The following is a 72,089-nucleotide window of genomic DNA, read 5'->3' on the forward strand; positions in this document are numbered from 1 at the left end:
TTTTCGGGGCTCCATCTTTTAACGGCGAATAATTTTTACACTCGTCAAACGACGTAGATAGCGCCTGAGTTGGCACCCCTCTCTGTCCAAACTTCCACACCCAACGAGGGGACTTCTAGCCGCGATAGATTTAATGTGCACCACAACATAAAGCTGATGACAGCCTTCTTAGCAGAGCGGAATCACCAGCCAAACGCTATGTGTAGCGTGGAGGTTAATGCCTCAATGCTTGTCGGTCAAAAAATAAACAATTTACCATGTATTCTCCCATTCGCAAACGCTATGCATTAATTTGGTAAGAGAATTAATTTTCATTTATGCTTGTTTACTTTTCTAACATATCAAATATAAGGTAATCCTAGAATAGATGGCCATATTTTCTTCAATTAGAAATAAAAATACTAAGAATAGCAATACAAGAAATGTTTTTGTCTATTCTAAATTCTTATAGATTTATTCAATATTTATCAAGAAAAAAATGAAAAGTTGTATAGTAACCACGAAAAAAATTGGTTGAAAATACACTTGTAAGTGGCTATCTCTCTTTGAGTTGGCCATCCTATACATTAAGAAGAAAAAAAGTGATTGGCTTCAACTTTCATACTGTTTTAGATTTAACTCATCGATTTTTTTTCATTACTAGTTGCACTTTTTTAATAACTGTATTTAAAATATTAATAGCAGAAAATGGCACAATATCATACAGGTGTCCATACATCCTTAAAGGTGTATGTATATATAGCAAGGAGCAATAGTGTATGGTTTTAGGCTAAAACTAAGCCACGTTGAACTGAATGAAATCCTGCTTTATCCATGTTAAAAATGATTCAGGGTCAGAAAATTCATTTCTCTTCCAGAGTGCTACGGGGTAGTTCGAAGTAGGCATTCACTTCGTTTCAACTTGAAGCTTCGATTCATTTCAGTTTTTATATTGATAGTTCATCAGAATAACAGGAATGGTTTCAGATAAACGTATCCGGTCTCTTCATTTGCATAATTACAACAATGCTTTGCATCTAGTCTTTTCTTTCTTCCTCAGCGAATTAAAAGGCGAGACACCTTAGTCTCTGCACCGTTTAATGCGCTTTAATATATTTTGTTCCACCCCCTCCGTTCTTTTCCAATCACTGGAACAAGACCTATTTGAAATTATTGGTCTTCAAGCGATGCTTTAAAGTGTTGAGTGGAGTGTGAAATGCTTGAGACACCCTTTTGATTAAATAAAAATGAACTATTTTGTACAGCAACCATGAAATTAGACTAATAATTTTCACTCTCACTCTCTCCGCTCGAATTAGGCTTACTGATGTACTTAATCGCCATCTTGAAAAGTAAACTAGTATTAAAATTATTATGATTAAAATCATATTATATACATTATTATAGATATACATGCTTTAAATGGGTCAGACAGTGAAAAGAAAAATTTTTCTTTATTTTGTTTGTACAGTCATAAAAATGTTATGAATTTTTTTTTTTTAAGTTCAATAATTTCAGTTCATACAATCTTTCAGACTTATGCTCGTTTTTGATAGCCTAAAAATTACATAAAGATATGCAATTTTAATTAAAATAATCCATATCTTCTTAAGTTGAAGGGGAGATTGCCATCTAATTCATAAGATCACTTTGCCTTTACCTAATACTGAAGAACCAAGAGTGATCTATTATGGATGGTGTTTTCAATATAAATGTAAACAATAACAATCTCGAGCTCCATACCTGCTCGTCAAGACACGGTTCCCAGCAGATCACCGAAGTTCAGCATCACTGACTGCGGTCAGTGTGCGGGTGGGTGTCCACTTGGATTAGTCTGCGGAGGGACCAAGGGTGTGGTGCGGTATTGGTCCTTGTTAAACTGTTCTACCGTAAAGTGCTCGACTTCGCGTGCAGGTCGTCGGGCTACCGAAGCGGGGGTGCCATCCCCTCTGCAGAGGATCATAATTGTGATGGCATGTCTTCGGATCATCCTCAGGGGTGCTTCCCAGACCGTCGCCAATAGCCCATTGTGCAGCTCTAGTGCGACGTAAATTAACTACAACAACATACCTGCTGTAGATCCGGTTAGAAAGTTTGCAACTGCTTACTACAGCTTATTCTGCGAGGCGATATTTTCAAACGGATAATTTTGTTTTCAAATAACAGAAGCAATTTAGATAATTTCTGAGCTCAAATCTGCCGTATTTCATAAGATATTAATGTTATTAAGTAATTCTGGTGAGTTTGAAATAAAAATTTGTTTTAGTTATTAATAGATATATTGTTAAAAAAGGTGGCATGGTTGCTAGATTTTGAATAACTCGCTTTTTTGGCAGTCCTGATTTGGTCTCTTTCCATAAGTTTATTACTGTTTGTTCTTGTTGCAAGCTGTGCACCATCTTACGTTAGTGTTAGCACCTTTAGCATTGTAAACACAAGTAATCAAATACCACGTTTGCAAGAATCTCAAAACACAATGATCACGTTGTGAGCCAAATGGCTTTAAAATACACCGGAAACAATAACCCGGAAGTATAGGCGGTATGGAGCTTGCAGCGTTCCCTAGTGTAGAGAACACCATCCATATATGTTTTAACCAGATTGTTTAAAAACAACAAAACTCTAAACTTGAAGAAAAATATTAGACTCTTAAAGTAAATATTAAATATTTCTAACTTTTTATTGTCACAAAAAACAACGAACTGTTACGCATGCATTTGTTGTCATATATTAATAAATGTGAGAGATATTTAAGCTGTGAGATCTCTACTCTACAGCTATCTAACCTAGACACGGCCCTATGTTACGGCGCTCTCAATATGTGCACAGTTCAATAGTATTTTGATTAGTTGTTTAAATTAGAGAAAAATAGGTTCTAAATTTAAATGAGAAAAATTTATTCAAATAATTTGTCATTTTTATCCGCTATCAAAGCAACAAAAACTAAATTATACAGTTACCTCAGAAGGTTTAAAAAAAGAAGTTTTTTTTTTACAAAAAGCTAAGTCTACCGAGTTTTTTCTCAATGAAAAACCTGAGATTTGTCAAGTCTTTGATGAGAAATATGGTTTTTTTTCTTCAGAAGTATTTTAAATTTTTATAGCTAAGTCCCAAAGAAGATTGCAGGCTTTGCTTCGAACGTGAAAGTTAAATAGTTAGTAACTATTTATGCCTTGTTTTGTTGCAATGTAATCATTTTTGGGAGGGTTTATATTGCTACGCAAATTTTAATTTCTTGACGACAAACAGATTGCGGCATAAAAAATTAAAATTACTCAATTGAAAGATCCCAAAATTGTATTACTACTTTAACACTGGTTTTGGTCTAGAATCTAATGGAATAAAGTTCAAACTTAATAATTTTTTTAGTTGCCACTGCAACTTATTATTTTTTAAAATTTCCTATTCAACTTTTGATTACTTTGAAATTAGTTAAATGTTTTTCACCAGATTTAGCAAAATTGTGTAATGTTTATTTTTAATGAGAGTTTTATATCAATTATTTGAATATCATATCTTAGTTGGAAATGATTTCATATAAAGCTTATTTTAAAAGTAAATAACATATTCACTGTTTAACAATTGCAAAGGTGCGTCCGTGGCATCCCTAAAGCTACACATGCCTCCTGAATGGTGCTAAATGAGTAACAACTCTGCAGCCGAGATCTTGTTTTTGATCTTCTGATTGATCTTGCTACCAAGCATGATTGCTTATATGCCCGTCTTAAAATAGTGGATAATCCTGCCTGTCCCCTCTGCCGCAGTGGCACGACGATGAATGCTGAACATCTTCTCAACTGTTCAGTTCTCACAAAGAACTGCATCTACTCCCAATACTGGGAGGCCAGAGAACTTTTGTTCAATTTAAGTTCTTGATTTAATTTTTGTGTGTGATGTTTTGCTTTTGTATATTTCATATCTTTCTGTATTTTTCTTTTCTTTTGACCTCTGTACGGCGTTAGGATAATGTCTATCGCCTGCTGCATTGGAAATAAAGAAAACAATTGCAAAGTGGTCAAGTTTACCATTTTCAATGTATTGTTCATAAAATTTAAGAAAGTAATATTACAGGTATACTTTATAATAGGAGAATACCATTTTTAGTTTCAGATCTTTAATTTGAAATATCAATTAAAATCAAATCATAATAATAATAGAGATTAATGTTAAGAAAGGGTGATAAATTTATATTACAAGTAAATACCTTTAAATAATGAATAAATAAAGAAATTATAGGTAAAAAATACCTATGTATTTTTGTTAATTTTATGCTGATGGTAATTTAAGAAATTAAGATATGTTTAATTATTATCATTACGATTGTGCTGACAATATTGAAAAAATATTTTTGAGCATTTTATTGATGCCTTTTTTGAGAAACAAAATATTGTGGACATTTGTTCCACCTACAAACTGCCAATAAAATAAACATCTTTGTTCAAAAATTATAAATTTTCTTGAGCATAATTATACTGAAATTTCTTATAAAAATATTCATTTAAACAAGTTTTAATAGTATTAAATTAAGTCTTTAAAAAAAAAAGTGTTTGGAGATTAGTAGACCCTATATTTACCTGATGCATACAAAATTCTAATTCAACTTTTTAGCATTAATTCTTTTAATATACCATTATAAATGAAACATTTTAATAAGAATAAAAAGGAAAATTTTTTGGTTTACCCAAATATTTAGCTAGAGTGGCCCACAACTGAATATTTGGTGCAACCCTAGCAGAAAAATTTGAAAACTTGTTCTCCAAACAAACTTTTCAATCCTTTTTTCCCAAAAACTTCTTTTTCCACATTTTTTTATAACGAAAAAAATTATAAATTTAAATTTCTGCATTTAATTTTACAATTCAGAAAAAAAATTCTAAAATTTAATTAAATTTCAATGCAATTTTTAAAAATTGAACAAATACATGATAATATATAAATTTAGTTTATAAATTATATCCTAGAGTTCACTAAGACAATTCAATAGCTTTTTTAAGAAACAAATATTTTTGTCATAAAAATTTATTTTTCATAAATGTAGTAAATTGATTTAATTATTAATCAATTAATAATTAATTCAATTCTCCTAGATATCTAAAAATGCAAAATTTATATATCATAAGTTATGAAATGAATGGAAATTTGATTAATCAAAACATATTTTCACAAAAATTAAAAAATTTTCTTCAGTTTTTAAGACCCTAGATCCCCCCCCCTCCACCCAAAGATAATAACAGTTACTTTACTTTTCATATTAACAATTATTTTTCCTTTCTAATAAAAGGTACATTAGTATGCTTTTACAATAAGTTGACAGCGATTGTTTCCATGTCTTGGCTTAAATGACAAATATTTACAATTATTTTGCTTTTGAAGTAAAACCTATTGATTTAGTTTCGTAAATTTGATAACATCTTTGAATTTTATGTTTTGGCCACTGCGCACTTTCCTTTTACGAGTTATTTAAGTTTTTTTTTTATTGCAATTATTTCATTACTATTGTCACCAGCAAGAAACAAATTCAGGTGTTTTTTCAAGACTTCGTTGGAAATTTATTAGTAGAGACAAATAAAAATTTACAATGTTAACAAATATTTCAATGTTTGGTTGACATTTAGTGAGTGTTTAGATAATCTATTTTAAGGCATTTGGAATTCTTTATAACAATTTTAGATCTTCAGAGATTTTGACATCTTTAGAGATTTTTGTGATCTGTAATCACCCTGATTTCAGCTTTAACTTTGACTGCAGTGATCAAATTTTAAAATTAAATTCAAATAAAATATGTGACTTTAAATACGTTTTAGTTTTATACAATAAAATGCTAAAATTTACAGAAGGAACTTTTCAACAAATTTAAACTTTACTTTAAAAGTTTTCTAAGTATAATTTTTTTTTTTTTTTTTACATTTAAAAAAAAGCCTAAAAAAATCTAAAAATAAAAAAAAATCTACAAAAAAAGGATTTAAGTGTCTTGTCAAAGCATTATTCATTCACCCTGTCAGCAAAAGTTGCGAAAATATTAAACTAGACAAAAACATTAAAACAGGTTGATTGCATTAGAAAACGCAGATAATTCTAAAGGCTTTAATTAGAAACATATCTATCTTTTTCACCATTGCAGTGGAAGATCTTAATATTTTTGTTTCTCCCAAATATTCATTTATCTCCAGAATATTCATTTACCACTCCTCAATCCCTTCTTTTACAAAAATTTACATAAAGTATATTAAGGGAATGTACGACGATTTATAAACGAAAGAATTCAAATCAACAACCAAGTTATTTAGCATTACAATAAGTAAAAAGAAATAAGACCCAACTAAAATAAATTTCAGAACAATACAAAATAATCTCATTTAATTGGTATATATTTTACAAAAGTTTGAAAAAAAAATCACACACTATTCTCTCAAACACACCGTTGTCCCCATCCGACTAGTAAACGAATCCATCAAACTAAACCTATCCACAGAGTGATTTTAAGGAAAGTTGTCATCTGTCATTCACTAGCTGGTAGGTGTGACACGATTCATTTGAGGAAGGAAGAAATGAATACATGGGAAAATTTAGGCAGAAAAGTATTTCAAGAGGTCAGGTTCAATAGCCTAAAAAAGAAGAAAAAATTATACTTCAATGCCGATTGCCACACAAAAGTACTGTAGTCTAATATGGGCTATGGTAGTTGTAGGGATTAAAGGTCCTATGCTAAAGCTAATTTTATGACCAACGACATGATTGTGGCAACGTGGTCAGAAATGCACACAGGTAACCTTTGATTCAGAGACAACTTGAAGTAAAGGCAGTCTACGTGCCTTTACTTCATTAGTGGCAGCTGGATAGGCTAACCGCTGCTTGAGATCAATGCCTTGAGAGGACGCCATACTGTGGGAGAAACTTTCCATTGCATATTTTGTGTCATTTCTATTAGTATACTAAAATTAAAAGTCTAGACAAAATTGAATTTAGGTAAACTTAGAATAAACCAGGAAGTTTCAAACGTTAGAAGAAAAAAACACCAAGCCATTATGGCTCCAATTGCTATGTACAATGAGCAAAAAATTGTGAACACCATGAAAAATCTTTTATCGAATGAGCGGATATTACGTAATAAGCCTCAATGGTTTGAGAACCTAACATTAACCATGCTAGTTAAATAGTGTCTACGCTACTTTAAATAATAAAATCAGACACAAAAATGTATTTTCTTCAATGAAATTTTGACCTTTCAAATACGGGATCTAATATATTTAAAATTACGTACGTTAAAATGATGTAAAAATTTATATACCTTACAAGTAAGAATTTTGTAAGAGCATATTTAAATAAAATAAAAATTATTAAAAATTTACTTTTTTTTAAAGACTTATCCTAATATGAATAAATTTTATAATAGCATACAAAAATGTTTAAAAAGTTCAAGGCATTCTGGAATACGAAAAACAAAATCAATACTAAAGGGACAAAATTTTCAACACCTCCCTTGCTTTTTTCCCTCCGTGATTATATCCGACCATATATTAATACCTTTAATTTGTTGTTAGTTTTAGAAAGACCTTTTGGTCTTTCTAAAAATTTGTTTACTCCATTTAATTAATCAGCAGTAATAAACATCAGCACATCATGTAATATGCTGATTCTTTAAATTCTACGCTTAACTCAAAAGAGCTTTCAAATCAAATTTAAAAAAATGAAGAATTCAGTTAATACTTAAGTATTTAGTGGCATATTAGTTGAATTGATTTTGAGCTGTTAAAAATTAAAATCATTACATATTTTAATAAAAATCAACTGTAATTACCTAATCATATTCTTTAACTAACCTTAAGATAACAACATATAGGATGCATGTTACAGATATTTACTATATCAGGGTGTATAACTAAATTCTTCTACAAAACATAAGCACTTTTCAAACACCCCAAAAATATTTTTAAGCACTTCATTGATCATACTGAATTAATGAAGATATGCAGAGAATTAAGCAAACTTAGAAAACCAAATTAAACTCATAAATTAAAAGAACTAATTTATTCATAATTCTTAATTTAAGATAAAGGTTTTATTTAGCTAAAGAGGCTAATTCCACTTTAGTATAGAATTTCTTAGATTTGAATGAAATTATTTAGAATAGGAACATTTATTAACACAGGCATTTATAAACATTCTAAGCAACATGATTATACATACAATAAATATACATAAATAATTATATAAATTCTCAAATTGGGTATCTAATTAATTACAATGGGAAAAGATAAATGGAAAAGTTTAAACTGAAGTTTTAGATTTAAAAACAATACTTACATTTGGTTCAAAATTTGGAGCATATCTTTTAACTGGTTGGCCATTCTTATCAATTAAAAATTTAGAGAAGTTCCATTTAATGAAGCTGCAGAAAACAAGAAGTAATTTAAATTAATTTAATGCTCATCAAAATATTACAACTAATATATAAAAATTTTACAATATAAGCCACTATTCTAATTGTTTCCCCATGTTTAATTATTCATAAAAATTTAACAATGGAAGCTGTATTTTTAACAGGAAACAACAGTTTTAGACTAAATGTTTTCCATCCATATGAAAGTAGAGTATATTTATTTTACATAATATGTAAAAATAAAGTGAAAGTTGTAAAAACTATAAATAGTTCAAAAAACTTATTTACAAATTTAAGAATAAATGTGCTATACAGGAAGGGAGAGAGAAAATAATTTTTTTTCCAATCAGCAACCTAATTATAATGATTCAATAAATTGCATTGCGTTCCCAAGAGCCATTATAATCAAGTGATAAAAAGAGGAATTATTATTTCAAGCACACCTAAAATATACTAATAATTTTCTTTTTTTGGGTTCTTTTCTAATAAATTGTCTATTAGAATTACAAGCTAACAAACACTGGAAAAAAATATACATTAAAAACATTTTGTAAACAAATAGCTTATGAATTCAGTTAGAAGTTATGATCCCTATGGGGTTCTCAACAATTATGCGCCAACAGACACTGGATTTCTAAGTCAGGTCTTCTCGTATAATATTAGTTTCCTTTATTGTATATTTCCCCATAACTCAAACTCTTGGCAAAAATAAAACTTTTTTTTTAAAATTATATGTTAAAATCGTCAGTCTAAAGATAATATGAAAAATATAATTCAATACTTTTATTACATTTTATAACTCAACTTATTAATGGTAGAAAATGTTTTGAATTGTAAAGTATAATTTTTTTTATCTCATTTTAAATTATTTAATCCTAAATGGCAAAATGCAAAGTTCTAGCAAAAAAAGACAGGTGTGACTTGAGATCAATGTCACTGAGACAATTAAAAATATTTATTGATTGATTGAATCAGTAGAATACATAAAAAAGTTGCAAAAGCAGACTTTCAGTCATCGGACAAGTCACAGTAAGCCCTTCGCAGACTATGCTTTAGAACCAGTGAGCAAGCTTCTTGACTTAATCCATTGTCCAGAAAAGAAATGGATTTCTTTTATGGATTTTTCAAGTACTAGTACAAATATGAAGTTTGCCAAGAATGTAAAATTGCTGGATGAAGGCAATGGGCATGAATTCTGGGTATGATAAAGTTTAAAATTGTCTGTCATGTTTTAACATTTTCTTTTCCTGTACTATTTGATCACTAACCGATTTTGCTCAGACTTTGGATTTTGTCCGATGCGATTAGCAAAAATTAAAATTTAAAAAATGTGTGTTAAAGTTGTTTGATAGGCTAAAATAATTATTTAGGATATGGCAAAATATGCAAGAAGGGAGTCTAAGCTTTTGCCTCTTCAGCTGACTAGTCACACTTCAATGAAACCAAATTTTACAGTTTTGGGCTGCCACCACAATTAATTCTATCAAAATTTAGATTAATACTTTTTATTTCATTTTATAACTAGCATTGAACAGCTCCTATATGCTTTTTACGTTAGTTAAGCTTTTAAAAATCTTTTTCCTTAAAAGCATTAACATTCGTAAGGTTCTTTTTAAAAAAAAAAACTCTAATTATTTTCAAAATACTGATGTTCAGCTATGGAATTTTAGACACTGTGGCATCTGAGTGCTTAGGATTTGTAATCATCTGCTAAAGAGATTAATTTAGAAAGAATTCAATAACTGTATTCAGAAAACTCAGAGAATAGAATTACACGAAAAGTTATGTTACAAATCATTAAAATATTTACAATTCTATCATTATAACGATTTGTAAAAATAAACAGTTCGAAAATTATACTTAGAATATTCAGAGAATAGAACTAATAGTGAAAATTTTAAATTTCCAAATTAAATTAATTAAGCCACTAAAATATTTACAAAATAAAATGTCTAATTTTTTAAATACTTTAACATATGTATGAGAATTTTATTACATGAACATCAGCAGGTGCCTCCTGCAAAATTAAGCCAGAAAAAGGTTTTATTTTTTTCACAATAAAATATTAAATAGTTTTGTTGCTTTTCACTTGCTAAAGAGTAAATAAAATAATAATCAAACTATAAAAAAATAACCAAGTTAGTTAAAACAAACCAAAAATATTTTTTTGAAAGAAATAATTACATTTTAAAAAAAGGTCAATATAATACAGATTTAAACAAATTCAGTAATAAGAAAGGAACACCTAGATAACTTTTGATAGTTCTTGAACTTAACTATTTAAAAGTTTAATCATAAATACACGAATTTATTTGCAATTTTCAAATAGAAAATCATACTTTCTCTGAATAAGAACATTTTCTTTTTAAGAAGCATTTCAAAAATTAGAAGGAATCTCATATTAAATATTAATTTCCCTTTTCATGTAATTTAGCATATCTTGAATAGGAACAGACAGAAAATTCAATTAATCAGAAATTATTCAGTTAGTTTTTATTTAAAAATACTTAGTTTAAAATCGGCCAAAATTATTAAATACCTTGAAATTCAATTTCTTTTGCATATTACTAAATTAAACAATAAAAAAAGTATAAATTATTTTAAATTATGTTTCACATGATACTATCTTTAGATAAATAAGCTTTATAACTGGACACAAAAAATGTAATTCATTCAATCAAACAGTTGCATAGCAAAATATCCAAAAAGCGCTAATACACAAAAGCAGCAAATTAGAAAAAAAGGAATTATCTTCACTAAGAGAAAGTATAGCATTGTGATCAATTTTTAAACATAAAATTTCAATTAACAAAAATTTAATTAACGTATTTAAGTTTAGACAATCAAACTGTTTTCATTGCAGATTAGTACATGATAATCCAACCACTTGATCTAAATATATACTTACATATTCTTGTTTCTTGCATTGCGCATACAGGGTACAGCAAATTGATTTTTCTTATTTCAAAATCAAACAAAGAAAGATATAAAAAAAATATCTCCATCTATGAACAAATACAACACTGTCTTACATTACCTGTATATAAAAATTATGTCAGGTAAATGGCCTCCTCCATCCTAATAATGTCACTGAAGCTACATGTTTAACAAGCGTAACATTTTCCGGCAATGTTAAGGCCAGAAATTGATTTTTAGTGCAGAACCTGTGGTTCTGAATTTTGTTACCCAAATGTTTCAAAAGAGGATAATGTTAGCCTGGTTGAAATGAAATGCTAAATACTAACTGAGTAACAATCATAGAATCACTATTAAGAATATACTCCTTGACAATACGCGCACGACTATCAACTATCGATTGATACTCCTTCTGCCTTCCGATCTCTACTACAACCCCCAAATGCAGGAAGTCAATTTGCCGGAGCTTGGAATAGCAAACAATGAGGGTAAAACGTCAAAATCAATTTTTTTCACCATTGAATCAACAGAATCTATAAAAACTAAACAAGACGGTAACAGTAAATAATAAAAAAAATATACCAATAAATAACACTTACTCTCCTAGGGTTCCCCCTTGCTTCTTCTTCAAAAAAGAAAAGAGTGGGTGGGTATTTTTACCATTCACATCAATTTTGCTAAACATGTCAAACTGAACATTATACTTTTTAACAAATTCTTTAATATCTGCCTCAGTTCCTGGTTCCTACAAAGAAAAAATAAATTTTTTTCACATACAACACATCTTTGAATAAATTAAAGCACATGTTTATTATTCCTAACAGAGTCCCAACTTTATTTCAGAAATAATATTCCCTTGACTCACCTGAAAAAGTTCCAAACTACATTTTTATTACAGAGCAATATTTCATCAACGAGATACTTTGTTTCAATCTGTAAGTAATGAAACTTGCTTTTTTGCAGAAAATTTGCAAAATATTAAATTTTGTAAAGAACAGCATTTATCAAGGCAAGGAAATTTTACAATCCAAAAGTATATCGATATAAATTGTAGATAGAAGCAATATTTTGTCCAAAAACTAGAAAAATTAGTCACAAAGTGATTATCATTTACCTTACTTGTGAATAAGAATCATATATGCACTCAGATTAATTTTAAAAATAAATTAATACTAGTCTATTGAACAGCGTTGAACTGCAAGTATGGCTGTTTTTAAGATTTAAAAAAAATGAAACAAAGCAAATAGAGAATATTTTGAACAAATTTCATGAAATCTTTACGTGAATCAATTATACCAGATACATTAACTAAGTCTAACTGTATAATGGATACATTTAATACCAAAAAAAGATAAATAAACACATTATCTCCACTTAAAGATCAATCTTTAACACATTTAAAAGAGTGATGAAACTTAAAATGTTACATTCTGAAGAAATACCCCATAACTGTTTTGTAACTAACATTCTCCACACACAATAACACTCCATGCAAAATTGAAAGATGTGGATTATACTTCTTGAAGAATGAGAGAAAAATTGAAAGAAATTGAAGAATGAGAGTTAAATATTACGGGGAAAGTTTAAAGGAATCCATATGAAAGCTGTTTATGAATAGAATAAAGTTATGGAATTACTATCATCATTCATTGTCAATGACTATTACTCAATCATTCATTAAGGTAAATCTTCGATAAATGTCTGAGAAGTGCAGGATATTTTAAAATAAACTTACTGCAAAGAAAAATAAATACAAATTTGCAATATTCCAATTTATAAAAGCAATTGTTTCTTGAAAAAACATGACGTAAGAAAGTGGAGGCACTTAATTACGAAAATACGAGCTATCTGGCGGGCGGGTAAAAATGCGGATAATTTTGTCTTTTGAGTGTAAAAATAGCTAAAATAAATAAAAATGCAGAAGGGTTGGCAGATATGTAGTTTGAACTTTCTGTTCATTTCTGAAAACCGGAAATAAATATAATTATTTCATTTCAACGACTGAATTTTCCGAAAAAGCTGATTATGAAAAGTGAAACTTTTAGATAATCAGAGTTTTCAATAAAAAGAATGAAATTCGAGAGACAAAAGTGAGGAAAAAAACGGAAGTCCTCTAAAAAGTGGAAACATCTCATCCCTGAAAATATTATTGGCCAGGCCCACCGGAACATGAGCAAGGGGCCGATCCAACCTCAGATGGGTTGACTGCCTAGAAAAGGATTTAAGAATTATTAATAGGAAGACCATTACCAAAAATAAAGAGGCTTGAAATAAAAGTCTTGAGAAAGCCAGGGTCCACCCACGGCTGTCGTGCCATTGAAGAATTAAAAGTCTTGATACTTCAAAGATAACTTTTTTTTTTATAATGAACTTCTTTATTTTGCCAATCAATACATAAAATAATATGAATGTGAATGTTAATAGATAAACAAAAAGATGAAAATTCATATTTTAAATATGAACATATTCATATTTTAAGTAAAATTGGACCTGGAAATATGGAAGTTTTGAATTCTAAGGTTTCGGTAATTTCAAAAGTACAGCAGAATAATAGAGTATTATGATATTGCTGAACTACTTTAGAAAATTCGAGGAATGTTATACAATTTTTTTTTTTTTTTTAACCAACAATGTCAAAGGAAAACAAGTATATTGTTTTGGGTTACAGTAGGTGAGTGACTGAATTGAGATTGCTACATTTAGATGTGGTAGACGGAGCTTTACTTATTGTACATGCTTTCCAGATGTTCCTTTTCTGCTAAGAATCACCTAGAGTTCTTAACCTTTTGTAGGGGAGATTAAATATTAAAAAGGTATTCTTTTCATACCTTGTATTTTTCACGAGGAATTAACCCTTTATGGATATACAAAGAAATATCAAAAAATACTTTTAACATACCTGACCTCCAAACTGATTGCAGGGAAATCCCAAAATCCTCAAGCCATTAGATTCTCCATGTTTTTCATAGAGAGCCTGCAGCTGTGAGTAATTTTGGGATGTCAAACCTCACTTGGAGGCAACATTCACAATTAGGGCAACGTGACCTCTGAAAAAGAAAGAAAACTTTAGTAAATAACAAACCTCACAATCTCATACACGCAAGAAAGAACTGAAAAGTCATCAAAGTTTTAGACAAGAGAAAAGGAATTTCACAACACTGCATTTTCAAATATTGAATTTTAGTATAATAAAACCAAAAAACCAATCAACACATTTTTCTAATAAATTGCATAACTTAATTTTCTGTTAATGGAGTTTCTTTTGTTCAAAGTAATATAAAGTGAAAATCATCATATTTCGTTTTAGTAACTGTAGGAAATAAATGAAAATACAGTCAATTTGCAATAACTCATATCTGATAAGACTGTAAAAAGATTTTAACTTATACAAAGTTAAACTTAGCGTTAGTTTTAATTTTTGATTTTAAGATAAAAACAACTGTTTTTTTAACAATAATTTATTTTTTCATATCCTTTACAATCGGATTCTTATCCAAATCTTAAAAAGCTTGATTTTATCTACCACATTATAGAATTCTGAACTTTTAACATATTTAGCAATAAACACTTTTTATATACAAAATTAGCAGTTAATGATAAACACAAACCTCATTCAGAACTAGGTTGGTTTGCAATATATGAGAAAAATATATGTACATGGTGTCCTAAATTCCAAGAGATGAAAGTGGAATATTAATAAAAGGCAAAGAATAGAGACAAAAGAGAATATGTTAACTCATTTCCCACAGGTGTTTTTCTCTCTCACGTAAGTCAATTTCTACTAACTGACAGTTTTTTGGGCATAGATTGCCAGATAAGGAAATATTGTTAACTCTTTGGTTACTATTATCTTATTTGTTTATTAACTTATTTTTATTTTGCTTTTGTTAATTATTATAATAGTTCACAGAGTTTTTTAAATGGGAAGGACAGTAAAAAAAATTTAGTTATAATATTTCAAATTATACTAACGCTAACTGTAATATAAAATGTTATTTTTACTTCCAGATCTTACTTTGTAAGCACAAAGCTATCTTGTAAACTGATTTTAATAATTGTTATCATATGTTAAGTCACTTTACTCAGTGATAACTGTTTTACAACTCACTTCTGTTGTTAAACTGGTTAAACCATCCAACTTAGAAACTGACCAATGAATCCATAGATTGTAGTTGCACAAATTATGAAAAATCTTTTTGTATAGTTGATATGGTATATGGTTTGTAAAAAACAAAACAGGAATAAATAAAAAATCCCTATCAGCAAGGCACCTACAAAATAGTAGCTTGTACTAAAAATTTTAGCAAAGTTTAACTTGCTTTATTTCTAAATTGAAAAAATTTAAATTCGGTATTTGCTTTAAATAATAAAAGGTACATTTGAAAATTATGCAGGTATGTAATAAAATTTTAGCCACTTTATTTTAAGATGAATGCAACTTTAAAAAATAATAGTCTTACATAAATTCACAAAAGCAAAAAGATGTTGTGCTGTTCTCTACTCATATTAACTCCGACCCATTTCGAACTTATGTAGACTAGACTCCGATTTGGCATTGTAAATTTCTTCTACAAATTAAATAAACTTATTTAAATGAAAAAGGAATTTTCTATATATATACTTAATCTTATTTTCAATTAAAGTTTTTATTGAAATACGATCCAATTGCTTCAATGATACGACGGGACATGTAAAGAAGATACCGCAGCGCGATTGCACATACCATGGCACACAGTAAATATTCAAACATTTATTTACTATTACTATTCAACTTAAACTCTTTATTTCAGCATACTTATAATTGCATTGTGATTAAAATTACATGCAGCAACATTATTAAGCTGATCAGTTTAAAAAAAAATTTCTCATCCTTAAATACGATTTATTTAATGACAAAATTATACGCAACAAATCACCAGCAAATAATTTTTTATTCAGTTATTAATTCAAAAAAATAAATTGTCATTATAAATAAAGAATAATTTTATTAGTGAAGCCTTTATTTGATAAAAACTTGCTGACCATTTATAATTCTTTACAGACCGCTTTGGTAAATAAATTTGTAAATTATTGGTAGATTTTTAGCTATAACTGACAACCAAAAGCAAAAAATGCTCCTCTTAAAGTTATAATCTGTTTTATGTTAGCTTGAGATCTTATTTTAGAGTGATAGAGTGACACGGTTAAAAAATAAAACAAATCAGGGGAAGATTACCTAGGTAAGTATTGCTTACTAAAAAATACAAGAGTTTTATTTCAAGAACCAAAAATTAAATAAAACTTTTTCACAATCATTATTTACCTGAACAACAACTACTTAATTGCCTAATAAAATTTTTTCCAAATTAATATCAGCAATGTAATAACATTCTTAAAAATGTCATGTAAGAAACATGTTTGCTCTAAAGTATCAATAAATTAAAATAAAAAATGGAACCAAATAAAAAAATGCGAGGTATATATTAAAGAAATGAGAAATCAGAAATGAAAGTAATAATTTTAATTTGATACATTATCAAATAACTATATAAAAACAAAACTAGATGACTACACATTTTTTTATTTGCTTCTCAAGCTACTACTGAATAAAAATTTATCATGTTTACAACTGATTACAAGTAAATTATGTTTACTACTGATTAAAAGTAAATTAAATTTACCATTGATTATTATTTGATACAGCTGAGGCTGTGTGCAGGTCCTTTGATCCTATATAGTGTCTTATTGATTTATTTACCATGTCCATAGCACGACAACCAACCAATTATTATATATATCGCAGAGACAAATTTTTCAGCGGGAGAATGCTAAAAATTCCGGCATTTTTGCAAATTTTTAAAAAAAGAAAATAACAAGTCAAAGTGCTACAGAAGCTTTTGTTGCAACCTTTATTTGGCTTAAAGTATTGCAACCACTTTAGAGTAAGTTTTTCCCCATTTAATTTCATAACATAATTAAATGCAAGCTGCCAACCTCTAGTTATAAAAATGCAGAAGATGGACAAAAAAATGCAGAAGAAATGCCTAAAAATGCAGAAGATTCGCAAGCGCATACTAATTACCAATAAATTTATAAAAGAAGCGGATTTTAATTATCTATTTATAAATCCACTTAATATGAGCATAAAAAAGCAGTACTCATCTTTTTTTTTAAACAAAAAAGGAAATATCTTTTTAAAAAAACTTTTGACCAGCTACTTGATGGTACAATATTCATTTATTAATTCTTGATTAAAAATGTAGTTACGGCCCTGCCAAAGGCTGTTACAAGAGGAACAGCGACGTCTGACTTAAAGAAAATACTAGCTATCAGGAGGATGGGTAAAATGCAGAAGATCTTCTCTTCTGCTCATAAAAGAGGTAAAATAAGTAAAAATGCAGAAGGCTTCTGCAAAATGCAGAAGGGTTGGCAGCTATGTAAATGTATATGTATAAAACCTTATATGTATTATAATTTTTTATCCAATGCAAGGATATGTTTAGGAAAATTCAAGAAAAACATTTTTAATTAATATACATCTAAAATAAAAAATAGCTTAGTTAAAATGACGATCAGTAAATTAAAAATTTTACAATTAACAAAAAATTACGAAGTTGGCATTATTTTCTCATTTGGAAAAATCAGAGGGTAGGCCATTCCCTTTTGCACCCTACACCCCTGAATATTATTAATAAAAAAATGTCTTTATAAGTCAAAAGTGACTTGAATACTTTTCTGTGGTAAAAAAAAAAGACATAGTATAGTGTTTTTCATAATCTATGGATAAATAATGTTACACAATATAAAGATGAAAGCTATGGATGCTTTGGCATTCTTGATAAAATGTTAATAAAATTTTACATACCAGTTATTTTTGGAAATTAAATGAACAAAATTAATTTCTTTAGAATTTAAAGACAAAATTATTCAAATTTAATAATGTAAAATTTTTGATCTTAATTATACAGTGAATTCGCGATAACTCGAATCTGATAGGACTGACGAAAAACTTCGACNTACTTCAAAGATAACTTTTTTTTATAATGAACTTCTTTATTTTGCCAATCAATACATAAAATAATGTGAATGTTAATAGATAGACAAAAAGATGAAAATTCATATTTTGAATATGAACATATTCATATTTCAAGTAAAATTGGACCTGGAAATATGGAAGTTTTGAATTCTAAGGTTTCGGTAATTTCAAAAGTACAGCAGAATCATAGAGTATTATGATATTGCTGAACTACTTTAGAAAATTCGAGGAATGTTATACAAAACTTTTTTTTTAACCTCACAATGTCAAAGGAAAACAAGTATATTGTTTTGGGTTACAGTAGGCGAGTGACTGAATTGAGATTGCTACATTTAGATGTGGTAGGCGGAGCTTTACTTACTGTACATGTTTTCCAGATGTTCCTTTTCGGCTAAGAATCACATAGAGTTCTTAACCTTTTGTAAGGGAGATTAAATATTAAGAAGGTATTCTTTTCATAACTTGTATTTTTCACAAGGAACTAAACCCTTTATGGATATACAAAGAAATATCAAAAAATACTTTTAACATACCTGACCACCAAACTGATTGCAGGGAAATCCCAAAATCCTCAAGCCATTAGATTCTCCATATTTTTCATAGAGAGCCTGCAGCTGTGAGTAATTTTGGGATGTCAAACCTCACTTGGAGGCAACATTCACAATTAGGGCAACGTGACCTCTGAAAAAGAAATAAAACATTAGTAAATAACAAACCTCATAATCTCATACATGTAAGAAAGATTTCAAAAGGCATTCTTACATTTAGTACACAAAAAGAAAGAAAGAAAAAAAAAAATATGAATTTTATAGTTTAAAACAACAGTCATAAATTTTTTTAAAAAAAAAGACACTAAAAATATTAGGATTAAAATGGTACAAGCAATGAGATTAATAAAGAAAGTTACCAAAGAAAAAATAAATATTACAAAAACAAAAGAAAAATATTTTGCCGACAACATTTATGTAAGGTTCAAAGCTATTTAAACCTCAGTTTTAAAATGTAGCATGATGCACTGAAAATAGTGATTATTGTAGTAATTAAATAATGGCATTTATTATTAGTTACTCATTCTTAGTAAAAGTGAAATATTTATCCGGTAGACAATATTGTGGTCCTACAATGCTTAGAATTTTTTTTTACATTTTTAATAAAACATTTAACATAGCAGTTTCACTTTAATATGTTCTGTTAAAAACTTAGCTCTCACAGACAAGTAGTGCCATCTGTTGATCACTGTTTAAACTTTTTGTAAGTAAATAACCAAATAGGATTTTTAGTAACTTAGCAGTCTATTTAACTAAATAAAATAGGTATTTGAAGACCAACGAATACATAATAGTCATGGATGGCAAATTCCTTTTCACAGCGGTAAAAAAAGAACAGAAAAACTGTCCCAGCAGAAATAGGTTTCTTCCCACTCAAATGGAAGAAATAGAATTTTTTTTAAAGAAATATCAAACTTCAAATTAAAAAGTAAAGCTACTTTAATTGCAATCCACTTTTAATAGTATTGATTTCTAAGTCATTTAATAAATCATTTCAAAATAAATGCAAATAAAAAATTGGAACAAAAAATAAATGCAATGATTATCTTAAATTAAAACAAATTAATTTCTTTCCATGTTTTGCTTAAAAGAGTATAGTAGAACTTTATTTTATAATTACACAAAGAACTTTCTAAATATTGGAATAAAATTAAAGATTGTACTATGCTATGAATCACACATTGGAATTACAAGTGCAAACAACATACTTACTTTTATAATCAAATGCTGCTATATAGTTTGCTAAAGGTATTTATCAATAGATATTTTTAACACAGATTTCGTTTCTACATGACAAAGCATGAAATTGAAAATTAATTATAATTTATGAAATAAACCTAAGTAAACTAAAACCTAATATGTTTCATTTTTATTTTTCAAATTGATGATTAGTTACATAAAATTTTAAAAAACTTTAAAAGTGGTAAACAGCTTTAAAGTTCTTTTAATATTTGTATTGAAAATCATAAAAATATTCATGAAATATATTTTCAATTATATTTTATATATTAAAAATAAACATTGAAAGTTTCAGGGGTCTGTCCAGACATTTAATGAAAGGTCCGTTTTTGTAAAATTGTGAAAAAATCACTCGTATTTTTGTGAATATAAAATAAACGTTAAGTCACATTCTNTAACTTTAGGGTGAAAATTAGCTCTTAATATTTTATTGTTAAATAATATCAGTTAGTCTTAATAAAAAGAAAGTTAATTGTTAACAAAATTACTATCTAAATTTCTTTTTAAATTAACGCTGGCATTGCATTCATTGCAGAATTATTTGAAATTAACAATGGCACAATAATTATCAAATCCAAATAAAAAATTAATTATAAAAAGTTATATAGATATTAAAATTCTGCATAAAACTAAGATAAAAATAATTTTTAAAAAAAATTAAATGCAAATTTTCTTTATTTACTTTCTTATACTATCTTAAATTTATTTGCCTAAAATTTTGTCAAGTTTCTTGACAATAGTTTATATTACCCTGGCCTAGGAATGAAAGTACCAGTTAGCAAAAAAAAAGCTGAATTCTACATACTCAATCAAACATTATGAAATTAATAAATGTATGGAGCTTAAAAAGCTTTGAAAAAAGCTGAAATCAGAGTAAAAGCTGAAAACTTTCATGCCTGCTGGCAATATGGTTAACTTTAATGTTTAAGGNTTTGTGAAGGGTCCGATTAAAAGAAAAATCATTTTGTGAAGGGTCCGTTTTTAAGTTAAAATATTTTGTGAAGGGTCCGTTTTTATTAAAAGATATTTTGTGAAGGGTCCGTTAATGGACCCTAATTTCTTCTAAACAGACCCCTGAAGTTTTCAAATATAAATTTCATAGTTAAGTTTTTTTCCTTCTTAATTTGATAGCTTTACAGTATTTAGCTTAGGATTTCTAATATTATAACTTTAGGGTGAAAATTAGCTCTTAATATTTTATTGTTAAATAATATCAGTTAGTCTTAATAAAAAGAAAGTTAATTGTAAACAAAATTACTATCTAAATTTCGTTTTAAATTAATGCTGGCATTGCATTCATTTCAGAATTATTTGAAATTAACAATGGCACAATATTTATCAAATCCAAATAAAAAATTAATTATTATAATAAGTTATATAGATATTAAAATTCTGTATAAAACTAAGATAAAAATAATTTTTTTAAAAAAATTAAATGCAATTTTTTTTATTTACTTTCTTATACTATCTTAAATTTATTTGCCTTAAATTTTGTCAAGTTTCTTGACAATAGTTTATATTACCCTGGCCCAGGGATGAAAGTACCAGTTAGCAAAAAAAAGCTGAATTCTACATAAACGCAATCAAACATTATGAAATTAATAAATGTATGGAGCTTAAAAAGCTTTGAAAAAAGCTGAAAACTTTCATGCCTGCTGGCAATATGGTTAACTTTAATGTTTAAGGTAAACATGTTTATGAAACACATTCAAACCTAAAAATCAAAATAAATATTAGAATTAACTTAATCATCATCCATTGTTTGTTTTTTAATTTGATTTATAAAAAAGGGGCCATAAGTCATACAATCAGCAATTAAAGATAAATTATATTTTTATTTCTTTATAATAAATTCAATTATTTTTTTTGGCATACTAATATACAACAAACAGTGCACTGTTTTTAACAGCCTAGTATAAAAACATGAGAAGTTTAAAAATTAACACACAAATCAAAATGTCAATTCATATTTGAAAGAAAGTAGAACAAAGAATAGGTAAAATAGAGTTATATGAAGTTTTTTCAACAAATAGTGGTATTACTAAAGCAAACTGCTAAAAAATATAGAAAAGAAAAAAAGAAGACAGGTCAATCCATTTTCATATACAGCTTTTTTTATGCAGGAAATGAAAAAATTGAAAATTTTAGTTTTAAATTTTATCACACCTTAGTATATTTGTAATCATTTGTATTATATCAGTAATCTCAGGTCTTTATAATTGTATTAGCACTTAATTTAGCAATTTTAAAGAGTAAAGCGCTACATTTTAATTAATTCAAGGGTAATAAAGATCAAATACCATTGGACAAGAAGATTTATTTCATCCATACCTATATTTCTCTAGAGACACTTCATTCCCATCAATATCTATAGCTGAAAAGTCATAGATGGACTTTGCAGACTTCCAGTCAGCATTTCCAGTTGCCTAAATGTGAAAAAATACAGCAAATAAGTAATAACATCAAGGATGTTTGTGACACAAAGTGAAAAACCCTGAAAATGTGCAAAAAATCAATATCAAGATATCAATAAAAACCCAAAAGCAGAAAGTGCCTAAAACTGTGACCAGGGGTCTGTTTAGAAGAAATTCGGGTCCGTTAACAGACCCTTCACAAAATATCTTTTCATAAAACGGACCCTTCTCAAAATATTTTAACTTAAAAATGGACCCATCACAATATAATTTATCTTTCAATCGAACCCTTCATAAGAGACACTCAAAAGACATTTGCTTATTATTGTAAATGGCGGGAAAAATTGACTGATGCTGAGTGTTCAGCTATTAATAGATATTTTCAAATCTACTGGCAATCAATGTATATTTGCTCCAATATTTTGTTAATCATGTTTTTCTGCTTTAATTCTAACGTTAAGTTTGATCTAATTTATATTATGTACCTTAACCTCTTCGAAGTCAAAAAAAAATTATGAATTCCAAATGTAGTATTCTAAGAAATATTTCGATTTCTATAAACATCGTGTATATTCTTATTGATATTAAATGATTTTTTTTGTATATAAATAATTGAGCGCAATATATCGTTCATAAAATTAATTGATAAATTATTATGTAAATAAAAAATAACTTATGTCAATTTTTAAAAAAAAAATTATAAATTTAAGAATTGATTAAGTTTACTTAATGTGTAACACATTAGAAGTGATACATAACCAAGTTGTGTTTTTTAAAATATGTTAATTGAAATTATTAAAAATGTGAGTGATTATGTTTCGATTATTCATCCGAAATGAATATTCTGTGTTGTGCTGTATAGGCTTAATACCAAATATTTTATTTCTATGTTGCATCTCTAATTTAGTAGCAGCAACAGCTGTTAATTTTTGAAAATTTATTTTTTTTTATTATAATTTTACAGTGTTGAGCATAATCTTGTATTCTTTTACAATTTAAAAACTCCTTGAAAAGGTTTTTTGTAATAACAGGACCCTATTTGCATAAATTCACAAAATAGGAACCCGGTTGAAAGAATGTGACTTAACACGTATTTTATATTCACAAATTACGAGTAATTGTTTCACAGTTTTGCAAAAACAGGACCTTTCACAAAATGTCTGGAAAGACCCCTGGTGACGTATGTCGCAGAACAAACGAAATCTTGCAGAACAATTTGTATCTTGAATAAGTGACAGCGTTTTCCTGCGAACCCCCCTTCCCCGTCCACCTGCCTCCAGTAGTCTTGCTGAACAATCCCCAACCCTAACCTCATACTTTCCTCTGTAGACCATAATGACCTGAAGGTTTAAAAGCTTCCCCTCATAATCTTGCAGAACATTTCCTCCCACCTCATTCATCACCCCCCACTTTCCTCTCTAACAATGAATAGATAAGGATAGGGCACTTTCCCATTGGCTTTTTTTTTTCAAGGAGTTCCTCTGCCAGATTTGCCTGTTAGTTCCAAAAGACTATGCTCTGTCTTAAATAATTTTGAGCTTTCTATATTTTCCTCAGATGCAATGCAAATGATCATCTACATTGATTCCATGTTGAAGCACTATAAAATATATTTTGAGAAAGAGGAAAACGTTGATATTGTTATTAAACGAATGAAAATTCTCTGTAGTTTTGACCACTTGCTGTTTCCCAGGAATGATGTTGCTTTAGAAGAGGAGCATTTGACACCATCCACAAATTTCAGCACATTTATCAGTAATCTCCCTCTCCCATATGTTTGCCATTCTGAGGAGGAAATTAATGAGTTAGCTTTTGGCTATAACATTTTTATAAAATGACTGTATCAGTTGTTAGCAGACTGGAGGAGAAATTGATCACCCTTTTTATCAAGATTGCTTCTAAAGCAAGCCGTAAAAGAATTAAATTCAGAGATTTCCGATTTCATAAAGTTTATGAGGTTTATATTTTCCATTCCCATTTCCGAAGCAATTTGTGAATCGTGGGTATCCACGATTGACAGAATTGTTTCTAAAAGTCCAAATGCTTTTGATAGAGATGAAGAAGTTGTTGGAACAACAGACCAGCGAATGTTTGTGTTTGCAAATGGTGCACCATCTGGGCAGTTGTCGCCTCGAAAATGTTTTAAGGCAGCCCTAATTTTAATGTTCGAGCCTTCATATCATAGGCATTTTATTAATAATTCATCATAGGCATTAACAAAATTTCATACTTCAAAATTGATTGAAAAAGTAACAAATCAAGAATGTTTGCCTTGATTTAAAAAACAATGTAGTGTATCTGTGTATGATCCTGTATTTCAATAAATAAAAATATAGTATTTTAACGTAAAGTTCCTGCTGCAGAACATTTGAAAATATTCTGCTTATGGGAATTAAAATACCAAACATGTTTTAAATTTAACAGAAGTTTTTGAACTAACATTCATAATTATATTACCAACTAATAAAGTACATTNGTACAGTAGGGAACCGATTATCCGGAACGATCGGGACCATCGATATTCCAGACAACTGATTTTTCCGGTTTTCTGAATCGCTACAAAAAGCCGTTTTTTTTTTATTGTTAAACCCAACTAAAAAAAAAATTATTAGGAAATAATCTTAAAAAGAAGAAAAAACTATGAAGTAATACAGTAATGATTATTTCTAAAATGATGGAACGGTAAACATCTTTCAAAAAAGAAAGAAAAATCCTAAAATCTTACGAGGGAAATTTTTTTTTTAAAAAAAAATGGCGGGAAAATTTATCAAATTTCATTCCGGTTTTTTGGTTTTCTGATTTCCGGATAACGGGTTCTGTACTCTACTTCAAAAGTGATTGAAAAAGTAACAAATCAAGAATGTTTGCCTTGGTTTAAAAAACAATGTAGTGTATCTGTGTATGATCCTGTATTTTAATAAATAAAAATATAGTATTTTAACGTAAAGTTCCTGCTGCAGAACATCTGAAAATATTCTGCTTATGGGAATTAATATGCCAAACATGTTTGAAATTTAACAGAAGTTTTTGAACTAACATTTATAATTAAATTACCAACTAATGAAGTACATTACAAATTTTTAGTAACTAATTCAAGAAAAAACTTAACTTCTTACAAGATTCGCGATATTGGATTTTAAAAACACAAAAATTGCTAATTATTTTTATACACTCATTAAAATAAACACTCACCATCGAAGCTGTAAATGGCAAAACTTTATTTTCTGTATTCCAAGCTACAAAATAAAATTTCATTAGAGATTCAAACATAGAAAAAGGATAATGAAATCTGTAACAGACACTTAAGAATGAACATAAAAACAAAATCTTAAAGCTAATGAAATTTCTGACATAAAATATCAAATAAAATGAGAAAATATAAACATGTTAAAATGTATAAAGTATGAACATGTTTGTAAATAGTTAAATAATTTCTTGACTTTCAGATTATATTTTTCAAAAATATAGATCAATGAAGACCAGTTTTTTAATTTCCAAAAAAACAGCAATTCCTGTTAGAGACATGATGAAAAAAATTAGTCAAGAACAAGCAATTAATGTATTAAGATGTATGAATAATGTAATGTAGTAATATTGTATTTCTCATCAGAAAAATCAGAAAGTGAGATGAATGAAAACTAAGAAAAAAATACATTTAAATTCTAAAAAACAGCACTTCATGTTAGACATGAGACAAAAGTATGAAAGAACAAATAGTTAAATTTGTTGGCATTGTAAACTTAAAAAATATTTCATTTTCTTAGAATAAAATATCCTTGAATTTTAACAAATAAAAACAAATGACTCTTTGTGTTAGACATAATACATAAAACCATAATGGAACAAGCAGTTGAGAAGTAAATCATAGTAATAAAGAAATTCCAAATACCATGTATTTCCGAATATAGGCTGAGAATTTTCAGATGCTAAAGTTGGAGGAAGGTGAACTATTAACTTCTAAAAATCTCTCCTGACAATGCCAAGAAAAATACTTTTCCGTTGGCCATGTATTAGTGATAGACTGTTACTGTTAAACATTGCAAAACAGCACATACAAACCTTATAAATACAGTCGAACCTGTTTATCTCGAATCTCACGGGAAAGGAGAACAATTCGAGATAAAGAGGTTTTGAGTTATACAGGTACTTTAAAAAAATTTAATTTAATTAAGAAATTGTATTAAAAGTGCTTTAATTGTTTTTAGTAGAAAAATATAGACATTTCTTTAAATTAATTATACCACATACATCTATTTACATAACAGTTTTTTACCATACATAAATGAACTGAAAATAATTTTGTCCAAGATTTTTGACGTATAACCTTATTTGTTTCGATTGTTCTTTTGAGGTTAGAAAGATCGCAAATTCCTCATAGCCAACATTTTCCTGGAATTCATGAGCAGTTTATAAGAATTCTACAACTTTTTCGACTTCTTTTGCATTCACTTTTGATTCATCAATATGATCTTCAGCTTCTTCCTCTTTATCTGATATTCCTTTGACATTATCTATGATTTTCGCACCTGTCAATGTTCTGCAAGTTACCAGACAGTTGTCCACTTGTAAAAATCTTCAAAATTAATGTCAACATTAAATCCAGATTTTATTGCATTCCATTCTGGAAAATCTGGCACTGCATTTTCAGCGTTAACAGTTTCTTCTTCTTTACTGATGCCTTTAACCTCTTATTCATCATCTTCACAGCTATTCTTAAAACCATTTTGGATAGTTTTTAGAGATACATTTCTCCAAGCAAAACAGTAATTCTGACAGCATCTAACTTTTTTCATCGATGGCATCCACAAGTTTGCGCACCAACTGTTTTCTACAGTTTACTTTAAAACTCTTAATTATTCTTTGATCCATTGGTTGCAATTTTGAGGTCAAAATGAATTTCTATTTTTAGCCTTCTTATCTATGTTGAAAAGCTAACCCCTGATGGTCACTACTCATTAATCCCTCTCTTACTGCCATAATCATTGTATTCCTTTCAAGTTAAGGAAGTGCAGGAATAGTGATTGAAATTCCAAGAAACACCCCAACCAGTTCATCCCTATTTCCTGTGGATTCACGAAATTCATCTCTGTCTACGAGTTCTACAGATAAAGAAAGTTTTGACATTTGCGCTCTATTATTAGAAATTCGAGAAAAGATTTTGAAAAAAAAAATTCGACATAAACATGGAAAATACATTGATTTTAGACAGTAAATGTAGGGAATTTCAGAAATTTTGAGATATAGTGGTTTCCGAGATAAAGAGGTTCAACTGTATATAAAATGAGAGTTTGGAAGGAAACACACGAAATCCTCAATAAGGAAAGGTATATCTACTAATACTACTCGTTTTACAACAACAACAATTAGATAAGCAAATGAAAAGAAACAGTTAATACAGTAGTAAGCTTTTAAAGAGTTAACTTTATCTGTAATAAATATTACAGCAGTTCAGTTCTAAAGAATTTTTTAAAAAGTAAATAAAAGCGAATTTTAGTATATTTTGTAAATCTAGTCTTAACCAGTTTAGTACAACAGTATTTGAGTAAGTTGTGAACTTCATAAATTTTTTTTAGCAGTTTTAAAGTATTCACAATGCTATATCTGACTATATAGGAAAAGAATATAGAAAATATTACAAGGTTCTTGAACAAGAAATAATTAAGAATAAAAAAATTTAATTTATAATATTCTAATAATAAAAGAATGACACTTATTATATATACTAGAGGAGTAGAAAATCCAATACTAACAAGTGAATAAATTGCTATTTAGAAATTCTACTAACTATTAGAAGTAAAATTTTAATAGGTAAGACTGGTTTTTCCTCAGAAATAGTCTGAATTAAATCCAATTTAGAAATACAACTAAACTGTTAGAGAAACAAATTTAAATGGGAAGAACTATAAATTTCCCACACAAATTTATAGTTAAATCTGAATTATTCCTGATTTAGAAATACTACTCAACTATTTTAAACACAATTACAACAGGAAAAAACTTCTTGCTTTTTACATTAATGAATAATTACGTCTTAAAAAATTCTAATTTAGAAAAACTATTATACCGGTCAGGGATTTTACACCGTTCATCCAACACAAATATTAAATGCGCGAAAATACAAAACTTAAAAAATTGCGACTTTCAAATAAACTAAACCGCAACTCTCGCTCAGTAAACAAACTTATTTCAAAAAGCCGATGAAGATACTTACCTTTGGTTGTGCATTTATTTCCCATAAATAAAAAAGTTTAAAATTTAAGTATTACCACACACGTACTTACTCAACAAACGCCGCAGAAACATTAAAATGCATGCGCTAAACACTGATCCAGTAATCAATAGTACGACTTGTTTCCACCGCATTAATGAATTTTTATTAAGAGAAAAACTTATAAATAACAAGGAATGGAAGCTAAATTTATCACGAGGCGGTAACGTCAACTACGCGGCAGTTTTAAAGGTCATAAAGTTGCTATTGTGTTTACATAACTATAGTCACGATTTTTAAGTCAAATTTCCTAAACTAAAATAATAAAGCGACATACTAAAGTTTAACTCTCTAACTTTTCAAACTTTACACGTTAAAGATAGTATTTTAAATTACTTACTCGATTCGAAAGTATAAATTGTTTAATTATTTTTATTATTTAGATAGACTACTTGGATGATTGATGATTTGTTTCCGGTTGCCTACTTCTACCCAGATCAGGCTGTTAAACTGCATGGGCGTTCACTGTGACCGAGAATTTAAAATTCTGACATATGACCATGGAGTAGTCATGCATATGACTAAAAAAAAGGTCATAGGTTCGATACTCTCGAGGACAGACTAACAGAATGCCAAATGCCTGCAATAATGATACTTGTTGTTGTTGCTGTTGTAGTTCATTTACGTCGCACTAGAGCTGCACAATGGGCTATTGGCGACCGTCTGGGAAACATCCCTGAGGATGATCCGAAGACATGCCATCACAATTTTGATCCTCTACAGAGGGGGTGGCACCCCCGCTTCGGTAGCATAACGACCTGCATGTGAAGTCGAGGTCAGTGTGCGGGTGGGTGACCACTTGGATTAGCTTGCGCAGGGGCTGAGGGTGTGCGGTATTGGACCTCGTTAAACTGTTCTACCGTAAAGTGCTCGACTTCGTGCGCAGGTCATCGGGCTACCGAAGCGCGGGTGCCATCCCCTCTGTAGAGGATTGTGATGGCATGTCTTCAGATCATCCTCAGGAATACTTCCCTGACCGTCGCCAATAGCCCATTGTGCAGCTCTAGTGCGAGGTAAATGAACTACTACAACAATCTTACTGTAGGAGCAACGATGGTCTACCTAATATGGTTCCCCTGAAAGAGTGGCCCGCAAATCTGCCCAGTAAACGCCTGAATCGCCGAAATGCTAACACAGGTGGGCATTGGAAATAAAAATTATAATTTTTTTTCTCATCATTTGATACCATAATGCACAGATTCAATTAAATGTAAATCTAAATCGCATTTTTTTCTGTTATAAGTAATTTTTTCATACGACAAATTTTAAAAATACTTTTAATCAATTTTTAAAAAAGTATTTAAGAAATACTTTTTTAAAAATTTATTTCTCAGGAGCTATTCGACTGATTTCGCTCAAATTTTGTATTTTGTCATTTAAAATGATGTAAATGTGTATACCTTACAATTCAAAAGTTTTTCAACTATTATTTAATGAAGTAATAAAAAAAAAGTAAATATTTACTAAAAGTTATATTTTGCATGAATTGTCTTTAGAAAAACGAATTTTATAGTTGTATGTCAAAATTTTCCAATTCGCTTAAAAAGAATTTTTTTCTCTAATGGCTGGCACTGAACTTTTACGTCCTTCGCCTAGGAAGATGCTGGAAGGATAACTCATTTAACGTTACCCAGTGGGCACCTGTGAACCTATGTCACGGGAGGCGAGCAACAAAACCCACGCCACACTGCCATAGATACCTGTGCTTAAAAAAAAATAAAATAAGAAAAAAATATAAAAAATAAGAAAAAAAAGATAAAAAATAAAAGAAAGGAAATACACAAAAAGTAAAATTAACATTAAAGGGTCCAAACTTCGGTCTGCGCTCCTGACCGAACTATTGGGACCATTTCTCCCAGACTGCTGCTACGCCATACATTTTAGGAGTCAAAAATTCAAATACATAGAAAAAGCATATTTGAGGTCTCCCTCTCAGATCATTAAGATTGAGTCCCAGAACAGGAAGATCCGATCATTAGATGAAAAGTTATTCAGGGTGGTCCGATTGTTTTGGCGCACTGTACATTTACAAAACAAAAACAATTTAATTCTAAATGATTACAGTAATATTTTCTCTTTTCCATTTTGTACGAAATATATCTTTGGCAAAATTCCTGCCACAAATAAATAAATAAAATCTGTAATATACCAAAAATAAGTAAACAAATAATAATTTTTTTAAAATTAAATTTTTAGCAAGACTTATCACTTTATTTTACTTCTGGTATTAATTCCACACGGATGATTTGTTGCTTTTAATGTATAAACCCACAGTCTTGCTATTTGAAAACGTAGAGTATAAAGTAACTTCATACGTAAAGTTTTACGACAAATTCACTTTCTTGAAGGACATTAGAATTGAAACAAGATCACATTTGCTTTACATTAGTAGGAAAAAAAAAAAAACTCGAAAATATTCCACGGTTAGCCCGACGGCATGAGTACTCTCACCCATGATGACATAATTTTTCTGCCAATGGAGGAAATGTATATCGGGACTTTGTTGTCAGTGGAAACCGAGAATAGTATACGAATTAACATGGGGTCTCACCTATGGAAAGTGAGGGCTAAATCACTTATCACATAAGCCATATCTGCTCTAGATTATTTATTATTTAAGTTGTGAGAAACAAAGGAAAATTTTAAATGCAGTATTATAAATTTTGTTATAATGTAAACTTACTATACGCCGATCAAAAGAGTTGCTGAGCAGTTCTGTCATTCCATCATTTTTTTTTGAAAGAGTGGTACAGAAAACAGTGGTACAGTAGTGGCAGAAAAGAAACAAATAATTAATTTAAAAAGAAACAAATAATTCAATAAAAAAGAAACAAATAATTGAATCAGGTTTTTTTTGTATTATTTTTTAAATTAAAAAGAGAATTGTATTCCTGATAAGTAGGAAAATTATTTCTGGTGATACAGCACATGCGTTTTAAACTTAATAATAATCGAGCACATCCTTATCTCCTTATTGTCTCTTCAGAAGATAACTTGGTAAGTATAGGTATTACAAGTCTATTTTAATATTTTAACTCATATATGAGCATTTATAATTGAATTCAATAGATAATATAAATATATACACTATAATTAAGAGCAAATTAATGAAGTGAAAAACAAAGCATACTTATTACTTTAATTCTTCCAAATAATTTAAAAATGGAATTCCTTAACGTTTAATGGTGTGACGTTTTTCAAAATTCTTTTTTTTATTAAATGAGGGAAAAGGGGGCTTAATCTAATAAAAATCCAGTATCCAGAAACTTAAGAAGAGATCATAAGTTGATGTTTTTTTTTTAATGCAGATGTCTTTTTGTTAGAAGTTAATAATTGAAAATTATGTTTTATTCAGAAAGCACATGAAATTTTATAGTTACGTCAAATAAATAATTCCAAAGGACTTTACTGCAGCATTCTATTGAAGAAGTTAATAATTATTAACAGCGGTTTGTTACAAATGAAGCATTTGATATACGAATTTTCTTATATCCTTTTGTACCCTTTTAAACCGATAACAGTATGAGTGAGCCGAAAAAATGCCGACAATACAGTGTTGAATATTTGAAGTATGGCTTTATTTCTTCACCAAGAAATAGTATTTTACCTATATGTCTTCTATGTGAGAAAACTGTTTCATATGATTCAATGAAACCTTCCAAGATTAAGAAACATTTAATAAAAAATCCTTAGGGCAAGAAAAAGATAAGGATTCAACGTTTTTTCATACAGTCAAAGAAAAATATTTGAAAACTACGCCATTGCAACAACTCATAAGGACAACAATTAAGCGAGATGATGATGGACCTTCTTGCTTCTTATAGCATTTCTTTGTTGATTGCAAAGTTCGGAAAGCCGTACCCTCTTGGTGAAGAACTTATTTTACCGGCTGTAAGTGAGGTAATACGCACCGTGTTGCACAAACCAGTTTTTGATATTAAAAAAGAATCCCACTTAGTAATACCGTTCAAAAAAGGATTGACGAAATGGCTCAGTATGTAGAAAATTCTTCATGTAAGTACTTCAAAACATCTGATTTTTCTATACAGCTTGACGAGTCCATTTTACCAGGTAAAGAACTTTTACTATTTAATTTATGCAAGATTTGTAGAAGAACAAGTTTGCCAAGAATTGTTATTTGCTAAATGTTCGGAATCTGATACGAAAGGTGAAACTTTATTTATTGAATTAAAAAGATTTTTCAATGTAAAAGCTATACCATTGACTATTATCTTTTCTGCTGCTACTGACAGTGCTTCGGTAATCATAGGAAGATACTGAGCCTTTCTGGCATACTTAAAACAAGCTGTACCGAATGTATTTTTACTACATTGTGTCATTCATCGACATCATTTAGTCTCAAAAAATCTTAGTGAACGTTTGCATGGATCACTAGATTATATAATTAAAACAGCTTAAAAATCAAAAGGAATACCTTCAATGAGAGATTATTTGCTCAACTTTATTTAGAAAATAACGAAGACTATAATCATTTACTACTTCACATGTACGTTGGTTATCTAAAAGTGCAAGTTTAAATCCATTTTATGCTCTCTTTGATTTAATGTTGAAATTCCTGGAAAGCAAGGACAATGATTTGCGACACAATTTGACTAACTCAAAAGCTTACATAGCCTATATCACTGCTTTCTTTGCAAAATTTGACAAATTTGAAACTTCAAGGTTGACCAATCAAATTTAATTAAAACTAAAAGTGTAATATCTGCGTTTGTTTCAAGCCATTTTCTGTACAAACAAAACTTGGGAAGAGGAAAATGTTTTCAGTTTCCAAATCTTTCGAAAATGCAAAATAGAGATAAAGATTTGCTTGTTTCCCTTAACCGCTCTTTATGCGGACATGGACCAAAGATTTGAAAAAATTTTTCACTTGGATATTCCCTACCGGGTGTTGAATCCTTTTGAGCGTGGACAAACCCAGATGAATCCATACTAATACAGGAGCATTTTATAGAAATCTCTACAAATGAAGAACTTAAACTAATGTTTGAACAAGAATGCCACAAATTCTGGTTACAAATACAGATCCCAATTTTATATCCTGCAATCCGGGTTACTGTACCTGTCTTCTTATCTGGTTGAACGTGAATTCAATGTCGTTGTAAATCTCATTCAAAAAAAGAAGAAAAAAAAAACTGAGTAAAAATTAGTGTTTGTGGGGATTCGTGTTTGCTACTCACAAACATTGAACCGGGATGGACACAAATGCATTAAAAAAATCTCATCACGTTCATCCAAGTCATTTATTTTTTTTTAAAATTTTATTTTATACAATAGTTATAATTTCAATCAGTACTTCTTTATCGATTTTTCTTTTAATTTGTAATTTTTGTGCTATGCATTCATGCAGCTTTTTTACTTGGGGGTCCGTGGGCAAGTTTTGACTATAAAAAGGGGTCCAGGGGTCCAAAAAGTTTGGGAACCACTGACATAAATCATTGCTCTATTTACCTATATTTTTTCCTCATGGTTTTTATTTTTTAAACTTATCTTCTACACTTTCACTTTGTTGGCATACCATTTGCCTTATGGTAACCATGGCAGCTCAATAACAGCAGAAATGTTATTGCAATGAAATATAAATTAAGAATCATGGAAAAGAAAAAACATCCTAACTATAGTTTATTCCCATCATAACGATGAAGTACGCCTCCATAATAAGACATAAAAAAACAATGAGGCTATTGCGTGAGATGAAAACAATTAAATGATAAAATATAAATCAAAAGGAGGAAATTGCATTTCAAAAAATAAAACTTGTTTTATTAGTAAGCTATTAGTTAATGATAGTAGTCTTTATTTGGTTTCGCTTTTTCCCCTTACTTTCATGACTAATTATATGATTAAAAAATTACATCTGGCTTTGTTACTTATTCACATATTGTCTTAAGAAATGACATGAATATGAATTATTTACTATTTGATGAATTGGCTATGCAAAATCTGTCTTTCAATAAATCAAACAATTATTTTTAATACCTTCATAAGAAGAGGAAGCACTTTGCATTATATCTTCTCCCAGTGTATTGCAGAGGCAAGGCTGAACTTAATCGTTAAGTTACGGATCTAGTGCAGCCTTGGCAGAGGGGTAAAGGTCACGCAATGGTTCATCGAGTTTTCCTCTTAAGAGGGGCATCAAGTCGTCAATTAAGGACGCTTGTTTTCTATTTATATTTTTTGAGCAAGGACATCGCCAGTAGGGGACAGGGGGCAATTGTATTCCTGACGGGCATCGTTTGCCCTCCCCCCCGGGATAAACGTAAAAAATCGTCGGGAAAAAACTATCTTGCAAAAAACCATTTGCGGTGTTTGCGGAAGATTTACCATTTTCCGCAAACACCAAGGACAAGTTTCTGAAAGCACCTTCAATCTCAGGCTTACTAGCAGCCTCATCAGAAAAATGCGACTATGATTTGGTAGCCTTTTATAATATATAAGAATTAATTGCTAAATCTGGGAATCTTTCATACCATCGGCAAAGAGTTGACACTGCTGACTGTCAAGGAAGTTTTAGAAACAGTTTTACACCATCCAGTCGCATCCAATGCAATAAAAAATATCACACTAAGCATCGAATGAATTGATGAAATGGCTGACGACGCTGACGCATTTTCTGTTCAAGTTTTTGAGTCAACCTTGCCAAGTAATGAGGCTTTAATGTGGGCGTACGTCCGATTTGTTAAGGAAGGAAAAATTATTCAAAAGATGCTTTTCGCAAGAAGCTTGATTGTAGATACCAAAAGTGAATCGATTTTTAATACTGCCAAAGATTATTTTAAAAAAAAGAACATTATTCTTGCGAAATTTATATCTGCTGTCACTGATGGAGCTCCTGCAATAGGGAGTCGACATCGTGGGTTTATCAAGCTTTTGAAGAAGGAGGTACCAGATACTTTTGACGTTCATTGAATGATTCATAGACAGCATTTAGTTGGAAAAAATCTCAGCGACCGTTTGCACCAGTCATTGCAATATGTTGATCTCTGACGTGAACAAAATTCGCATTAATACTCTCAACGATCGATTATTCAGACATCTGTGTAAGAAAAACGATGAAGAATTCAATCGTTTGCTGTTACTCACCTAGATTCGTTGGATTTCCAAAGGGGCCTGTCTCAATAGGTTTTAGAATCTTTTTAGTGCTTGAGTTCCTCGAAGACAGTGATGTAGCTCTGAGAGACCGATTGCTTGAATTTAAGAGAGACGTTGCATACTTAACGGATTTATTTGTAAAATTTAATGGTGTTTATTTGCAATTTGATCACTACAAAATCAGTTATTTCTGTCTTTTTTTTTTAAAAAAAATCATTTTGAAGAAGCAGAATTTTGGTCGGAATGAGTTCAGCCAATTTCCAATCTTATCGGATATTAAAAAGAATGGTGAAATTCTCTCTGGTGATACACAAGAATATTGTCAACACCTTGAATCTTTACAGATTGACTTTTCTGACCGTTTTAAAGAAGTTTTGTCTCTAGAAGTCCCTCAATGGGTCATGAACCCTTTTGTGAATATTGAAACAGCAGAGGTTTAGATTCAGGAGGAATTGGTCGAACTTTCAATGAATGAAATAGAGATCGTCTCACAGAAGTTTGTCTTCAAAGTGACTTCTGTCATCTCTACCCTAGACTGTGGACTATTGCCTTCCCTTCCTCCTACCTTGTCAAACAAAGATTCAGTGCTCTGACGGATCTAGTCACAAAGAAGAGAAAACGCGGGGACTTGCGTCTTCACCTCACTAAAAATATCGAACCGAACGTTAAGAAACATGCTCTGAACCATCAAGCACAATCATCCCCCTGACGTAGGTACTTGATTGTTTCGTTGATACTACTTCTTAGAGTTGAAAAATTATTTTTGGGTGTTTTTTTAATTATCCAATTAAGAATAAATTACTTTTTTTTACTATATTTAAATTTGTGGTATTTTTTTCATGACCATATTTATTTTGATTATAACAAATAGACTGCGATTACCTGACGGTAGAAAAGTATCGAGTTAACGTGCGCATTATTTGAAGAAAAAAACAATCAAGCAAATTTACTGGGTACGAAAATTGCTTAAAATGTTGCGTCTTATGGATGGGTGGTCTAATGTAAACAATAACAAGCGTCCTTAAACCGGAAGAAATTTAGAAAATTTCCGGTGTATCCCTCCGCTTATGTTATGACTACGAGGCGATCTGTGAACAAGCCTAATATTCTATGCAGTTTTGTTATTGTACTTTGGGTTCAAATCTAAACATAATTGTACCATTCATAACAGCTTTCAGAAATGTATTGATTCTCAGAGGTCGTAAGGCCAAAAAAAATTTTGGAAAGTTAATATCTCATTGTAAATAATTCTTAAGGTTTGCCATGTTTTGTATTTTATCCCTTATTTGGCTACATTTGAATAAAATGTCGCCAAAAATATCTTTAAAAATATCTTTTTAAGTTAGCCTAATTAGAAAATATTCTAATGATTATAATATTAATATGATAATGCTGAAGTTTAAAGGCTGAAAGAAAGAACTCGGAACATGTGAAATACTGCAAAAGATGTGATGCAATAATGGCGCGTTTTTTCAATCTGCGGAGTAAAAATATATCGGAAGCAGTAACCCGGAAGTCTTGAAAGAGCAATTTTACCACTAGCGCCACCACCCTTAGCTTTACACGATCACCCATCCATAATTCAGCACACCCTCTCCTTCCCCATGCTCTAATTAACTAGATTTTCGCAAAGGGGTCGGTTGAAATTTTTTCTTCTCCTTAGAGGGGCGGCAACGCTAAATAGGTTGAGAATTTATTCTCTAGAACAGGGGTTTCCAACTTACATGAGGCCGGGGGCCACAATTAAGAACAAATCAAATGGCGGGCAGAAACTTTGTCAAAACTTTATGTAGGACTCTAACATACATAAGTTCTAACATACAGGAATATAAAGTTTGAAGGAACATTAAATATTACTGTCAGTTTTTACCAAGCTGTGCAAAACAAAAATATTGAAATACAAATTAAAATAAGAAGTAAATTTTTAAAAAATATTTTATTGTTATTAATAATATTTTTAAAAATATGAAATAAATAATGAAAATTCGGGCTACAATAACTTTAATGTGCACCTGTGTATTAAACAATTAATGCGCAATAGATATCTAACTGTTAAGATATAAAACTTTAAAAAGGTTGGTACTAAAACTTACATTGTAGCACACAAAATATTCAATGAGAAAATTGAGGTTTGTCTGCTGCAACCACCAGAGAATAGATATTTACATTTTAAGTTAAAAATTTACAAATATGTGTGTAAATATTTTCGTCCAAAATGAGTGGTTTCAAAAGGTTAAATCGGAGAATTTCTTCGAGAAAATTTCTGATACGCACATGCTAGATTATATTCACAAAATACAAAAAAAAATAAAATAAAAAAGAGTAACATACACGATTATTTTTGTATTTGAATAAATATTTTCTTGGATGCAAAACCTGAGAAATAATTTTTTTGCACCGTTGGTATGATAAATTTCACAGAAACGAAGAAATTAGGTTTTTATTAACGAGAAAAGTATTTTTAACCCATATAGAGTTTGTACGAAAATTGTCCGCAAAAAAATGACAACTAACATATTTTAATTCGCGGGCCACAAAAAAGGCTTCGCGGGCCGGATGCGGCCCCCGGGCTGCCAGTTGGAAACCACTGCTCTAGAACATACGCACATGAAAGCTAGAGGATGTAAAACAGTATTGATAATTCTCTCTAATGTTTCAAATCCGTGCTCACGTACGCATATTTGGAAGAATTACACATATGCCTACGTGAACACGAACATTAGAGGAAGAGGACGCGATAGATGACTGCTAATATTCACTATTTTGTAGAAATTGCTCCTTAATAATAGTATGAAAAATAGATGAATATTGAAAAAAATATGATGAATGTTAAATTCTATGAACAAAATAAGTCCGTATTTTCAGAAGTTTAAAGTTAGAGAATTTCAATATAATTTAAGTTGCACAACGGGATCATTTTAAAACATCCCTTTTCATTCCGAGAAAATTTCAAAAATATTTTTTAAGCAAATATGAGTTCTTTGCAAAATATTTAGTTAAATGTTACAACACTGTTTTTATAAACGAATGGTACTTGTGTGTTTTATTTACCCCTTTTCAGTATAAAATTTTTTTAAGTGCTTTTTCAAATGTTCAATTTCCCTTGCTCCTATTAAAAGTACAAGCAATATACATACAACGTTTTAGGTAAAAAGTTCTTTTTTCTGGGAAAGTTTTAAATTTACACTCAACAGCTTTGTATGAAGGTTATGAAAAGTGGTCTTTGACACAAAAGTAAAAAAATTCTCTAGTTTCATGCATTTGTAATAAATTTTAGCGAGGCCCAACTTAAACAAATAAGTTGCTGATCCAGTTCAACATTGACTATCCCGCGCTGATCTAGATCAGTGATTCATCAGTTTTAAATTGAAAGCTGGCTAAAGCATCTGATACGCAAGAAGAAAAAAAACAACTTTGTTTATTAGATTTAAAATTTATTGATCCTCTCAATATTATTAGCTCGTCGCCCCAAATATTCTGAAAAGCTATTTAATTTTTAATGCACTTAATATTTAAAAAAATATAAAATGTTTCAAATTTATGAAGCCTCCAGAACAAAAGGATTTGGGAGAACCAGCACAAATTTATATCTTCAATATAAGTGGGATTGCATGAACTATGAAAATCATAGATATAATGTTAAAACAGGTACTCTTAATAATTTTTTGTACCGTATTAGTTAAAGTTCAAGAAAAGTTAGACATAATCAAAATAAGTTCGAATACTTAATTTCAAAGAATATACTAATTTTAATGCTCTAATGATTCTGATATTTTATGTATGAGTTTTTTGAAGTATCGTATATAAAGAATTATCTGACAGTTGCCCACGACGAAAAATTGAGACACCATTTTAAGAAAACCAGCACAAATTTATACCTTCAGTATTATAGGTTTGCCTGAACTATGACAATCGCCGATATAATGTTAAAACAGGTACTCGTTTTAGTTTTTTTGGTATCTTATTAGCTAAAATTAGCGAAAAGTGAGATTGAATCAATTTAAGCCTGAGTACTTAATTTCAAAGAGTATACCAGTTTTAACGTTCTAATGATTTTGATATTTTATATATGAGTTTTTTGAAATATCATATCGCCATGGACGAAAAATTGAAACATCAATTTAAAAAATAAGAAAAGAGGGAAAGAGTAATACAGTCAACTCTAGAGTTGAAAAATGTGGTTCTATTAGCAAGTTTTAAGTTTCTTGTACAGGGTTTCTGAAAAGTATGAAAATGGTGCATTATCTCAAAAAATACTAGGATCTAAAACTAAACATATCTGAATGAAATATTTCCCGATAATATCTTTTCAATGATACAAATGAAACCTGTTAACCTCAAAATCCAGTGTAAGTTTTCGTATACATGTGTGATAAGGCTAAATTGCGTATGAGTGTATACCAGGCAGTGACAATTAATCTTAAAAAAACAACATCAGAGAAGTGTATACTGGGTGTGGCAATTAACTTTAAAAAATCATCTGTGTAAGCATACTCACTCGGTAAATGTATAACGGTCAATGGCACCTTACCTAAACTATCACCAATAGCCCCTTTAACGAAAGAGAACCAGAACCTTTATTTTTTGCAAATTTGGACTATTTAAGACGGAGGCATTTGAAAATATCAAACTTAGAACAAAAACTTAAAAATAGACGAGTTTAATATTTTAGAAAACTACTCAATCTTCCACTTTCTGTTGTGGGATATGTAGTAAAAATTTATTTTTAATATATGCATATATCTTTTAAATGCTATGTCATTGAGAAAATTTTAAAACCCAAATTTTATCAATGAAAAATCAGTTCAATGAATTTACTTATAAAGAATCCAAATCTAAAGCGGAAAAGGGGTTCCTATTTAAGATTTTAAAGTTGCACTCTTTTCCTCATTCATTGGAGGGAACCAAAAAAATAAATAAATAAAAAAGTCAATTTGATTAAACAAAATCGGAAAGGCAGATACATATAAAATTTCAAATGAGTTTAAAACACGATAAATTTATAACCCAAACTCGTTTTCAGGTAAATGTATAACAAAATTCAGTAAAGAATATTATTAAAAGTAAGGTATTATTAAAGAAAACGTATAAAGTCTTTATTCAATTTTTAATAACCTCCAATTTCTTCATTAAGTTTTCTTGAGAATTACAGATCATTCTACATAAAATATTTTGCTTTTGCCAAATATTTATCTGTCAAAAAATTTGATTTCATGACAAAAATCAAAAATAATATTAATGGGGTTTAAGTGTTGGAAACTTTAGTGGTTGGTTAAATGGTGTAGCACATGCGTGCTTTAATTTAAAGTTAAGAGTCACTCGCTATATTTCTAAATTGAATGAGTAAAAAGGAATTAAATTATTCATCTAGCAAATTACAGAAAATAAGGATGACAAAAAAACTTAAAAGTCGAGGAAGTTTAATGTATAATGAAATAGATAATTAAAGGCTTACATAGTAAAAATAAGACATTCCAGATTAGAAGACGCATCATCTCTTCAGGCGAGTCAGTTGGAAAGTGAGAATAGGCGGATTTCTAACCTGTTTACCCGACAGTGTTTTCATCATTTCAGTTTTTTTGGAGGAAAATCCAAAGAATATATAAGTGACATTACACATTATATATTCTTTGGAAAATCGGTGGTTGCCGAGGCAGGCCACAAATGGGTACCCCACTTTAACTGGATGCATGTGTCGTTAACCCACCCAACAATATATTGACAAGGTGTTCTGTATTTACTGCCTTTAATGTATATTTTTAAAATTCTTGTTCTGAATTCAGAAAGTGAAGTAAACATTACGCATACATTACGAGCAGAAGAATTAATATTCAATCGAGAAAAGATCAATATAGTTATTAAAATCTGACAAATGCATGCTAACGGTAGCAGATATCCCCCATCATGACATTGAAGGGGGGGGGAACTGAGAATATGCAGACTATTTTCCATCTGAGATTAAAAAAGAAAAAAAGACTCTTATATTTGATTATTATTATTTTTTTTATCTCTGATTTAAAAAACAAGCCTAAAATATTACTGAGAGGAGGAACAGAAAATTCATTTGAGAAAATTCATTTACTCAATCGCTATTTATTTCAACCCTTTAACAAATTTTTTTTGCCAATCTGCAGAAGCAACGAGAAGCATATAAGCAAAAGAAAAGTGGTGACTTTCAAAAATTCCAAATAGTCTTTTTCAATTATTAAGAACTTTTAAGAATGAGGAATTTAAGAGATCCAAAAAATTTTAAACATAAATTCTTAATTTTTGAAAGTTGCTTGTTTATTGACTGTACAGTCATTTATTTCATTTTTTTTTGAATTTCAGTTATTCTCTTCATTCAAAAGTGTAAATTTTTTGAAATCTAAAATGGCAAATATAAATTTTTAACAATACTTTTTTGTACATAATTTTTAACCTAACTTATATGTGCTAATTTGATGTGCAATTGTTACATTAAGCTTAACTTTTACTTTAATAGTCTTTGTCTGACTGTATTAGGTTAAATTTGAATCAATGCAGATCCACACAGTTAATTCTGTTACAGGCTAAATGGATTCTGAGAATGGAGGAATTTAAAACATCAAAATAAGCTCGACTGTTGGATTGAAAGTCGCAGATAATCATATATTTTTTAAACTCAATTACCTTAAGCGATCGAATAGGCTTTTATGTTTTAAGCGCCTGTATCCTCTATTGTGAATTGTCAGATTTTAATTAATGTTTTGTTCTTTCTTTGCTTAAATATTAATTTCCGACTTCTAGTGTGTGTATAATATTAAACTCGATCTCTAGTGAGCGCATGATCTATTGTGTGTGTAATATTGCGTTCTAAGAATGTCTATTAAAAATGGTAATTGCGAATCACTTTGCATTCGAATATTAAAAAAAAATATATATATATAGAGAGAGAGTATATACTGTTATTTTTTTTCGTTAATTACATGCGATTACATTAATATCTCTCTGAAGCATAAAACAAGATTTTAAGTATTATTCAAAGTTAAAAAGGACACGTTTAATTTTTGTCTCTCTAGAATTTTAGAATATTCTTGAAACGATAATTGAAAAAACTCTTTATAACTTTGTTATTTTATAATTATGTCTATAATAGAAGTTAAACTTTCTGGTTTTGTACTCCTTGTACATTTTATCAATAATATTTCGATAATTATTTCAAATTGGTGTAATGTAATCTTCTTAAGTATTTTTGTTGATAGTTTCATTATTACAGATTATTATTATTTTTTTTATAGCTAAAAGCAGAATCGACGATAAAGCACCACGCACACATCCACATCTGTATTACAAACCAAAGAAACTCCAGGCCAGTTATATTTTTATTCCAAAATTCATAATATATTGAAAACAAAATTTTTTTTTTTTCAGTGGCACGACAGCACATGAAGGGCCAGGCCAAGACCTACTGAGCCAAATCCAGTTTTTTTGATCTTGGATTCTTGGGTCACGATGCAGATGTTCCGGCTTGGGTGATCAGTTTAACGTAGAACGATTCTTTGATATAGAGAGATAAATACTTTTCCGCGTTTCTCTACTCTATTTCACCAATACGATTACATAATTTTTCGATTTCCATCATAGATCCATAAATTAAACTTTTGAAGCATGTTTAGTCTTGTTTAAGCACTCTCTCAAAAAATTTAACTTTTTTTTAATTAATAAAATTTTTCTTTTTTTTCACATGTAAACTTTTCCTGATAATTTAATATAATTAAAATTAAAATTATTGTTATTAAAAAATATATAATTTCATTGCATTTTACAAAATATTTGTAGCATGTTATTATGCTCGAAATTACTACTTTAAATTCTTTGTTTTTGATTAACATAAAAAAACTATCTTAAAATATTTTATAACTTCCAGAACTTTCATTGATAAATTCTTGTAAACAAATATAACTTCCATCGCGTGTTTGTTTCGTAAGGATGTCCCAATCAAAGAAAAATGAAGTTTGTTTTTATGACGTGTTTACATTTTTTTACTGATAACCTGTTAAAAAAAATGATTGTTTGACTTTCGTAACTCAGAAGAACGATAATAACACAATGTCGTCACGAAGTTCTTCGTGATTTGCTCGAAAAGTAGATAACTAATTTAAAGCAAAGACAAATAAAATAAAGCTGATTGTTTGTTTTTTTTACTTGGAAGATTCATATTTTGCTTCATATAAAAGGTTGAAATAAGCTGAGAAATACTCTTAATACATTCTGAAAAATAATTTAAGTCTTAAACTCGCACTTCATATTTTACAAGGTATAAAATTCCAGTTATTAATTATTGGATTACTGATTTTTAAGGCATTTAATAGTAGAATTGAACGCAATCATTCATTTTTTTCAAAACTTAATTTTTATCTTTTCTATGCTTCCAAAAAGTCTATAATATTGACTTTTATGCAAAATTGATTTTATAATTATTGTAAATTGTAAAATTTTGATTAGTTACAATGAACTGATTTTAAATATAATAAATGATCTAGGTATAATGTATTATAAAATCTCGCGTTTTCTTCCGTTTGAGATGCGTTTATATGTATGGTTTATTAAATTAATTAATACTAACTAATAACACGTTGTTTAGAATGTACCCTGTCAGCTATTAAAAAGTTAATTAGCGCTCATGCTGATCAATTATATTTACGGTGAAACATTAAGAAGACTTAACTGTATAATTAGTTAGGAAGAATGAAGGTATTGTATTATAATATCATATTAATGTTAATACACTATGTAATATTTCTGTAAAAATACAGAGAGAAAAACAAAAAAATATCAGTTAGTTACTATAGTTACGAACTGATATTCTTGTAACGCTAACTCCTGATCAAACACATATTAACAAATTTCTCGTTAATAGAATAGCTGAAAATACTGGATACATTTCCAAAAAGGGACTTAATCTCAAATATTTCAAAGATAGTTACTTGATCAGAATTCTTGATCAAACACGCATTAACAAATTTCTCGTTAATTGAATAACTGAAAATACTGGATGCATTTCCAAAAAGGCACTTCAAAAAAGGGAATCTCAAATATTTCAAAGATAGTTACTTGATCAGAATTCTTGATCAAACACATATTAACAAATTTCTCGCTAATAGAATAACGGAAAATACTGGATGCATTTCCAAAAAGGGACTTAATCTCAAATATTTCAAAGATATTTACTTGATCAGAATTCTTGATCAAACACACATTAACAAATTTCTCGTTAATAGAATAACTGAAAATACTGGATACATTTCCAAAAAGGGACTTAATCTCAAATATTTCAAAGATAGTTACTTGATCAGAATTCTTGATCAAGCACATATTAACAAATTTCTCGTTAATAGAATAACTGAAAATACTGGATACATTTCCAAAAAGGGACTTAATCTCAAATATTTCAAAGATAGTTACTTGATCAGAATTCTTGATCAAACAAATATTAACAAATTTCTCGTTAACAGAATAACTGAAAATACTGGATGCATTTCCAAAAAGAGACTTAATCTCAAATATTTCAAAGATAGTTACTTGATCAGAATTCTTGATCAAACACATATTAACAAATTTCTCGTTAATAGAATAACGGAAAAAACTGGATGCATTTCCAAAAGGGACTTAATCTCAAATATTTCAGAGATAGTTACTATTCAGTTTTTAAGTAAGTTGTCGCTCGCTCATTGCGGTGGTCAGAGGCTTCGTTTTATAAAACTTCGGCAGGGGTTCAATTTCTCATGCTAAAAGTTGGATGTATGATTAAATTTTATTTTTTCCGTCAACGGGCTCGGTTTCTACACGCATGTAATGTCCCTCCCGGCATCGAAGCTAGTCTAAAGGAACTGCCTATAGGGGCCAAGGAACGATTGAAATTTGCATTGTCATCTGGCACAGTGTTCCGGTTGAAGTCGGAACTTTGATTGGCACTATACTCAGCTTCTAGCAAAATTTAATCGTGTATTGTCATCAGACTCCAGTGTAATTGAAAGGGGATTGGAAATTCGGTTGATGATAAATACTCATTACCATTTGATTCTCTTTGTAGTAATCAAGAAAGGACTGATAGTTGTATAATGACTACGTAGAATGACTCAGTTTACGATCTCTAATAACTACAGTGAGAAATGGTCGAAATTTCGATTGGTGATAAATTTATTACATAAGCTGTTAATTTATTTTACGTTACTTTTCTAACCAAATGATAATAAATTTTCGAAATTATTTAACTATTTACAATATTTAGTGCATTAAATTGCCCTTACCACTCAGTGGCACAATAAATATGCCAGTGTGTGTGGGGTGCAACTGTGAGCTGAATGTGTATAAAATGTATCTAAAAAGGAATAAAAAATGCAAATACAGTTGGACCTCTATTTAACGAAGTCGCTAAATCCCGAAAAAAAGTTCGTTATATAGCAAACTCGTTAAATCACCATTTGAAATACTTACACAACACGAAACAGGTATTAAATTCATAAACACTAGAAATAATTAAAATTGCAATTGATACACCTTTATCTTGTAAATTATTATCTATTATTTATTTTAGAAATCCTAACCATAAAAGAAATCTGCCAAGAGAGTAAGAATAGAACAAAACATTATCCAGTGTTAAACTGTCATTCCACATATATTTTCCACTGAATAAAAAAGTTAATTTTTATACATAAAATCATTGCTGCATTTATTATAAAGGTAATTTTAAATATACATTATCACATGCGTTCTTAATTTTAATTGCTATTGATTAAGTCCATTAATTTTGTCTGAGTTTTTCGTTTGAAAAAGTTCCACATACTTATAAACATTTCCCCATAAAATGCGTTAAAAAGTTTATAATTTTCTCAAATATTTTGGGAAATAAGGAAAATTGATCTAAAAAAAAAATAGTTAAAGAAAAGTTATGTTACGATAAGTTACTTTACGAAGAAATTTCCACAATATTCTTGGTTCCACAAAAAAATTCGCAAAATAGAGAAATTCGTAAAACGGAAGTACGTTAAATAGAAGTCCGACTGTACTCGATTTTTTTTTTTTGCGAAAGTAAAAATTTTGAGAAATGAAATAAAATGAACTTGACAGAAAATTAGCTGAAATAAGATAAATGATTAAAAAAAATGTTAAGTGTATGCCGAAAGTTTGGTAAAAGGCACTTTCATAAATCTAAGACAATAGTTTTTCCGCTAGTAATTCATTTATTGATTTCCTTTTTAGCTAGAACAAGAGCGTTTTTGTGCCATTCAAAGAGACAACAAACACTTGATGGATCGATTGGCGACAATTCAGAGAAAAGGAGGTTGGATCGATCATAAAAACTTTCACGAAATTAAAAGGTTAAAACCATTGATACATATTCTCTTTACTATAAAAAATATTTTCATTACGAAGTGCTTTCGGAAAATAAGTTCCAGTGCGTTGTTTGGCTGCTTCAGTTTTACCTTTAGTGCTCTGAGCACGTGCAGTAGCCTCCTTGATCATCCTATACACTCTTGTTATTATCTTGATTCATGTTCAAATAATTCAGCGCTTTTAAAATAATTATAATGAAATGATAATCATGTAAACACATTTTGATGCGCAATCACTTACTCTTTAAAAATAGAACATTTGAAATTGCGACTTAAAAGCATTAAATGTAATAATTATTTTAAAATAAAATTTTTCTTTTGGTAGTGGTATTTTATTTACGCCGCGCTTAAGCTGTACGATCCATTTTTAATTGCACACTCAATCTTTCTGTTAGAAGCTTGATGGATTAGGATAGAAATTATAGTGACGGAGAGCTGCAGCTCATATAAGAGAGCTAAATTAATCTCTTTTAGATAAAATTCTATTAATTTAGATAAAAATTCTATAAAGTTTAATTTAAAAAAAGAAAAAGGTTTTTACATTTTTCTTCGGAGTGTTCTTTTTCTTCACTAATTAAAGAATGAATTATTCAAAATTATTGGCTATTTTAATGTTTTCTATAGGAATCACAACTCAAAGGAAAAGTTTTAAATTTTGGATAATAATTTTCAGTTATGGTTCATTGAAAGCTATCATACTTGCAAGATATGTATTCTGTAGCTTAAAAGATTCCGAGTACCTACGAAATGATTTTGTTGTCATTCAGATCTTTGCAGAAATCTTAGTTACAATATTGTGGTTGTATATTCTAATGCAATGTTTGAATATTCACAAATTACTATTATTTCTTTGTGATAAAAGCTCTCATAAGAAAAGATGCTCTTTTTTTATGTGCTGTTTCTTTTTATTTCTCTGTCCAAACGTTACTATAATTATAAGCAAACTGAATCGTTCTCTTTTACCACGCAACAGTAATTGTTGGCATTTTAATTTAAACGATGCCAAAGCATTATACGTAACATATCTTTTAGATTTAATAATGCGCGTTTGGAACAACGGTACATATTTTGCCATTTTACTTCTGTACTGGGCATTTTGTTTTTTGATAATAACAAATTTCAAAATCTCAAAAGGAAAAATAGAATGGGAGCAGTTAAAACATCTTATTAGTTCCGTTGAAAGATTGGAAAATATTATGTCATACCCTATATTTTGTTGCTTATTGAAAATGACAATACGTATATTTTGGTTGCTTAGTATATTTTATGGTAATGATAGTATTCCTGCTGAATTAATAGTTGTTTGCGTTCAAGAAACAGTGTGGTTTTTGATAATAGTATACATGGCCGATTATGTCCAGAAATGCTGCTTAAATCAGATAGATGATTTTTTCTCAGAATCAGTTGGACCCATGTTAAAAAATGACTATTGTTGGTATCGGAAATCGAAACAGCGTAGCACACTGACAGCCTGGAAAATGTTTGCAATTAATCGCCGTTTACTCTTATCAACCCTAACAGCAGTGATAACATACGGTATTATCATTAAGCAGTTCAGAGAAGAAAACAAAGGAATTTTTCTTCCTGGTGCCTCGATTAATAATACTTTATAAGATGTTTTTTTTCTGACACTTAAGCTCATAGAGTTATTTATATATAAGAATTTAATTTTGCGTGTGTAGCAATCAGTAAAAATAAATGAAGATGTAGTATCAGGCGATTTATCAGAAAAGGAAGATGCAAAAAGAGTAAAACTTATTTTCAAATGAAGAGTTGGAGATTGTTTTGGTTACTGCAGTGAAAAGCGTTAAATGTAATTATCGCTTCCTTTCCTATTAAATGACCCGGGTTCGATTTCAACCATGGCTGGTCGATAAGAAATGCGCGCCCAGTATACCCCAATCACAATGCTTGACGTAAAAATATCCTCAGTGATAGACGGATCATGGGATAGAGTCCCATTGCCGTCAAGCGGAGGTTTTAATGATTTCCCTCACCATGTAACGTAAATGCGAGTTAGTTCTATCAAAAAGTACCTCACGAAGACAACATATTTCCCAATACTTGATCCAGGAGTCTCCTTGTCTTCTGGATTGGGTTCAAAATTTCGAAGCTATGGATTTGAACATTGGTAGTCGCAAACTTAAAATAGGGTCGACTCGCCAACGACGGTTGTAAAATAAAATATAAATATTGGTATTCTTAGTTATTATCGAACGCCATTTAGTGACTTCACCATACTGAAGCGCCAGTTGCAAAACTTGAAACTTTAAGATTCCGTTTTGAATGATTGACCACAGACAGAAACTTGAGAGCAAACACGAGCAATAACATTTTTTAGCGTGAAAGTTTCGTTGTCATTTATTTTACCTTGGTTTGCTTGAAAACAAAAAATCATTTAAATAAATTACTTGTATTAAATTCATTAATAGGAAGCATTCAATGAACTGCAGACATTGAAAATTAAAAATACTTGACAAACTTATCTCAATTGCCAATTAAAAAGCATCTGTCAATCATTAAGAATGTTTCAATTTTAAATAAGCTGCTTTTGATAGGCATGGCTATGTAGTTATTAAAATAGCTACGCAATTATTAAATTGGCTACGAAGTAATTATTTTAACGTTACAATTTCTACACTTAAGCATATCTAAGCTATTTCTACACTTAAGCATATTCATAACTTAAGCATGATCTTTGTCCGATGTTCATTTAGTTTGATTCAGTTATTTTGTTAAGGTGTATTTCTTTTCCGCAGCATGAATACCTGGAAACGACAACAAGAAATGATTGAACTTGCATACAATAATCAGGCCATGTTAATGAGATTACTCGATTGCCATTCGCATTACAACCACCATAAACTGGAGGATGAATACTTGGTAAAAGTTTATGCAAATTAAATTTTCATAGTAATAGAACAAAGCAGTAAAAGCAAATTATTTTTTTTTCATGAAATATCTGATCTCTTCATTAACTGCTCAATGAGTCCTGGTGGCTCAGGGGATAGAGCGTTCGCCTTCCATTGAGGTGAATCGGGTTCGAATCCCAACGAAGACTGGTCGATTCGAATTCCCGCCCCTTCTTGCATTGACCACAGTGATGATGTAAACTATCGTCAGTGGTTGACGGATGATGGGTTAGAGTCCCCGTATCGTCAGACTAACCTTGAAAGGTTTTCGTGTATTTCTTCTCCATGTAGCGAAAATGTAGGTTAGTTTTCTCAAAAAGTCCTCCAAGAAAGCAAATTTCTCTCAATACTTGATCCAAAAATTCAATAGTCTTCTGGAATGGGTTCAAAATAACAAGGCTACGGAGTTGAATATTGGTAGTCTTAAGCCCAAAATGGGGTCGTCTGTTCAACGACGGTTATAAAATAAAATAAAATTAGATGCTCAATCATATAAGATTCTTTTAAATGTATTGAAATTAGTATTTGCTTAATAAAGCCAATTGTTTTTATGTTTATGTATTTAGATTACTTTTTATTACCTGTCTAGGTATTGTTTATATATTTAATACTATATACGAAGGCAAGTGGTTGCCCAAACTCTAGGATTCCATGGAATTATCATAAGGGTTCCGAAAGTTTTAGAACCAGATTTGCTTTTTAAAACCAGTAATTAAATGTACATCTAATCAATAATCCATTATTAATTTAATATTTCAGTTATTTTTATAAAATTATTCGATTGAAATGTTTATGAAGAAAGTAACTGCAAAACGATGCTTTTACTAATAACATTAATGGGCATGATTTATGAAAAAGATATAAATTTATGAAAAAATTCCTTTAGTATTTCGCAAATAATTAAAATAATCAAACTCAACAATGAAGAATTATTTTTCCTCCGGTAATCCTTCTCAACGTTTTCTTTTCTTTTCTTATCATTTTTATTTAAATATGAACCATATTTCAGCTCATTACTTTTTCAGTTTATGCATGAACTCGTAAAACCAAATTAAGAATTAGACTATATGTCGCTTCAGACCTGTGAATTCAACTGTCTGCTATAAAACCAAATTAGGAGCTAGACTATATGTCGCTTCAGACCTGTGAATTCAACTGTCTGTTATAAAGTCAAATTAAGAACTAGATTATATGTCGCTTCAGACCTGTGAATTCAACTGTCTGCTATAAAACCAAATTAAGAGCTAGACTATATGTCGCTTCAGTCCTGTGAATTCAACTGTCTGTTATAAAACAAAATTTTAAGACTAGTAATGATAAACCAATGTGATGAAAAAATTTCATTCCTCATTCATCTCCTAAATATTTAAAAAAAAATTAATAAAATTTAAATCAGTGCATATTTTCAAAATAATTGATGGTCTTTCGTTAATTAATGTTCTCACAATTGTATTTTATAGCTGTCATTGAACAGACGACCCTATTTAGGGTTTACGATTACTAATGTTCTACTACATAGCTTTGTAATTTTTAACCCAATCCAGATGACAAGAGAACTGCTGGATCAAGCATTCGGGGAAATTTGCCTTCGTGGAGGACTTTTCGATGGAATTAACCCGCATTTGCGTTAAGATCACAAGAAAGATCTAAATTCTACTCCGTTATGGCTAATCTGGTGGTTTGTTAAAAATTTTTTTCATAGGATTCGCATTACGTATTGATGCAATTGAGGATACTTTTATTTTTGAATATTTAAACGAAACCATCCTGTGATTTCGACTACCTTGCAGCTTCATTTAATCATATATTAGTTTCAATGAATTACGTACTGTTCCAACACGCAACTTAAACCTCAACGTGCTTTTTTGCTGTTATAACAATGCTGAGTTCAACAGTTGGTAATTATTATAAATATAAAACTTTTAATAGATCATATGATATTTAAATAGACTTTGAAATCAGATCTATTATAGATTATTTATTGGTTGTAAAACTACTTACAATAAGTATTGGTAAAATAATTATCGGGTTAATGAAACTTGTTCTATAAATAAATTACATAATTAAGTAGTTTATTGAAATAGATATATTATAGAATATTTATTGGTTGTAAAATTGCCTACAGTGAATATAAGCAAAATAATCACAGGGTTAGTAAAACATATTGTGTTAATGAATTGCATAATTTTTAAATAGTTTACGGAATCAGATTTATTATAGAATACTTATTGGTTGTAAAACTGCTTACAATAAATGTATGCAAAGTGATCATTGAATTTAGGAATCATATTGTGTTAATGAATTGTAAGATTTTTAAGTAGTTTATGGAATCAAATATATTATGGTTTATTGGCTGTAAAACTGCTTACTATAAATGTATGCAAAGTGATCCTTGTTTTTGGGAATCATATTGTGTTAATGAATTACACGATGTTTAAGTAGTTTGTAGAACCAGATATATAATGCAATATTTATTGGCTTTATAATTGTTTATAAAAAATATGTGTAAAATGACCATTGAGTTAGTGAATAATCTTATGTTAATGAATTACATGATTAATTAGTTCATGGAATCAGCTATAAAATATTTACTGGTTGTAAAAATACTTACAATAAATCTGTGCAAAATGATCTGAATGATTGGTGAATCATATTATGTGAATGAATTATGTTAATAAAATCAGTTTTATCCTGTACTGTTTTTTACTTGTATGTCTGTTGTAATTAACCAGTACTTGCAGTAAATCTGAGTAAAATAATGATTGCTTAATTTTTTTTTTTTAGTTATCGAGGAAGCATAAAGCGAATATACAGAAGTATACAAAAGATTGGAGAAAAGTCTTGTACCAGATGAAATGCCTCAGAAAACGTATAAGAGAGAAAGTTATAAGTGCGCGTATGGGAAAGGTAAGTATTTAATACTAATGACCGTGCTGATATGAATGTCACAAAAGTTGTGACATAACATGCAAAAAAGAAAAGAAAATAAAAATAATGGTAAATAAAACAGTTAGACATAATCCTCTGCCACTCCTTGTATTTGGCTATGAGGTTTGGAGCTAATATTGCAAAACAAGTTGTTCAGCATTAGCTCTTAGATTTCACGTGATTTCCCTATGGTAGTGGATTGTTTCATGCCTTTTGAAGCAGGGGGAGAAAAGCGAGGGTCTGCAATTTACCAAAAACTGATAAAACAAATAGAACTTATTTTCGATAGCAGAATTTGAAAATCAAAATTAAACCATTACTTTCATAATTACAAAAGCCTCTCGAGACTTCGAGTTTATCATACTATGTAGTTTTTATATTATTTTATGCATCAATTCATTTTTTTTTGTCGTTGGAACGTGTTTTTTTTTCTTTCAATTTTTAAAGTTACTCTCAATTTCATAGGATTCAGATTAGATTAGAAGGAAATGTCAGCGTATGGAATTCCGGGCAATGGCTCTTTACCTTGAAAATCCTCCTAAGCAGGATACTTTATTAAATAAATAATCCCCAGAAACTAAAATTGTTAGATATTACTTTATTAAAAAAACTTAAATTCGTTTCAAAAATGTATAAATTGGAAATATCAGTGGACATGTTTCAAAAGCTCAAAAATAGACGCCAATTTTCAATACTTGCTAGACATGAATACGAAGAAACAAGAATGATTTGAACTATCAAACATAAAGTTGGCAACGAAAAATGGAATGCAAAGATGAGAAATAAAACTGAAGAAACCTCAATAGCAGAGGGAGAATAAAAATGAAGATGAAAAAACAGAACTAGAAAAACCACTGCGGCTGAGAAGGGAAATCAGGGTAAGATGCATTTTCACTCGCTATGGTGAGGGGGTAAGGAACTAAATAGTAAACAAGGGAATCAGGATTCATAGGAATGAAACAAGATTTCATGGTACGAGATGAGCTGATGTGACTGGGGTGGAAAAAAATTTCGAATTTTTGCAATTGAATTTATGCACAAGAAATCCAATGGTGATGATTTCGCGTATTCATGATAACTGATGTATCTATTGTGTTCCTTAAGTCTAAATTTTTTAGAGCATGTAGTTTGTTCCGTGTAGCCAAGGCCGCACGGACAAGGAATGCGGTAAATGCCAACTATCAATGTTTCTATATACTTCATGTTATAATTTACTTTTAATAGAATAGGCACGAATATGAATTATTTTTACAGCCACACAGACTGTAAATAAGACTGTAACTATGTTAAAAGAAGAACATTTTTTAAACCCACTTCTATTAGCCGATTATCAACACTATTAGAATCTTTAAGAGAGTTAAATTTAATTTTCTTAACGGGCCCAAAAATGACTTTAAAACTAAAAACGGGAGATGATATTTGCTATTTTATAACAAACGGGAGAAGAAAAAAAAACAGTAAAGTTACAAGTTCTCTGTAAAGAAGAGGGTCTTTTGAGTCTAGTGAGTTCAGCAAACGCTGAATCAACTATAGAAGAGTTAAACTAATTTGTGACAAAAATTGATTTTTTTTCTCTTCAGCCTCAGAAGGTTAAAACAGACAAAGAGGAATTAAAAGAAATTGAAAAGGAAGCGATTGAAATGGAAAAAGCTGAAAAAGAAGCCAAACGAATAAAGGAGTTGAAAGAATTGGAAAGCAAGGAAAAGTCAGAAAGACTGAAAGCCATACAAGAGCGAAAACGGGCAGTGGAAGAGTGGAAGAAAGCATCGGCAGAATGGAGAAAGGCGAGAGAGGAGAGATTGAGACTCGCGGAAGAAAAGAAAGCCGACGAGAAACGAAAACTAGCCGAAGTCAAAGAGCGCGAAAGAGAGAGACAAAAGAAAAAGCGAGAAAAAATAAAGAAGGAGCTGGAGGAATGGAGAGAATGGAAAGCTGAAAATGAAAAGATTAAAAAGGAAAAAGAAAAAATAGCTAGAGAAGAGAAGAAAAGGAAAGCTGCCGAAGCTCGAAGAAAGGCCAAAGAACGAGAAATGGAAGTCGCTAAAGACGCAGGAAGTTCGTACGAAGATTCATTTGAGAGTGATTCAAGTTTCAGCGAGTCTGAAATTTCTGATGAAAGTGAGAAAGACGTGCTTTCAAGAGCACCTTCCAAAACTGTGGTCTTCTTTGAGGATGGGCAAGAAGTGGATGTCATTGAAACTGAGATTGTGGAAGATTTCAGAGCTGATGAGACTGAATTGAGAGCTGAAAGGGAGAAAGCGAAAAAGGAGTTGAAACTGAAGGTTGATGTAGCACAACCAGAGGATGATTTCGGAGTTGATAACACCAAGCTGGTTAAAACAAAATTCGTATTTAAGAGCAAAGATACGGTGTATGAAGACACCGTCTCCGATAGAGAAGCAGATCTAAAAACAGAGACAGACGATACGAAATCGGATGAAACTTCAGATAAAGTTGGACGTGAACAAACTAAGGATAAAAGGTATGAATATGAAGAAAAAGTTCCTCCGACTAAAACAGTAGAAGATGTTGATTCTGCACTGGATATTTTATTGGATGCACCGGAAAGTGCTGGTGAAGATTCGGAATCTGAAAATGAAAAATAGTGAATAGAAAACTAAATTGTCTGACAATGGTTTTAAGGGCACACTAATAGATATTAATGCCACGAAAGACTAAAGCAAAGAATTTTTATGAATAGTTAAAAGATAAATTACAATATTTGGAGCTTTTATAATATAAAAATAAAGAATACGTCAATCAGGCTTTCAAACTTATGTTTAAAGCGCAATTTACGATGAAAAACATGAAAATGTATAGTTAGACTGCTTTCTAATAAAGTTTTATTTTTTAAATTTTTTTTGTAAAAATAGTTAATAAATCTTAAGAATCTGGATGGGATAAATGTGTATAGAAACGGTTGACCGTGTAAAGGTGGAGCTAGGGATTAAGGATCGTCTTAAGACTTCCGGGTTTCTACTTCCGACTGATTTTTACGCCTAAGCTTGAAAAAATGCATCATCCAATATTATTACACTTGCAGTGTTTACAATATAACGTATTCTTTTAATCTAATTTTCAACGAAACAAACAACAAATGAATTTTGAAGACTCCACAAACTTGCTATGATGCTACCCAAAAAATAATAACTCGTGTTATTTAACACAAATATAGCCAAATAAGAGATAGCACTCAAAACATGGCTAACTTTACACTTTATTTATGCTGTGCTATTAATTTTTTAAAATTTGTTTTAGGCTCATGACATGTTGAAATTTTTAAATTACAGAAAAATTTTATACGTGGTAAAATTTAAACAAAAATTTAAACTCAAGTAACAATAATCAAACTTCCTAGAATATTACGCTTGTTCACACATCGCCTCGTAAGCATAACATAAGCGGAGGGATACACCGGAAGTTTTCTAAATTACTTCCGGTTTCAGGAAGCTTGTTATTGTTCGCATTCAGTCAACCATCCTTATTTTTTTATACTTAATTGAAATATAAGACAATAAATATTTATTTTAAAAACAACTTCGTTAGGAAATTCAATGTTTATGTCCTATGAACTTCACAGGCTCAAGATGATTCTTGAGTAAAACTTAAGCACTATAATTTTCGATAAAATATTTTATCAATATGAAAAAAAGTTATTATTAACGCTATATATAGCTTTGATAATAGAAAGAAAAATAAATATTCCTTACTTAATTGAAAATTAAAAGCACGAAGTTTTAATTAATCAACAAATGTACAACAATATATTTAGTATTTACAATATAAGATCTTAGTGGGCTTTAATTAAAACGCAACCAATACAGTTGTACTTTACTGTTAAAAAATCGTTATTCAGGTATTTTATCTTGGTGTGCTGAAAATGAATAAATACTTCTTTATTAGTTGAAATACAAAACAATAAAGTTAAATTGCAGAAACAAATATTTTAATTAATTCATATTTCTTGTAATATCGATGATATATTCCCTAACTAAAACATCATGCAATAAAGTTATAAAATTGAATTTGAACAACACATTAAAAAAATCACTATTTACACTAGATAATATCGATGGTCTAAAAATAATTCATGTCATTTTTGTTTTCAAATGCAGGAAAATATTCCTTCAATAGAATAAATAAGAAAATAAAATATTTTTGTTGCCACAAAATTTCTTTGTATTTTTCATGCTATGTCATTTATTTAATGGAATAGGCAAGAATATAGACAAGAATATAAAATAAGAATATGAGACGTTTTTGTAGCCACACAAATTTTTTTTTATTTTTCATGCATTATAGTCATTCAATATATGGTTAAATATTATATAAATGATATATGTTATATATTTTTAATGCAATATATTTTTTAAAGTGTATAAATCCTAAATTTTTTATATATTTTTTATGCTACTAGTGGGCAGTGTCCCCTGCTCGCTAACGCTCGCCAACCCCCGAAAATTGCTACGCAATCTTATATGGTTCGCTTCGCAAACCAAGCTCACTTCGCTCGCTACTAACTTAGGTAGATTGCAAATGCACAAAATTCTAAGAATTTGAAACAATCATTCAAATCCATATAAAAACTTTTTTTTTAAAAAAAAATTACATCTTTTTTGTAAATACTAAGTCATTAAAATAAATTTGAATTCAAATAAATGACATGTAATTCGTTAAACCTATTAGAAATGTACTATAGTATAATTCGTGATATAAATCAAACATCGTCAAATAAATTCGTAATATATAAATTCGTGAAAAAAAGCGCTTTCCACAAAATATTAAAATAGAGATCTATCGACAAAGATTACTCACTTATTCTGGGTTAAAATCTTGATTAGCCCGAATGCTTAAATTTCACCTGAAATGAAAATTTGCGTGAAAATTGTAATTAAACGTAAAATTAATGTAATTGTAATTAAACGTAAAATTAATGCTGCAGGAAAATTTATTTTATATTAATGTAAATATATTTCCATAATCTGTCATCTTCCTTTTTAGTAACTATAAGATATTTTTTATAATTAAAAAATAGTGAAATATATTTTTGCTTTTCATAAGAGGGTCAGAAAGAATTAATTAAAAAGTAGACACTGGTTAACCATATGCGGCAAAGGGTTAAATTAAGTTATACTATAAGGGAATATTATTACTTCCTTTATAATATTCTATCACCACTAAAAATTTCCTACTCCCTTCGATCGTAATGAGTACTACGTTTTTCATATTGAATATGACAAAAACAAAGCTATTTTTTCTTCCTTAACCCGACTGAAAAACTCAGTTTCATGAACTTTTTGTTTAATATTCAGAAAAAAGCCAGATGTTCCGTTTTGCAAATTTATATGTAATCGCAGAACAATGAAAGAAAAGGAAAATGTTACATAACAGAGTAAGTTGGAAATTCTTCGGTAAAATGGAGAGAATTCCGTATCAGGAAGAAGGATGCTTAGGCGAAGAGAATTTCGCCAAGTTTCCGAAATTATAGGAAATCCTGTAAGTGAAGAGGTTAAAAGTTTCTATTCATAAGGACTTTCTCTTTTCATAACTATATACTACTTAGTGTAAAAAGAATAATGATGCTATCTATTTCATTGAAACTATTTGCCTGTCAAATATTTTTATTACTCGTAGTTGAAACACTTTCTCAAAGTAAGTAGCTATGATTTGCCTAGAATAATAAAATATTCTGTAGTCGTAACTTAGATTTAAGTAAAATTTCATTTGTCCTATTTCATTTATATGTAGTATCAGTATTTTGTGAAAGAAGAAGTTTAAGGTCACCTAGCAAGTTTTACGCAACTTAAGCTCAACTTTTTTTTCTTTAAGGTCTAAATATGACAAATGTAAAGATTTTTGCATACATCTTTAGCTTAATGCTTAGAAATAAATTTTTGAAACGTTTTGCGTATAATATTCTAATTCAGAAGGTTACACTAAAGTTACTTAATGTTGTAAAAAACGGAAAAAAATGCAATTTTACTCAAGAAAAAGAAACAGGTTGCACCGAAACTACGCAAAACTTGCAAGGTGATACCTGAAAGGTCTAAATAGGATTAATGTAAATGTTTTAGCAATATTGTTTAGCTTAATTTATTAGGAATAAATAGCTGAAACAACGTTTTGCATATAATTTTCTATGTTTAACTTAAAGGAAGGTTGTACTAAAATTACTAAATGTTGTAAAAAAAAAAGAAAAAGAAAAAAGATACTAATTAACTCAAGAAAAAAAAAGGTTACACCGAAGCTACGTAAAACTTGCTAGGTGATACCTGAAAGGTCTAAATAGGATTAATGTAAATGTTTTAGCAATATTTTTTAGCTTAATTTATTAGGAATAAATAGTTGAAACAACGTTTTCCATACACTTTTTCGTGTTAAACTTAATAAAAGGTTGCACTAAAGTTACTAATATTGTTTTAAAAAAAATTCTCAAATTTACTCAAGAAAAAAAGTGGCACCGAAGTTACGCAAAACTTGCAATTCAATACCAGAAATGTCTAAATGGGATAAATGTGAATGTTTTTGCATAATTTTTAAGTTTAGATTTTAAGGATAAATATCTGAAACGACGTTTTGCATGCAGTTTTCTTTGTTTAACTTAAAAGAAGGTTGTACTAAAATTACTAAATATAGCGACAACAAAAAAAGTTTGGTATATTAATATCTTATAAATAAATATTTATAAATATTTTTACCTAAAAGGTTTTGTTTATAGCTGGTTTAAAATTTAGAAAAAAATTTTACAAGAGTTTTTATTTAAAAGTTCACGAAATATATTCCAGAAATTCTGTGTATGATAAAGATATAAAGTGATTTCATTATTTTGTTTTTTAATCCTTTGATCCAGAATTTTTATTTAACATATTTTTCTTTATTTTGTAATAATTTAGGTCAAAGTAAGTGAAAAATAAAATATTTACTATTTTAATAATTTATGGTTATGAAACACAGCATGAGACACAGGTGTCTTATGCTGCGTTAAAGGTAAACTATTCCAAACACTGCTCACTTGCGTACAATAATTTTTCCAATTTGTACTTATTTGCAATTATTTAGATCTAAGAGAAACTCATCATTAAAATTTCTTTAATTTACAAAATGAGTTACTGATAAAAGTTTTGAATAAGAATGAAAAACATTTTTTCAATTTACTTTTTTTGGATTATATATTTTAGAATAGATATAATTCCGATAATCTATCAGATTTTTTCAATAACTATTAGACTGTTTTTGTAATATAAAAGTATCAAATATATTTTTGCTTGTAATTAGAGCGTCAGAAGAAAAATTTACACCAATTTATAAAAAATTTATGAATATATAACTAATATTTATGTTAATATCTAATATATATAATTCTCTTACGTGGCTCCCAAATTTCGGCTGTTTTTCTCTTCCACTGGTGGCAACAGTTTTTATTTTTAAAGAAGTACTTTGTACAACTAAATAAGATTCTTTTCACAGCACTTAAATATTTACTTTATTTTCTTCATATATACAGAGAACAGTAGGGAAAAGAATTCTGTTAGGTTAAAAAACATTTCGCTAAAAAAATAACGAATTCTAAAAGAAATAAAAATAAACAACTTAAAAAAGAAAAATGCTGTTGCTAGCCATAGAATTTTTTGAAAGTTAACTTAGCAACATAAATCAAAATGACATAGAAGCGCAACTAGATCAAAATTATGATACCTGAGCGCTTGACGTAACAAATCCTTCAATTCTATAAGTGTTGTATCGCCAAATGCCCAGATAATATTGAAATGTACAGGTTTAGAGTTTTCTACAGTGAAAAGTTTCCGGAACTTCAGTATTCAAAAGCTAGACGTTAAGAACGTCTCCAATGAGCGAGCATTGGATTGCGAAGCAATCCGAAATGAACTGCGAAAGCAGTTCCGTGGGTTGGCGAGCGCTAGCGAGCGGGGGGCGAAGCCTCCTTGTTATTATTATTGTGCTATATATCCTTTCCAAGCCCTGATGATTCTTTACGACAATGGTATATATTTTGGGGCCGGGATAGCCTGGTCGGTAGGGCGCTGGGCCCATATCCAAGAGGTCGTGGGTCGAAGACTCCCCGTGTAGTAAATGGTGACTGATGCACGTTAAATCTGTCGAGATGTTCCCACAACAAATCAAAACCTCTGGGGGTACTGATCCAGGAGTTTCCTTGTTTATATATAAATTATATAAAAAATTGAAATTATTAATATTATAATAAAAGATAAACATTTATAATTTATTATTAACATTTATTTATTATTAATTAAGGACACCGGTGTCCTATCTACGTCAATGGAGTAATGTGTTAGATAATACCTGAAACTATGTTTTACATACAATTTCCTGTGTTCAAAAAATGTTTTTTTTTTAATTATGTGTTAAAAATTCATAAAAGCATGGTCCTAACTAATGGAATATGATAAAAGAAATTAAGTGTTTTTATAATTTTGTATCTTTATTCTTTGGAAACAAATATTTCTAGGAATAGTTTACTTTTTTTGCTAAAAATTGTATACATTTAAACATAAGTTTGCGCTATAGGTTTATTAAAATTTGCAACATGGTCCTTTAAATTACTATGTATGATGAAATTATAAAGTGTTTGTGTTGTTTTGTAACTTAATACTTCACACTGAGAAAAAAGTATGGTAAAAACTACAAGAATATGGTAAAATTTACAGTGCTTCTGGTTCTCAAGGAAACCAAAGCTAGTACAAAGGGATAACTGGTTCTAAGGGAACATCAAAAAGCTCAAGCTCAATAATTTTAACTGAAGCTCATTGTTCATGAGTTTGATAAAATTAATGATAAAATAAGGTTTAATAATATAGGATGAAATTTTGGTAAACATGGTACAACTTGGTAAATTTATCATACCTTAGAGCATGGCATAAAAACTATATTATTATGTACGATTCTGTTCTATATATTTGTTTTTATTTTTTATGAATTAAATTTTGTAGAAAACATAATTTATAGTTACACTTTAATAATCATGTTTAATAATAAATATTGGAGAGAGATGCATTGTATCAACTAAGATCTCTAAAAAATACGTTTTTTTTACTAATTTGACCTAATTTTTTCCTACACTCTCTGGTACGTTTCCTCCACTTTTATCTAATCGATTGCTATACTTTTTTCCCCATTTACTTACCCCTTTTTTCAGTTTTCTTCTTTACTGACGAGTTTATCTTAGAATAAAAAACTTAGAGTAGTTATGCCTCTATATACTTAACTTAGTAACTGAGTATATGGGGAGAAATTCTACGAATTATTTCGTTCACATGTAATTTACAAGTAGCGAAGAGATGAATGAAAATCAAAGCGTCATGCAGATAAATTGAATGAAATATTTAGAAATCAAATCTTGCATAGATTGTACATGCACTATATTTTTGAAGTAAAGAGATTTAAAGAGTACAAGAGTACCTACGAAGCTAAATTAAAATACAGAAGCATCCATTGAACGAATGGAGTTAGCTCGATTTGCGAAACATCTGAAAAGAACTGTGAAAGCTGTTCGGAGGTTTGGCGTGTGCAGAAAGTGGAGCCAAAAGTATCAAGATATTTTGCTAAAAACGTATCAATAGTTCAGTCTATGTCGTTTTTTTTTCTTTTCAGAATAAGCTAATTTAGTGACTGATTTTTAATAAACTTCCCTCCTTTTGGTTTGATTTCGAAGAAGACGGCTGCTACACATCAAGTAAAAAAGGATCGTTATTTTAGATGCAGATTTCTTTTTCAAATTAGAAAGACTTTGAAGAAAAAGTAAAAACCATTTTAAAGTATTTTATCCTGTAAAAAGTTCTGGATCAAATTACGGTATGGAGTATCGGCGCCGTGGATGTAATCATCCACAAAGTCCATCTTACCGTAAAATCCATTTTTACTGCAAAAGTGATACAGAGATTTTACGGTAATCATTACTGTAAAAAGTTCGGGCCCCCTGAGTGCCAGTACTTTTTACAGTAAATTTGAACCTGAATTTTTACAGTGTAGAAGAGTAAAAGACTTAAACAAAAATTTTAGTCAATAGAATCGGTAGTTTCTCAGAAAGAATTTATATAAATTAGCTGTCCAATATGGGCCTGGATAAAACACTGCTCTACTCTTTTTATACAACGTAGTTTATTAAACAGCTCGTTTTTTAAACCTTTTAAACAAATTTAATAATTGCAAGAATTACATTTCTCCTTCCCTGAAATTGTTTCTTTTTTTTTTAAATCGTGGCTCAGAGTTCAGAGAAGCAAATAAATACAAATTAGATTCTACAGGCTAGGATTAAATAAAACACAGAGCAAATAGCATTTTAGAAAATTTTTCAAAAAGCATCTCAAAATAAATATAAAGAAGAACAAAATAACAAAAATTTAAAATACGATTCACTACAAAATGAAGGAAATTGTGATCGCCGCAAGGTGATCACAGGTTACGCGTTGGCAAAATGGCTGATGTCTAACTTTTTTTTGGAAAATAAACTTTATTGTGTTTTCATCTTTTACATCTTTAACTATTAATCCTGAACTGCTCGGTACACAATTTCGCAGACATATTTAAAAGCAGTTCAGACACATTCTGTGTAAATTCTTTCGATGACTGAATAGACATTGAACATCCAATCGAGATCAATCTTAACATTTTCGGATTGGTATAATGGTGTTTGATGGAGCTGCATCATACACCCGTTTCGGATTCACAAATTTGAAAGCTAGGCTTTTGTTTCAATTTTACATGAATAGTGAATGAATCATTTATATTGAGTGGAAGACAGTCTACGGTCTTGTGCAAGTTATTGGGTACGTTGACAATGGATCCTTTTATCCCTAACTCGTGATCAATACAAAGTTCTCGTATTTGCGTGAAAGGGGTTCGAAGAGTCACCATTCGCTTTTCGGTAGGGTTCAATTCTCTCAACCACTTTGGTACTTTTGTGAGGGACGGGATTCATGTTTGTGTTTGAGAACAGAATCCTTTCGTTTTTCCTTTTGTGTGAAACGCTTAAGGTATTCCCGCCTACGTTCTTTGACTTTGGCTTTTTTAGCCTCTGTAAGTTTAGGCCTTGGTATCGTTTTTTTCTAGCTTCAACTCCAACTTTTGGAACCGTGTCAATCAGTTTGGACCCTCTTTATTTGTGATATTCACCTGAATTAATATTGAAAACGATCCAGTTTGAACTCTTGGTTAGAATTTCTGATTCTTAATTAAGACACTAAAAACAAAAATATCGTTCAAGTGATGAAATTCTCTTTTATTCACAACTCAAGAAGTATTTATGGGATCTCTCTGTTCCCATATCTCAAAAATAAATTCACCAACTTAATGCATAACAAAATTACAAGTGAAAAAAAGAATTCTAAAAAAATTATCAAGCAGCAGCGGTTGCCATAGCAACGCACGCACGCTGTTCACTATTACTCTTGATTATTGTAGTTCAAAAGTGCGGAAGCCATGAAATTCAAACCAAGACCCATTATGCCAATGGGTAATAAACGGTCTTTCACAAGAATTGGCAATTTTTAATACATAGNGCCAATCGAGATCAATCTTAACATTTTCGGATTGGTACAATGGTGTTTGATGGAGCTGCATCATACACCCGTTTCGGATTCACAAATTTGAAAGCTAGGCTTTTGTTTCAATTTTACATGAATAGTGAATGAATCATTTATATTGAGTGGAAGACAGTCTACGGTCTTGTGCAAGTTATTGGGTACGTTGACAATGGATCCTTTTATCCCTAACTCGTGATCAATACAAAGTTCTCGTATTTGCGTGAAAGGGGTTCGAAGAGTCACCATTCGCTTTTCGGTAGGGTTCAATTCTCTCAACCACTTTGGTACTTTTGTGAGGGACGGGATTCATGTTTGTGTTTGAGAACAGAATCCTTTCGTTTTTCCTTTTGTGTGAAACGCTTAAGGTATTCCAGCCTACGTTCTTTGACTTTGGCTTTTTTAACCTCGGTAAGTTTAGGCCTTGGTATCGTTTTTTTCTAGCTTCAACTCCAACTTTTGGGACCGTGTCAATCAGTTTGGACCCTCTTTATTTGTGATATTCACCTGAATTAGCATTGAGAACGATCCAGTTTGAACTCTTGGTTAGAATTTCTGACTCTTAATTAAAACACTAAAAACAAAAATATCGTTCAATTGATGAAATTCTCTTTTATTCACAACTCAAGAAGTATTTATGGGATCTCTCTGTTCCCATATCTCAAAAATAAATTCACCAACTTAATGCATAACAAAATTACAAGTGAAAAAAAGAATTCTAAAAAAATTATCAAACAGCAGCGGTTGCCATAGCAACGCACGTGAGTTGTTTACTATTACTCTTGATTATTGTAGTTCAAAAGTGCGGAAGCCATGAAATTCAAACCAAGGCCCATTTTGCCAATGGGTAATAAACGGTCTTTCAATTTTTAATACATAGCACAAGAGTCTTAACTATTTTTTTTTAAAATTTTCTTTTTAATCTTTTGAACAAACCTCCACCTTAAAAATAATATACAGTTGAACCTGCTTTGATTCGACCTTTCTGTGAGATTTCGTTATGCAAGATATGAAGATTGCAATCGAATTGGAACAGAATGGACGAAATTATAAACGAAAAAAAAAAAAATAAATAAAAATAAAAAAAAAAGAAAGGAAGAGAAAAATAGCAGGTATTATAGGTCTTTTAGTTCTTTCGTTTTCTGTATTACATCACTTAACACAAGTATTGGGTCAATCAATTACATTACACATGTAATGAATTCTATGATCGCATAATTTAAGCGTTTGAACTCACGAGAATTATCATGTAAATAAATAAGATGTGCAATTAGCATATTGCGATGGAATTCTTGAGTACCAAAGGAAAAATTCGCAAATATAAATTGAAGGACATTTGCATCGTGTTAGTTCGGGTTTCCTGGAACGGATTGCGTGTCTCATTGGGTCACTGAGTTGAGTTTTTGTTAATGAGATAGTTGGAGACTAGTCTCATGCTTTGTTTTGTTCGTTTTAACGAGTAGCAAAAATAGTTTACTTTTTTTTTATTCGTCTCTGACCTGCGCAAGTGACAAGTCCGCTAAATAAAGTGATTTAAAAGAAAAATAATGTATGCGCGTGCTTTAATTCTTAAATCTAATGTAAATTGACATTCTTCAAAGTGTTACTCACATTCCTGGAATATTAAAATAAGATTCATTTCGAAGCGTCAATTGAATTTAAATTTAATATTTTTTTCTATTGAGACATAAATTTGTAGGATTTTGATTTCATTTTTAAACGAAATCCCTGAAAATGAGTAAGAGCAGAAACGAAAAAAGAGGAAAATAATTTCCTTAGAAATGAAGACTACGATTTTAAAACGAATAACAGAAGGTGAATGATCCACAGCTCTTGGTTATTCTACACGATATTTTTTTTATGCGGTTCATTATCTATCGAATTAAAAAAAAGATTTTTTAATTGTGATGCGAAAATTATTTTTTATAGCTACTCATGAAATATGGGAATTTTTTTAGTCGTTTTTTTATGTGGTCTCTGCCCACCGCACAAAAAAGTTTGAGTTTATTTGAAGAGTTAGTGTGGATGAAGGTTCTAAGTGATAGTTTAGTAAAAATTAGCTCCTTAATAAGTTTGAGGAAGTAGAGAGTTTGTTTTGACTTTATTTTTTGTGTGTTAGTTAAAAATTTGTGAAACCTACAAATGTCAATCGCACGCACACCTGGCTTTCTAAAATTCTAGCAAAAATGGGCTTCCGAAGCCTGTCACCTCTTGTTTGTAGCCAAGGCTATTTGAAACCTTCTACCACTCCAGAAATAATCAAACTGCCTATCAAATTATTACCTATGATCATTTCAAAATTTAATGCGCCTCGTAAAATAAATTAATTATTAAAGAAACTACCTGAAGGAAGAGTTATCTCCAGAAGACGTCTTTTCATATTCGATATTGTTATTTACCTTTAAAAAAATAGAAAGAATTCCTTTTCCTTATTATGATAACATTATGGGTTTAACTAAAGTAGTGATTCAGGCCCATGGACGAGTTGAATTCAAAGATGCGCATTATGCCAAGCAAGTATATAAATACTTAACAACTCAATAAGACTAAAATAAGATTTCTCTAAGATAAATAAAAGAAAATTTCTTCAGAAATGTCACTTAGACCCTTCTTCCACTAAGCTCTTCATTTATTTTATTCAGGAATTCGTTTTGCGGATCGTGGGCCGCAATATGGACAAAGGTATCAGTGTCAGTCAGATTCTACATGCATAGCTATAAGCAGATGTCCTCCCGCAAGAAGAGTACGAAATTCACCGCAATGTTCATACAATGCAGGGTATTACAGGTGGGCTTCTGGTGTATGTTGTAGCAATGCAGCATTTCCACCTCCTCCTCGCCCTGGACCTCCCCTAGTGATGGATACAGCGGCATCGGATGTCAGTTTCATTGATCAAGGAGGTAAATGTCATGGTGAAATTTCATTGTTCAACGTAAGAGGTGATTTATTTAACGATAAATGGTCCATTTAACAACAGTGCTTCACGTATAATTACTTTGCTGGATAGTTTGCACTTAATATAAGTGATAGGCACTTAACTTAAAATTAAATATTTAATTGCATATAAAATTTATAAAATGCCTTTAAGAGTATGAAAGAGGTCAAATATCTGCAGAAAAACACCTTGGATCAAAGGTCTAAACGTACAGATGTGAAATATTTTCAAAAGACGCCTCAGCAAACTTTACCCAACTTGAATCCTCTTTCTCCCCGTGACTGAAGAAGCCAAAGGAAACCGCAAATTCTTTAGCAATAACCTATTTTTGTAGATTTAGATATTCTAGAAAAAGTACCCTGTGGGGAATTATGAATCGACTATGTCAACCTTCATCTATCAAAAGGTACCTCAAGATGGATTCAAGTCCAGTCCAGTCCTGTCGGTTGGTCGGGGTGCCTGAGGCCGGAACGGTCCTTTACCCCTTCATCATGAGATGCGGATCCTTGAGGTGTTTCCTTGAGGTCCTTGTTATCTATTGAAAGTAAAGAATTAGTAATGAGCATATTGCTCGAGTAAAATCATACAAGATGATACAGGTTGCATTACAGTAGATTCTAGTTAACATGTCTTATATACTAGTGAATTGGTCTTTCATGTTTATAGCGGTAGTTACGCCACAGTACTTCCTTTCCAGAACTTTTGCCTGTGATAGAATTCGATGAACGATTACCACTAATTGATTCATGCTGTTTATTTATTTATATCATTCTTGATCATTAAATTTTTTCATGAGGGGAATTATAAATCGACTATGTCAACCTTTATCTATCAAAATGTACTTCAAGATAGATTCAAATTAACATGTCTTATATACTAGTGATTTGGTATTTAATATTTATAGTGGTAGTTATGTCACAACCCATCTTCGAATTACAAAATTTCACATTTTGGTTCATAAATAGTGATGACCGTAAAAGGAAAATGTCATACAATTGTTTAACCCGTTCACGCCTGATTTCTAATTTTTTTTTATTAAGTTTTTCTGTTTAGCAAATAGGTTTTGGTTTGGAATCTATTTAACTCAGCGTTTTCCTCGGAAAATCTAATGGGACATATATGTCCCCTAATTTTCGATAGAGTTAAAATAGAGATCAGATGGGATACCATATTTATGGGAAAATTACAAACCAGATGGGAAAAAATAGGCATGTTTAATATTATGAGAGAACCTCAAAATGTTACCAAATTCTACCTTACATGCTCTACGTTGGCCCAGAAGGGCGGGAAGGGGTCGAGTTTTAGATCATAGAATGCACCCTTTGAAACGAGTTCATACGTGTATTTTTAGATATTAATAACCAATGGATATTTTTCGAGATATTTGGTTATTTCCAATTTTTTTGGTAGATAATAAAAGTTCAAATTTTGTTTTAATAGCTTTAAATTGTTTTCCATTTTGCAGTTTTAATACAATAAAAGCTAGAACGCAAATAACGCTTATGAATTTCGATCTCTAATAATAAATTCAGCTCGAAACTAACATTAAAGCTAATATCCGATTAATTTATACAATGCTGATATATCCGAAGTTTTATTTACTAGTTGAAACAGCCTTATCTGTCGAACACAGTCAAACCGAGTAAGTAAACGAATCATAAGTTGGCAATTAAAACGCTGTTGATATTAAACTTTAGAAACAAAGCATTAACCTACTCTATTTATAGACAAAGTATAAGGTATGTGATAATGCATAACATATTTTCTAACTTTTAAAGTTTCTTCTTTTCATAAATTTAATCATTCCTAATCCATTTTTTAACAAATAAGTGAGTTAATTTATTTTAATTCTATCTTGTAAAGAGCGTATGCAAATATTTCTATTCTCTATAACTGAAACGGTTAATTTATTTTCAGTGTACAAGTATAAATAGTTATAATTCAATGTTATGACAACCAAGCGTAAAAATCTATTTTTAATCTTTTTTTTTCCAACCATATTAAACATTAGCATATACGTTATTAGATTTACTTTATTTTCCAATGAACTTTTTGGCCTTAAATCTGCAACCAAATTATATAAATTTTTAATATGAAATATCGCGAGGTTGAATTGGTTTTTCTTTTGGCAGTGTTTTGGTATTGTCGCATTTAATGGATCTCGATCTCTCCTGTACTCCAAAAGCGTTTAATAAATATCGCTTAGGCAGGTCATAGTGAATTTATCTCCCATGGTCTGTCCCTGTTCACAAGATGACTGACTTAGAAATTCCACTTGGATAACAATATTAGTTTTATTTTGCACCTCGATGCCTGCATCAGAATAAAATTTTTATTATCATTATGATCTTGCTTTCCCCATTTAATTCAATCTACATCAAATGCCCGACATTTTCTATTACGTGCAGTTTGGGGAGGGTTTAAGGACAAAAACCCTCCGAAAAACTACATTACTAGATAGATTAATGAGCTATTGTACGGTAAGAAGGATCTAGATATAAAAAGTTTATCATTATTCACTTTTCGTATTTTAAACAGTTAGAAATCAGAAAATGTGATGATGTGTCTTTAGTAGCTAGGGAAATCGATCAGTCCCACGTTACTAAGACCTATTAATATTTAAATATATTGTCTAGAACGATATAAAAACCCTCTTTCCAAGGTCAATTGACTCTTCTCTATATATCCACCAGCATGTAATGTTCTCATTTGTGGGCCTCCGGCCCTAACTTTAATAAAATTATATGATTCCTGCATTTTCCTGTATCTTTTTCAAGAAGCACTGGCCACCACACTACGAACTTACAATGTGAATTAAAAATGTGAGTTAAAATGTGAAATCTGTTATTTCATAGAATAACGATCATTAAATTATGAAATAAGGCACTCGAAAGTTCTTTGAACCGCTAAATAGCTGTGCTTTGCAATGTCTGTACGCTTCATTCCGTTGCCTTTAGAGGTAGTTATTAATATGATAAATAATAAATTATATCATCCACTTTTCCCCATTATTAAACAATTGGTTATCCACAATAGAGATAAAATGCATTTCTTGGCGAGTGTTTATGATCAATTAATTGTTTATTTCTAACTTTAATGGTCTATCATCAGTTATTTTATAGAATAACTAGGTGAAGTATGAAATGTTTCATCTGTTATACACTTTAACTGACTTGTCTAGTTATTTCATCGAGTATTTAGTTATTCAATGAAATATAACTGAATTATGCACTTTAACGGCAACATATAAATCGAAAGGAGATAACCCCCCTTCGAACATGCATTAAAACTACCCCACTGATTTGAGGTATTTTCTTTTTAATTTAATTTCATGATAAATCTAATTCGACTATGTATCGCGCGTCGACGTCTTAGCCTGTCGCGTTTTCTGCGCATGTGCCTGACGCTAATTTAGTTAATGAAGAATTGAATTTGTTTTATACTGGGAAAAAATTCGTTGAGATGATGACGTCGGCGCGTACTTTGAACCATTCTATAATTAAAACGAATCATTTCAATGTATTTGGTATGTCATGTCTTTTCTAATAGCAAATAAAAAATGACTTTTTCCGCAGGAGTTCGCTTTCCAGGGCGTGACCCGAGAACTAGATCCTATCCTCCCTATTTCGAAAATAATCAAGAGCAGTGTCCAAGAAGATCCAGATGCATAGCCTGGAGTAGATGTCCACCATCAAGACGGTCCAGAGTCCCAAATGACTGCTATTACGAAGGCTATTCCAGAAGGAATCCTGGAGTGTGCTGTGTCGAAGAAAGAAGAAGAACTCTAAGCGGCGAAATTCCAAATGAAATACCACGTTTTCCCGTTTCCACAACTACGTCAACTACTACAACAATGGCAGCTCCAATGAATTCACCAAATGGCCCTGGTACGTAATAAAAGTGCATATAAAACTAGATTATGAATCAATTATTAGTGTCATGATGCAATATGGAGCAGTTTGAAATACTTTTATTCAGTACTTTTAACCTCCTTTTCCCCATTGTTGCAAAGTGTAACATTTCGCCTTGCTGCATGTCATGCTTTTTTATGCTTATAAACCATATGCTAATAGTTCAGAAAAAAATACATGTAGATCATTTTTAAATTGTATTTTCAAACTTTTACTACATTTCTTACAGACGTTTGTTAGTTTAATAATAATAATGACTGTATGAGTACTTTTTTTTTGAATATTTTTATTTTAACAAATATCTCAGATGTCACGCTTCTAAGTTACCCTTTCCTACTCCCGTGTCACAAAATGCCACAGGCTTGTTAAAGCCTTAAAATATCCTTTTCAAGACGTAAATCATTTCAAAAAATTCAATAGTTTTATAAAATTTTATATTGGTTTTTAAAAGAAATAGACCACAAGATTTAACAAATGAATTTTAATGATAGAGTGTGGGTAAAACATGTGTCATTAGCAATGGAGAAGCATCCATTATTTAGTTGTGGAAGCATCCATTATTTAGCAGTCGAAGCATCCATTATTTGCATGGAATTACCTTTGGATAATCAACTTTCATAAA

General features: G+C 30.0%; 3 protein-coding genes across 9 annotated transcripts in view; 2 read left to right on the top strand and 1 right to left on the bottom strand.

Annotated features, from left to right (window-relative positions):
- Window positions 1-6,319: 6,319 nt before the first annotated feature.
- On the bottom strand, window positions 6,320-41,385 carry LOC107457231 (phospholipid hydroperoxide glutathione peroxidase-like). 6 transcript variants are annotated; one of them, XM_071180193.1, is made up of 7 exons: window positions 41,325-41,385; window positions 25,684-25,727; window positions 22,409-22,503; window positions 18,824-18,971; window positions 11,875-12,020; window positions 8,284-8,368; window positions 6,320-6,584 (listed from the first exon to the last, which is right to left on the bottom strand). In XM_071180193.1, the coding sequence occupies exons 1-7, from the start codon at window positions 41,362-41,364 to the stop codon at window positions 6,546-6,548; spliced, it is 597 nt and encodes a 198-aa protein (XP_071036294.1). In that variant the 5' UTR covers window positions 41,365-41,385; the 3' UTR covers window positions 6,320-6,545. The 6 variants fall into 6 exon arrangements, with proteins under 6 accessions (XP_071036294.1, XP_071036295.1, XP_042897949.1 ...); XM_071180194.1 differs by lacking the exon at window positions 41,325-41,385 and adding an exon at window positions 31,443-31,668; XM_043042015.2 differs by lacking the exon at window positions 41,325-41,385 and adding an exon at window positions 29,100-29,346.
- On the top strand, window positions 39,316-55,889 carry LOC107457230 (golgin subfamily A member 6-like protein 22). Its single transcript, XM_071180192.1, has 6 exons — window positions 39,316-39,517; window positions 43,129-43,199; window positions 47,093-47,211; window positions 49,986-50,109; window positions 52,923-53,045; window positions 54,647-55,889. Exons 1-6 carry the CDS (start codon window positions 39,397-39,399, stop codon window positions 55,670-55,672), a joined length of 1,584 nt encoding a protein of 527 aa, XP_071036293.1. The 5' UTR covers window positions 39,316-39,396; the 3' UTR covers window positions 55,673-55,889.
- Window positions 55,890-58,529: 2,640 nt separating this feature from the next.
- Window positions 58,530-72,089, top strand: part of LOC107457228 (venom protease-like) — a 23,361-nt gene continuing 9,801 nt past the window's right edge. Inside the window, exons 1-3 of one of the 2 annotated variants that reach the window (XM_016075336.4) lie at window positions 58,530-58,718; window positions 67,264-67,521; window positions 71,132-71,443. In XM_016075336.4, the coding sequence (XP_015930822.2) occupies window positions 58,643-58,718; window positions 67,264-67,521; window positions 71,132-71,443 (646 nt within the window). In that variant the 5' untranslated portion in view covers window positions 58,530-58,642. The remainder of the gene's footprint in view (window positions 58,719-67,263; window positions 67,522-71,131; window positions 71,444-72,089) is intronic. The other variant, XM_016075337.3, reaches the window with a different exon arrangement.

Source organism: Parasteatoda tepidariorum, chromosome 4 (genome assembly GCF_043381705.1).
Source record: "Parasteatoda tepidariorum isolate YZ-2023 chromosome 4, CAS_Ptep_4.0, whole genome shotgun sequence".
NCBI lineage: Eukaryota > Metazoa > Arthropoda > Arachnida > Araneae > Theridiidae > Parasteatoda > Parasteatoda tepidariorum.

Excerpts from the sequence above, each read along its gene's own strand:
- LOC107457230 (XM_071180192.1), top strand. The coding sequence starts at position 39,397 with ATGTTTCAAATTTATGAAGCCTCCAGAACAAAAGGATTTGGGAGAACC. Across the intron at positions 39,518-43,128 it reads TAGATATAATGTTAAAACAG|CTAAAAGCAGAATCGACGAT; the intron begins GTACTCTTAATA and ends TTTTTTTTATAG. Across the intron at positions 47,212-49,985 it reads AACTTTCACGAAATTAAAAG|CATGAATACCTGGAAACGAC; the intron begins GTTAAAACCATT and ends TCTTTTCCGCAG.